This window comes from Alosa pseudoharengus, unplaced genomic scaffold (assembly GCF_046254945.1).
Source record: "Alosa pseudoharengus isolate Yale_2024_CS ecotype anadromous, Long Island Sound unplaced genomic scaffold, YU_APseudo_1.1 YU_APseudo_1.1_scf_15, whole genome shotgun sequence".
NCBI lineage: Eukaryota > Metazoa > Chordata > Actinopteri > Clupeiformes > Clupeidae > Alosa > Alosa pseudoharengus.
In genome coordinates this window covers 22,320,639-22,392,727 of record NW_027468620.1, presented here as the reverse complement: position 1 = coordinate 22,392,727, position 72,089 = coordinate 22,320,639, and the positions used below count along the sequence as shown (strand labels likewise).

Below are 72,089 nucleotides of genomic sequence, written 5' to 3'. Positions count from 1 at the left end.
ACATACTCACATACATACAGTACATACACATACTTACATGCATATGTATACATATGTGTACATACATAGATGCATATACATGTCAGTGGAGTGGCAGTGGCATGTGACGGAGGTTTGTATATTCTCCCAAAGTTAACAGGCATGTGTCAGGCCCCGTACATAAACAGAGGTGACACAACTTATCAGGGCCGTGTGTGAGTGTCATATTAAAGGAAGGGATGTATGCCGATGGGCTTAGACACTTCCTTAGAACGTATCTCAGTACTCCCCTCACCTCATCCTCCTGCCTTTTCTCATGAAAGGTCCTCAGAGATCAATCGCGTACGCTTCGCCTCTGGCCACGCAATATTGACTTCACCAGCCATAACCCACTGAAGCTTTTGAAGATTAGGGCACCCCTGTTTTCTTGTGTGTCCCTTTGTGTTGACCCTGCAAACAATAGTCAACAGTGGCGCCTGTCACCCTAAGGGGAGACACAGACTCCGTGTCACGTGTGTTTGTGTGTGTCTGTGTCTGTATGTGTGTGTGTGTGTGTGTGTGTGTGTGTGTGTGTGTGTGTGTGGCACTGTCATGACGCAGAGTGTCGCCCCTGCAGACCCGAAAGCTGCTTTACATTCGGGAACATGATTGGTGTCCCTCGTTTGTGCGTCTGTCTCCGTGGTGATTTGGATGATGGATGGTCCTGCCGTGGGTGGGAGACGGAGGAAGCTTCTCCCACTCAGCGTCTGACGGCCCCTACCCTCCTCCACCCTCCACCCACCCCCATCCACCCACTCCCTCCACTTGTGGAGGCATGATTAGAAATGAGCCCCAATGAGTGGTTCCCTTGTTTTATAATGATGAGGTCATTGTTCCTGGAGTGGTTGGCTATCTGGGCTGTTTGGCTGTGCATCATCATTTATCAAAATGAATTGACACAGGGGGTCCATGTGGGCCTGCAGATTGCCTTAGACATTGTATTCTGATTTGGAATTTTGTTGGATAAAAATGAGTGACTGTGAGAGATTGCATGATGTATAAAAGAAAAAGAAACATGTTGAAGGATATCAGTCCTGTACCATCAGAGAAGTCAAAAACAAGATGACTGACAGGTCAATAGTTTTGGCTCCACAGGGTTAGTCATCAACAGTTTTAGTTTAATTAATTTGAGATACAGTGTTATTTAAAAGACTAATATAAACATCAAACATAAATCGTTTAGATCAGACACAATTAAAGTACCTAGAGGTAACCAACCAATCTTTTTTCCACATCTATTAGAAGTCTGGTGGTTGTCAGGAGAAAATGGTCATAAATGCACTCTCAAGGATAGCTATTATAAAGGACATAATGAAAAACCGACTTAACTGTCTTTATTGTCCACTTAATCTGTTCCACGACCATTGTTCTTCTCAGACGTAGTTAAAATGAAGCTGTGAATTGATTGAGGTACAGTGGGAATGATAGCCCCTTTATGTCTCAGACTGCCATGTTTGAAAGTTTTTTTTTTTTTTTTTTTCCATAGTTCAGACATGAGAGCAAGGAAATAAAGTGATAGAGGAACAATGAGAACAAAAGTGTTTCTGTTAAGTTGCTCAAAGCTTGGCAGACGCTTATATATGCATGGTTCCTTTGTAGCTTCTAGATAAATACAGAGCATCAGGACTGAAGTGCCATGGAGAAGTTTTCTGTCTTGCTTCTGAGCGGTCGTGACCAACTTAGCCTGGCATCATTTGTGATGCCCACTAAAATAGTCCCATTTTGTGTTGTCTGTGTGCAGTGCCATTCAGAGTTAAGGTTAGCTTTGTTTTTATTTTCAGATGCACACGCGTAGAGGGAGTGTGCATGCTAGACCGTACAGGGTGGTCAGGTGTTTCTGGGGTTATAGCCTGAGGCTCACACGTCCACAGCCTCCCTTAAGAGAGCATCCTCCCATTCAGCATGCACACACACACACACACACACACATGCTACCTTTTCACTTCCCGTGTTTAATGCATGAGACAACACAAAAAGGCTTCTGAAATCACATGCCAAACATAGCACTGCAATCATGGTGATCAGCCCATCCAAAAGAGCACCGTATTTTGGCGAGGTTGAGTGCCAACTCGTTGCCCGCCAATCCATCTCCCCACAGCTCCACCATAGCTATCAGTGTGGCTGTGCATGTTTATTATAAACATTTGAGGTGGAACTGAATCGCTGTCATTACCCACATCCATCCTGCCTGCATACATTCCTATACATGCTTGTTGCTATTTGTCTCATGTAGCCAGCCATAACCAACAGGGAATCAATCTGGCTGAGTACCCCCCCCCCCCCAATCTATACCTGCCCATCGTCGTTCTCTGACAGGCTGTCTCTTTTTTCCCCTCTTAGGTGTGTGCAAGCCCCTGCACATTGGTGTGCATTCGTTTGCCATAGGTCTCTCTGTGCGCCATCTCTTTCATGTTGTGTGTTGCCACCGAACAGAAAATCAATAGCTAATGCTGAAACTCTATTCACCACCTGTGTCTCCAGTGCGGATGCCACTGATTGGGAGTGAGATAGTGTGAGTCTACGTGTGGATGTGTAGCAAGAAGCATTCACTAGAGAGAGATAGATCCGAATCTTTTTTTTTTTTTATTCCTTTTTCGTTTGACTTGAGGTTTAAGAATAAGACACAACGGCACGTGTGTGGGCTCACACCACAGAAACACAGGGCTTCACTCTTACACCACCACCACTAGTTCCTGCATGTACAGTAGTAGAAACGTCTGACTGATGGGGTAGAACAGGGCACTTGGATGAGCAGCTGCAGTCAGTCTGGATGAAATGGCACCTCAGCATCCAGACTCTCGCCTCCTATGTCTCTGCAAGATACACCATGTGAACGCCAGTGCCTCAGGCACTTCATGTGTGACCACACAGAGTCCTCGTGCACCTGTGTCATCGCGTGCGGCCATCTCGCACCGTTGCCAGTCGGCTCATGCTTCTGGCAGCAGGACCGTTCACATCTCCCCTGGATGTGTTTTGACAATGAGACTCTTTTTCAATACACACGCCACTAGTGTGCTCCGCAAGGACTCTACCAACTCACCTCAATAGAATGTGTCGGTGAAGGGAAAAAAAATGACAAAAAAAGACAAAAATCCTCATGTTGCATAGGCTTGTAACTGGTGTGTGGTGGATGGGTGCTCATTGCACGTTTGCTAGGGGGGATTCATCACATAACACACCTTGGGTTTCTGTTCTTTGGCTTCTATCTAATCAAGCATCAGTTCCGCAGGGTCAACTCAGCTAAGCTTGTTTGCCCATTGTATGTGTGCAATATTAGAAGAACAAAATGAGAAGTGTACTATGGTATAAGTTACATCGGTAGATCAGACAGAAGTCTGTTCACAACACTGTACATCTAACAACTGTTGCTAACCTGTGCATATGTACATGTAATTATATATTCAGTAGATCCTAATCAATTAGCGATCACAAGCACTTTAAATGACATGCTACGACATTGAAAACTGGAGGAACTGCAGCCTGCTAGGCCTTTCATGGTGTTATTTTCTGTGTATTGTTGGCTGATTTACATTTTTATTTTATTCTCTGACAATTAATTTATTGTTGCATTTTTTTATGTAGGATTTTTTTTTTTGGTTGGTTTGTTTCTTTTTTGGCTGATGTTTTCTTTAGAGGTTTTTGTAAGGCTGCAATAAACGCTGTAACAGACTTGCTCTCTCTTTGTGGTTTTACTTTATTGGTGCCGACATAAAGAGTGGTACTCAGCTTGTTTTCCTCTCTCCCGCATTACAGACAGTAAAGTCCCGCTCAGAATGCCCCAAAACTTAACAGAAATAGCCGTTATTGTCATGGCTGCCATAAACGTCATCATCGGACACACAGAAAGATGTCATAAAAAAAGTCGACAAATAAGACTATATAAAAATGTCCTTTTGTAGTAGGCACATATACACTGCCCATATACACCTTTGGATAGAAGTGACTCACACATAGTGGTGTAGCACAGGCCAGGAATAGTTATTTGTCTTACTTACGTATCCCCAACATGATGTGTGCTGCAGAGACAGCCTCAAGGTTGATCTGTATCCCATTGCGATCTGTCTGGATAAGCCAGGCCTGGTCGGCGATCTGTCTGGATAAGCTAGCTCAACAAGCTCTGAGCCTCTGCCGGCAGAATGGGAATGTATTTGACATCCCTGCTCAGAAAGTTCTGTCATCATCTCTTTTTTTCCCTCCTAAAATGTAATACTTTTAGGGACTTTCCTAACAGGTAGTTTATGTATTGTGTTGTGTCTAGCTGGCCCTGTAGGGAGGAGGATAGGAAGTTTGAATTGAAACTCAGAAGAACTTTAGAGAGAGGTTATCCAGGTGACTTCTCAGCAGGTGTGCCCATGATACTGTACACATTAGACTTTGAAGTTTGACGTTTTTGGGGTGGTGGTGGTGGGGGAGTGGGGTTGGAGGTTTAGCCTCCTCCCTAGTAATCAAAGATTCTAGAGTGCTACGCTCTAAGATCTTCAGTTGTAATCCTGGTTTGGATGCAAGGGAGAGGCCTTAAAGTTTTCTTTCATGCATCTGTCTAGCTTTTCACTCAACTGGAGACCATTTGACCCATGTCCACCCCCATCCCACCAATCACTGCTCACCCATGACAGCCAGAACCAAACATTATTGTCAAACTTTGGCACTGTACATTTCCTATTACCTCCAAAGTTTACTTTTGCAGGGATGGGAATGGGGGAGAGTGTGTGCACTGTCCTTATTTTGCCTCTTCTGTTTTATGCACTGTTGCAAAGAGATTGAATTTTATTTGAGTATGATGATGAAAAATGGAGGGAAAATCTGAAATAACAAAACTTTTAAGCAGTCCTAATTATCAAGCCAAACAGGAAATGGTTCGATGTTTCCTAAAGAGTTGGAGCATTAGAAACATCCCACTGTGACCAATATTGCGAACTCATTGGGTTTGCTATTTTCAGGAAGCCAGCAAATTAAATGTAATTAGATGCTGAATTTCTTGTCATAAAAGCAATGTAGTTACAAGATGGATTCTGTGCACTTGCCCGTAACAAATATTCTCTGAAACTCACAGTCCCATATGCATGCAAGGTGTTTGAACACCATTCCAGCTATGGAATGTCAGAATTCAGCTCACAGTCTGTATGACCATAGACCCACTATAGAAGGCCTTTCTTTGCCAGGTAGGTGTAGGTCTCCAACTAATACTTTCAGTCCAAATGTCATTTAATGTAATTAGAATTTACAGACCGCCATCTGCTAAAAATGTGCTTTTTGAGGAATTAAACGCTCTTATCAAGGAAGGTGATGACGAACAAAATGACTTTATTAGGATATTTTAATATCAACTGGCTAGATACAGCTAACAGATAGGTGTCAAAAGGTATAGCGAATGTATTTGAGCAGGCCCTACAAGAATAACTGCATCCTCAGAAAATAAAACATAAAAAGATTTTTAAAAAATAACATTAACATTACATGATATATTAATAGGATAGATATAAGTTAAATCTGTATCAACCACAGACAGTGACAGCACCAGTGCCTGTAGAGAATGTCAAGGGATGGAGGCTGTGTCATGATGTTTTATTTGATTAACTGCAAAAGACAATAATCATCTGACCTCAGCCTGATATTGATCAGCCTGACATTGCCAATCAGAAACAGGCTACTGCTTAGTCAAATGTAAGCACTTGCAAGTAGATGATAAGGATGGTGAATGGACATTGTGAAATAAAGAACTCTTCACAAAATTGAACAAGTGGCAGGTCTGTATAGTAGGCAAACAAAATTGACACCTTCAAGACCTCCTTCAAGAGTATTTGCTTTTCATATACTTGCACAAATCATGATGCTATTCTCAGAATACAACTTTTAAATATCAGCCAAGTATGTTTTCATAGGGTATTTTGGTGGAAGTTACCTTTTTCCTGAATATACTTATTTGCTATAAACTGGGTTTAAATAAATATAACTTACATTTATATATTGTCTAAACAACACAAACACAGTTCAAAAGTACAATGCAACAACGCAAAAGCATCAAAGGCATATGGTGGAAAAAAATACGCTGAAACATCAGAGATACCCTTGTGCATGTCAGACGAAATTAATGGCTACAGTAAAGTTGCCAAGCCATGTGTCAAAATAAGGTAAAGAAATCACTGAACACCAGGTAAAGAAATCACTGAACACCATGTGCAAATAAATGCAAGGTAGGACATTTTCATAGGACTATTTGGAAGATTTTTCATTTACATGTAACACATGTCAACGATGCCACACTCATACTCATCAGTACCTCAGTCACAGCTCTTCTACCCACATACACATACAAGCAACAATGTTTTAAATAATCATATTTAAAAAAAAAGTGAAACCCTGTATTGAGGAAGGTCTCAAATCTGCTAATTCTGCTAACTGTCCACTTAAACTGATTACTTTATACCATATATTTATTGTGCTTAACTGCATGCTGCAAGACTGTGTCTCTCTGTGTGTGTGTGTGTGTGTGTGTGTGTGTGTGTGTTATTGCTGCAAAACAACTTATAGGTTTGTCCACTTTAGCTTTCATTTGAGACCAAGATTATGTTTTTACACAAAGGGGTTCATATGCAGTAAGCATTTGATTGTCGGTATGTATTTTGGATAACCAAAAGTACTATGGGGAGTTTCCATAGGGCATTTTACAAAACGCATGAGAATACCTTGGCAAATAATGGTCTAAATTAAAGTAAGTAGTTTTCATTCTATATTGATCTACTTTTGCACACAGCTTCACAAGACCTGATGCTAGGGCTCAGTTGTGTTTCTAAGTCATGTGTGACCTAGAGGGCTGAAATGTGGTCAGTTCAGAGATGCTTGTTATCTGGCAGAATGAGAAAACAATATTCTAGCCTCTGTAACTCTGTGTCAGTACATCACACAGTTTTTCTGATTATTTTCCAAGAAACTACAGTGTCTCAGCTTTCCAAAGAGGTCAGACATTTAAGTAGATGATGTGCAATGTCAGGCAAAAAACTCAAAATGGGGCGTATGCATAAGAATTTAGAGGACCCCAAGGAATTCAATGTTGAAGCTTTCCTTCTGGCAATTTGCTTAATTATTTACATGCCTACAGGCAAGGTGAAAGCAACTCATAATCTACATCATAAGTCTCCAGATATTACAACCTTTCTACTCTTCCACTTCATATATTTGCTCAATACTCATTTTTATCTTTTGTTTGTGAAACTAAGGTCTAGGACCCGTTGTGGTCTAAATGCACATCACACACCCAAGCGAGGATACGGAAATCTGTCTGATAAATACAAGTGTATTTAGGGATAGAACCTAAATTGTTATAGATCCGTTGTGGTCAATTGAAGTTTATGTTACAAGAACTGTCTTTAAAAAATAGCTTTAATTTCATTTTGACAAAACTCCCGAAATAATAGGGTAGTTGATTTTCTCTCAGATCTAGATGGACAGACGAACGTCTGTAGTGAGTTTTTAACCTCTCTCAGATTTTGATGACAAACACCTACAGGAGTAGCGATCTCTACTGTGTTATGGGAGCCCCGTAGACACCAGAGTGGACACAAAACGCAACAACACTCAGCACACAGTGTGTTTGTGTATGTAGGTGTGTTTGTATGTGTGGGTGCATGTGTGTGTGTGTGTGTATGCGTGTTTATGTGTTTGTGTGCATGTTTGTGCGTGTCGTGTGTGTGCATGTGTAGTGTGTGTGTGTTTTTGTGTGTGTGTATGTGTGTGTGTGTGTGTGTGCGCATGTGTGTGTGTCTTTATGTATGTGTACATAAATAAAGCAAATTAGGGAACCACCTACTCTTTGCGATAAATGCCATAGGATCTTTAACAACCATGGTGAGTCAGGACCTCAATTTAACATTCATGCAAAGGAAAACATCTCCTGCAGTACAGTGTCCCTGCCACTGCAATAGGACATTGGGATTGATATTTGTTTGGTGGCTTTTGGCCAGAGGGAAGAGTGCCACCTACTGGCCAGCCACCAACACCGCTTCCAGCATGAACCTACTCTCCCAAGGAGGTTTCTTATCCAAGTACTAACTAAGCCTGCTTAGCTTCAGTAATTCAGCAAAGTTAGGGTATCTGCTGGTCTGGCTGCTGGCTAAAAACAAAAGGTGAAAGGCATATAGGATTCTAACTGTCTCACTGAATTGCATTATGCACACTCAATTCTCACTGTTATCTGCTAGACAACAAGTAAAACATGATTAGTTCATAGATTTCACATGTAAAATACATTTTATACAACCCCACCCCCATCTTGCCTGTTCATAATTCTGAGAAATTCTTGAATTGTCTGCATGTGTGCGTGTACGTGTTTATGTTTGTGTGTGTGTGTGTGTGTGTGTGTGTGTGTGTGTGTCTGTGTGTGTGTGTGTGCGTGTGTGCATGTGCTTGTGGGTGTGCCTGTGTATGTGCCTGTGTGTGTGCATGTGCATGCATGCGTACATATGTCTACTGTGTGTGTATGTGTCATACGCAGAGGCGGACAGTAACAGAGTACATTTACTTGGGTACAGTACTTGAGTACAATTTTGAAGGATCTGTACTTTACTTGAGTATCATTTTTGGGGAGTACTCATGACTCTACTCAAGTACATTTGAGAGGCAAATATTGTACTCTTTACTCCACTACATTTCTATCCATAACCGTGAGTACCTTCTTCTAAAAAATAAAGGAAAAAAGAAAAATCTCGGAAACCCTCAATTTGTTGTTTCCCTCTCAAACGTGATTGGATTGTGCAGGCGCCACTGATTGGGACAGCCTATCAGCAATCCCCTTCAGCTTTCCGCCAAAGTCAACTCCATGGTCAGATTTAGATAAGACATGAAACCATGGACGAAACAATGGATGAAGACGCAGCAAGTCCATCCCGGGAATGTGCCAACCCGTGGCCCCACCTCGCCAGACTATTTCAATTTTCTGAACAAGTTAATGATAGTATTCACTTCAAGTGTTTCAATTTCAATTTCAAGTGTTTCAATAGTATTTTGTATTTGAAATACGTATTTTAAATACATGTATTAGAAATACTGCCCATCCCTGGCTACATGGTAAAAAGATGAAAATGACTTGATTTTACTTTCAATTCCTTTTGCATTCTCCAAGGTATTAACATTAACATTTTTCATAACTCCATGTAGGACGTTTCTGTACATAAATGTAAGCCCTGTGCCCAGGGGCGCAACTACCCATTTTTGAGGGGTATGCAACAACATATATAAATATTGCCCCCCCAAAAAAAAAAAAAAAAACACAAACACAAACTAAAGCAAAACAAAAGACCAATAATTTACATTATTACTGTGTATTAGTGTCTATTGAATATGTTTTTAAAGAAATGCTGCCAATTTGATGTTTAACTTGATGTTATACTTGATAAGTAATTTATAAATGGTGCATTGCCACTTTAAGAGAGTCTAAACGGTTCTCATAACGTCCTTTTGCCAGCTAATGCTCACAATGGATAAGGCACTCTAGCCTTGTTTGTTTGCACCACATTGACAACACAATATTAAGTTATTACAAGGAGCCTTCATTGTTAGGATATGGAAAAATGTAATGAGTTACTGCTAGCATGACATGATTTTTGTATGTTGGTCTTAAGGGGCCATGTCAACCCATCCCATTACCACTTATTTCATGTATAGCGCCACCTAGTTAAAAATGAAAAAGCAAAAAATTAGGTGTTGTAATCACAATATCGGGTGACATGGTCAAAACTGCATGAAATTGAAAGTGTAAAAAAAAATACCAAAAAAATACCTTTTGCCGAGGTGGTCTAAGTTTAGTCAGAAGACACTGAGTTGGCAAAGTTTGCCTTCTGCTAGTGTTAGGGTTGACTGTGTGATTATCTGTTGTCATTGGGAAAACTGCAGTACCACTTACAGTACTGTAGATGGACTGGGGCGTGCTACATTAAAGAATATTATCAATTGATTATTATTTATTTTTGCTGGTTATGCTAATATGAATACACAAATTAGTGATTATAGTTCTACATCAAATTTCACAGTTCTAACTTAGTATAGTCAGTCTGGCAGCTGATGAACACTTGGAGCATATAACTCACAGAGATTAAATAATTTAGGGTCAGTCCTGAATGATTTTCATTTGTGCCACTGAATTTGATTTGTGCCAAAAGATAAATTAATTTTATAAACCTGCTCCTTCGTGTTTGCGTGTCAAGTTGAGGCCTAATTAGCAGATTATACAGTATGTGTTTGTGAAGTCATGCTGTCATGGTGTTTTTGTCGGTTTTGATTTTATGTAAGTGTGTGTCATTCTCCTCCACACTCTACATAATATCCTGGTCGTTCAATTACCTGTCCAAATATTCACAGGTTCTTACAGGAGGGCAGATGTGTATCCAAGTTTGTGGTATTTTCTGCTTTAATCTAGCCTAGTTGAACCTAGACAAACCTTTTAGCAAATTTGAATTTGCTGCACAGGTGGGTCTGGAAAGGAGCCCATCGGTGTCCCTTTCTGAATCACCAAAAACCCAAGAATGTGTATTTTCTTTGAAATTGAGTAAACATCTGCATTTAAAACTGTTGTTTACAAGAAATACTCTATATGTTTGCTGCACTTCTGAAATTATTTGGTAAGACTTTAATGCACAAATTTAAGTTTAATTTCACTTCTGGTTATGCCTGTGGAATCAATAAACGTTCGGAAACGGGCGTCAATGGGCTCCTTTCCAGATGGACCAAATTAGCTAACAGGTTGGTTTGGGTTCACTCAGACTAGCTCTAATCTGTAATGACCGCTTCAGCCAATCCCCTGTGTATTATTGACATGACATTTTCACTGACAAGGAACCAGACTGACATTTTCACTGACATCCTGAAATCAGACATCACACAGTTCCTGATGACCTGTAATGCATGTGTGTTTTTTATTCATTTGCTATAAATTGTTGGTTGTATTGTTGGTGAGGATGAGTCATCAGCAAAAACAGACTCATAATGATGAATTAAGAGCACACCACTGAGCTTTAAAAGAGTTTTCTGCTGTAATGTTGAAGAAACCTTTTTTTATGAGCTTAAGGCTATGACTGTTTAAATGTCTCTAAAAGCTGCAATAAGAAAACCATAAACAGCATGATTATTTACACCTCATAAAACTGAGTTAACTTTTCAGTTTCTATTATTTTCATCTCACATTTTTTCTTAGTTGCTTTGGCACATTTCTTAGATCAGAATTTAAATTCTCAAAAACTGTTTGTTCATACTCCATATCATCTTATCACTTGTTCACATCATTGAAGCAGTTTATCTCCATATTGAACAAATAGTAATGCTTTATGCACTGGTTTTGTACAATGGCTGCTGTTTTTTTATTTTCATTTGCTAACGTTGTGTTGGTCAAAATGCTGAATAGTCCTAAGACCATTAAAACAAATTGCCCTTATTTCATCGCTTGTGTCATTACATGCAAATGTGTTAAACTAGCTGTCATAAGTAGTTGTCATAACTGTCTAGCATATATAAATATACTGTATGTGACCTGACAGACAGGAACATCAGGATGTATAGAAAGATGTACAGTGGTGCACAGCTCTGACTAAGGGGAGTATTGGTCATTTTTCATTTGCGCAATGCTGTAAAAACCTTTGTTTTTATTTATACTGTCACAATGTCTGTCAACGGAAAAAACATATCCACTGTCTTGCAATCAACCCACTCCACACACAATAATACAACTTAAGTTTTGAAATAGAAAATAGTGCTGCCTTTTACTTTGTTCACTATACTTACAGAGTAAACTGTCATATTGACAACAAGACAAAACAGTTTGACTATCTTGATACAATGGCGTCAGGACGTGTCATTTTGATTGCACTGACAGTTTCACTGGTATAAATATTGGCTTTTATAAACAAAACATTTTGAGCAAGATACATGCTTTTGCAGGTAATCCACTAAACAGTTCAGTTTGCTCTAATTGTTTTGAGAAATGCACTAATTGTTGTGCAAATGTGATGAGAAATTTGAAAAATGCACCAAAGTGACTGAGAAAAACTGTAGTTCAAAGAGCGTAATCCCAAAAGCACACACACAAACACACACCACACACATTACAGAGACAGAGAGAGAGGGAGAGAGAAAGAGAGAGAGAGCAATTTCAACTTTCTCTGACTCTGATCAGGGCCCTGACCTAATCGACAGCTTATAATCATTGTGGTAGAGAAGGCATCCCTTGGGTGGTGCCAATGATGAATTCAGAAAAGAAACCAGCCTGCCTTCAGGGTACGTCTCCAATTTGAACTCTTGATTTGAATTCTCCTGGTGCTCTGTTCTGGGGTTGATTGTCAGAAACAACAGAAACTTTGGAGCAAAGTGAAAAGGTTACGTATGGAGTGAATTTCTTGACAAAGAAGTCAGGCTGAGGCTTACATGATCATGTCATTGTGTAAAGTTAAATTGTTAGCAGCAGGATTGTTTGGCTAGAAATATTACAATACTAATTTCATGGCATTACTAATGGGGGGGGGGGGGGGGGGGGGGTATGAAGTCTCATCAGGATGTCTCTGAATATAGATGTCATGCCCATCCTGTTCATATATACCATCCTAGAGTCTCACAAGTCCAAATAGAAGACTACTTCACAAATGTGTTGTTATACATCAATCAAATTATTATTTAGAGAGCAAATTCAAGCTGCATGGTCCCATAAAAATACACAGAAATCATATGATTGGTAGCAGTCCTTCATAAGTTATTAGCTAGGTGTGTGTGTGTGTGTGTGTGTGTGTGTATGTGTGTACCTCTGAAAATCTCTGAAGTTGTTTTTTCCACTTATGTTGACTGTATGATAAAGCATTGCACTTTAGAGCATCATTATATGTAATCTTAAAGCCCACAAGCACTGGGCCCAGCTTGCTCATTTCGGATAAAAGCACAGTGGAAAAAGTGGACTCCTTTGAGCAACTCAACAGATGTTATTCTCACTCTGGTTCTCACTGGAAACTAACTGCATGAGGGATGAGGAAGCAGCTTTGGATACACACTTAAAACACCAGCATCCTCATCACCCAAGCCCCAGGTAATTGCTTGCTGGGCCCTCATGTAATGATTCCTTCCAGATGTCCAGGGGATGATCAAACAGGTGTCGGAGCTTCATTTGATGTCTGCCTTGTGCAAAGAGCCCTCAAACTTTTTTGGTTGAGCTGACCAAGAGAGAATGGCAAATGGAGAATCCCAGTGAATTCCCAAAGCACGTTTATGAAGCTTGACTGGTGTAGAATATTCTATAATGACAGGGCTCTAGCCAGCCTGAGGTTTCACTGTTTAATTGCTGTCAAATTCCCAATGTAATTGCTCTGGCTGCTTTTAAGCATGAGCATTGTGGCTAATTAGCCAGCGAGCGAGAATCATAAGAGCATAACAATGGAATGGGAAATCAAAAAGTGACTGAGATATCAAAAAGGCAAATAGAATATTCAATAGAGATGGAGAAAAAATGAGTAGGCCTGAAATACTTGGCCCATTGCTCATCTCTTTCTGATAAGCTCTGTCTCGGTTTCACCTTATTTCTTACCCTCCACCCACTCACTCTCCGCTTCCCTCCACCTTAACCTTGATTTCACCTGGCTATTTTTGTTGTTGTGACTCGAAGAGTGTGGAGGATTCAGACCTGGATTCAAGACCCACTGAGTGACTGGTGTGCCTACACGTTGGAAAGAGCAGTTCACATTCTAATCATAAACATGCCATCTCATCCAAGCAAGAGCATACTTGCCAAATTGTGAAACCTTTGCTCTGAAGCACAATGGTGTGATTGTCAGTGTCAAAAGGCTGCACTGAAATCTAATCAAATGAGGAACTTCAGAGCAGCACAGTCGGCAGAGACAACAGTATCATTGAGCCTGTGATGTGGGCAATTGCAGTACAAGATGCCAAAAATCAAGCTGGAATTTTTTGAGTATGTGGTTTGGAAGTCAAGAGGTGACAAAATATTCATGATTGTCTATATGCAATGGCTGGATAACTGGCATTTACCACAGTTGAAATTGTCCTGCTGTGGATAGGGGTGACGGGGAATTTTGTAAGCAGTGGAGGCCAGTCCATTAGAGTGAGCCACAATAATGAACATGTACTGTAGCAAACAGCAGTTAGCAAGAAAGCAATGATTAACTACAACAGTGTGGTGTCAAGAGAACAAGGTGTATTTTTAGAGGTGTGAAGCGTGTATGCTGTATGAGGAGGCATATGAAAAGAAGCTGTTTGGTGTGAAATGGCTGGTCCCAGTGGGGATGAACATGGTGAAGGGCATGGAATGTTCAAATGAGACATGTGGCTGTTTATATCCTATCTGCAAAAGTGAAGAAAAGTTACATAGTCAAGTTTTTGTTTTCAAGAAGTTTTTTTTTCAATGTTCTTGACGTTTCAGTGATTAGCTATCAGGGTCAGTGGTTTACTAAGTTGGTCATAAATTATGTTAGAGAAGGAAACATATTTGACAGCTCTGAGTGAGTCACCATCTTCTAAGAGGTTATTTGTATGGGGTTGAGAGCAATTTAATAGGCTTAAGTGTAATTGTATAGGTTTCTGTTTTTTTTTTTTGTTGTTTGTAAGTTGGTCCAGATGAAGAGAAATGGTGCATTTCTTTGAATTTGATATTGGTTTTCCAGTAATTGCAAATTACCCATAATCACATAACACTGGCAGGCAAACATGTACCGATAAAGCCTCTCCTCTCTCAGTGTGCCTGACCCCCCCCCCCCCCTCCCTGACTCCCACAGCCTGGTCTCCCTGTGTGGAGAGCTTCCTCTGCAGCATGACAAGAATCCTTCCCCACCCTCTCATTCCTGTGGGGTTCGGGGTGGTGAGGTGTTGACTGATTAACCCATCCTGGCAGACGGGAGACACGACATAGGGCTGGAGGTGTGTGCGGGGGTTGGGGTGTGTGTGTGTGTGTGTGTGTGTGGGGGGGGGGGGGGGTGACACAGCGGTTGGCCTCAGCCTGTGCCCAACATCCCAGAGCTCACATCAAGAGCTCGGTCACAAATGAGAAACAGATTTCAGCATGACACATGGCCAGCACTGCCAGGTTTAATGGGACCTGATTGCCAGTGTGTTGCCTCATCTCACCCAGGATGGAACCTACGATTTTACCAACTATGGGGTGCCATTGTGGAAACCTTTTTTATTATAATTTTTTTTTTTATCTCAAAGCCGTGGAGGGGAAACTGTGCTGGACACACGGTGTGATAGCGCTGACATGCCTTTGAAGATGTGCAGTATGTTTGTTATGGAAATGTATTCAACCTGAGATTGCTCTTTTGATCTATCTATCTATCTAGGTATACAGCTACAATTTATGTTGGTCCCATCAGGATAAATCATCATTGTTGATTGAGTTTTTCACTCACAAGTGTTGCATTTATGTTTGATTTACAAATGTTGTGTATTACAAAAAATAGCCATCATATCAAAATCTGTTTATGCTGAGTTGGATTGCATCTAAATCTTTCCTACTCTCGTGTAAACTTAAAATTCCTCCACCTTGCATCATGACCTCATTACCACCTTGAACATGCATTCAGTTCTGCTACGCAAACTCCGTATTTTCCATTATACCTTACTTAATATGTATTCAACATTTGAGATGTGAGTAGCCAGTTTTGTTTCAGTGTTTACAAGCCTGCTTTGTTGGCAGTTCAACCTCACCAATTAAGACTGAACAGAGGGGTCCCTCCACAGATCCCTGATGGAAGGCAGCTCCTCTCTCCCCTCCCCATCGCTTCCCAGTGGGGTGGAGGCAGGCAGATTAATGCTGGCCCGGTCACATTTGTCAGAAATGGATAAATGCCGTCCACCAGAGTGGCGGTCGCTCCATCATCCCAGCAGAGCCTCTGCAGGGGCGGGGGAAAGACTCTGCGGTAGGGAAGCTGACGGGGCCGGTGCCCCACCTGAGTGGCACTGACTGGGGCTTGGAGTTTGGCTGCCGCAGGGCTCTGAAGGTGGAGCTGGGGGGGGGGGGGGTGGGGTGGAGTTGGAGATGGTAGAGCAAGTCGTGCGCCAGCTTTGACAGATTCACAAGGCTCAAGGCCACTCGATCACTCTAGCCTGGAGTGGAGGTATGTGAGTGTGTGTGTGTGTGTGTGGTGGAGGGTGTATAGGTGGCTCCCTGGTACACATGGTGTGTGTAAAGCTGAAGATGTCAATTCAGCTCTTGCCAGGCTTTGAGCACAGGCTGGGGAGGTTCCCTGTGTTTCCCCCCACATCTAAAGTTCATGACAGCACATTCATCAGCACTTCTCTCTGTGTGTGTGTGTGTGTGTGTGTGTGTGTGTGTGTGTGTGTGTGTGTGTGTGTGTGTGTGTGTGTGTGTGTTTGCCACTGAGACATACAAGGTCTCTGCTTACTTCCACCACAGGATGTTGTTTCCTTATCTCATTCTTTGCTCCTTCGCCATTTGTCCCTTCTTGTGGATCAACTTTTTTTTCCTCTTAGGGTTAGACCAAGCAATTTACTCACAAATTACTTGTAAACAAATTATGCAAATAACAAGAGTGAATTAAGAGATTTATCATGCCTCCCACTGTGTTTATGCCTCAAGATCTTCTGAATAGTTTCTGCAATTCACATGCAAATGTGGCTGTGAGACTTTTGACATGGTTAAACCAGAAAGAAATATGCCTTTCCATATTAGTGTGGCAAGAAGAGCACAATCTACTAAAAAAAGAAAGCAAATATAATCACATTTTATTGTATCACACACCATTGCCAACTAAATTGAAGATAAACTAAGTGTCATTAAGTGTATATTTTTTTCTTCATGCTTATACAAACTGTAATGAAAAACAATGAATTTATGTCAATTAAAATGCTATTTCACAGTAAATTAACTAGAATATGATAAACACTATACCTTCATAGCCTCTTACTTACTTTTTTACAAAAGCATTTCTGCAAAATGATAAACATTTTTCGAAGACATTCGTGACCTAGTTTTGTGAAGGCATGTGGATGCTGGCAGCAGGCAAATAATCCACTTAAAGTGGGGATAAATGATGCTGAGGAGAGGTTCAAAGAGCGCATCCATCAGATGGGAGCAGCTCAGGCTCTCTGAGGTGACTTTGTGCGGGGGGGTCGGTACAGTGCAGGATCCGCATTGATCACGTCCCTCATTTAGTGCAAAGAGTGGTAATCAATGCGGGCCAGTGAGACCCTGTCATGCCGGAATAGTGTGATGTGTTGTTGTGTACACAAAAGCTCTGGATTCATAGCCTGGCATCACAGCGACATCTCTCTCCAGGTGATGACCCACCAACCAATCAGCTTCAGTGGCCCTCGTTTATCAATCGGATGTGGAAACCAGCGGAGATCTGAGCACAGGGGTCACCCTATGACAGAGCTCACATGTGATTCATGAAACGTTTGTATCACTCCAATTCCAGCATAAGAATATTACTGGAAGGGTTAAAGAAGGGTTGGAAAGAGTGGTGGCGGAAACAAGCATGATTTAAATAGCATGCCCCTATATATTTCCATTTTAGAGGCCTTGTCCCCTAAATCTACAACATTAAGGTGCATAATAAAAGAGTGGCAATAAAAGAGAAACTTTTCTGACCTCAAGATAGCCACAGTGGCGTTCATTTAAAAAAAAAAAAACTCAGTTATTTTTGGTAGTCAGAAAAGTGACATCAAAGGAAATAGGGAAACATCATGTGCATCATTTGCTTTTTCCACCTTTAAATCTCGACTAAACGCATTCCTCTTGAGTGTTTCAGGAATAATGTATGAAACCCAGCATCCATCATTAATGAATTTCATGTTGATAAAATATCATGTTAACAGCTGTGGGCTACCAGCAGTAGCAATCTTCAACTGTGTTGGAAAACCATTATGGTTCCAACTTCCCAGGCTCAACATGCAGGTGAATTTTGTGTCAGTTATACCGTTTATATATACCGTATCACCGTTATACTACCACCCTGGCAAAGGCAAATGTACAACAAAAAGTGCTTGTGGATTCCTGTTCTCGTAGGCTTACCATGACACAACTTCCTGGCTATTACGGCCCGTTCCCACCAGAATGCTATGCACCTGCTACGCATCATCGCTGAAATGCTGCCCATTCCCACTGGACTGCTATACATCTGCACCATCCCTGGCACAACGCCAGCCCCCCTCGTCCTCCCCAACCCACCCCACCCATCAGTTCTGCTATAGCTACATATCTGCTAGGCATACCTCTGATGATTGCCATTAAATTAATCTGCCTCTTGTTTGCTTCGCTGTCCATCCCCATTGCACTGTTATGCATCCGCATTCTCTCTACGGTAATGCAATCACTGCTAAAGCTCTCGACATCATTACCCTACCATTGTAATAGTGACTTTCAAGAGCTGTATATCCACTAAGCTGTTTTACCCCATTTTAATCCTCAACTCTGCAAGTATCATGTTGGTATCATGTGTCTGCCATGTGCCCAGGGTGCGATTTGTAGGGGGGGTGGTGAGGATTTCCCCCCTTCTGGTTTTCCTATCCCTACCTCTGCTAAATTATTTTTATCGCCGCCCAGCTAGCACAGTTACGTTGGCAGTACGTTGCTGCAATGTAACTGAATGACCCAAAATACATTGCCACAACGTCGTATCCAGCGTTGCCACAACATGCAAAGTGAAAGGTGACAATTCGTAACCGCAACGTAACTCCCCAACGTCGCCACTCCGTAACCACAACATCAGGTGACGTTGCAGCAACGTAGAGTGGAAAGTTGCCGTTCCGTAACCGTAACGTAAGTTACCGACGCCACCAGTCCTGTTTAGCAACGTTGCCACAACATGCAAAGTGAAAGGTGACAATTCGTGACCGCAACGTAACTCCCCAACGTTGCCAATCCGTATCTGCAACATCAGGTTACGTTGTAGCAACATGGAATTGAAAGGTGCCGTTTCGTAACCGTAACGTAAGTTACCGACGTCGCCAGTCCTTAACAACAACTTCAGGCAACATTGCGGCAACGTCGCAAGTGGAAGGTTTCATTACGTAACCGCAACGTAACTTGCCAATCCGTAACCGCAACAATAATAAAATTATAGTATGTGCCTTACATGACAACTACCCTTCTTACAGCACTTGTACATAGGCCAATTAATACCTGTAGGCACAGCGAATGCTTTGATCTGGGTGATATTACTGTTACTGTGGGAGAGAGACAACCTATGTAACATCAGATCACATCTTCATGGTTATCCATTTTGCTAATAATTACATACAGTCTGGAACTTACCTTATGTGTGTAGCTGATTTTCAACCATTCAGGCTTATGTCCTCCAACAAGATACACAATGGAATTGTCAGCTGGACTTTTATACTGGGTTAGAACTAGTAGTTTCACGTCCACGGTTTCTTTTTTTTTAAATAAACTATTCAATTTATTGTTCAAAACATCAGTAAGAGTTGAGCCTAAGCTAAACTGTTTCAACCATATTGTTTCAAAATCAATAACAATAATAGCCTATAAACGAGGCAACTGACTTGCAATGCATGCTGGGAAGCAAACCTCAACATGAAATAAGAGACACCTTAGGCTACATTAGTTCCCCCCTCATTATGAAATACTTTTTACAGTTTTTCACCGTTTTTCTCAGTTGCTAAAACACTAAAACCCATTGGCTGAAGAAGGTTCTCAGTTGCCTGAACTCATTTAGCTAATTGTTCAGTCTTTTGTCAATACCTTAAACCATTTCACATGGTAAAACACAATTTGCAGATCCCACTTACACTTTTCAGCAAAACTCTAAACACATTCGCATTCTCAAAACACATTCTGAACTCTAATGCACATGTCAACCATACTGGTAAACACAAGTGACAACAATTACAGTTTTTTTCAATTGCTAAAACACAATTTCTGAAACCTTGCTCCATTTTCTTAAAGCATTAAACACAAAACCCTATTTACAAGCACTATTTACAAAACCTCTGACTCCTCTTGCAAAATCAAACTTTCGCCTCAAAACAGGAAACATCAAGTAGAAATTACTACTTTGCTTTGCTCTTTGCATTTTTTTGTTCTTCCTCCTCCTTGTACCTCTATTTTTACAGTATCCTGCATCTCACAAACTTGTCCTTTGATTCTTGTTCTTTGTTGATATGAACTTGCACCAGTCAAAATCTATTGAGCAGTCAGTACTGTAAACAAATGTAAAGCACAATGTTCAGGGCCATACGATTTGTTTACAGTATTGTACAGTATACAGCCTACAATGCACTGTAGTACAGTGTCCAATAAAAATCCTCTTTCTTGCCATCCTCCCCTTCCTCCTCATCCCCCACTTTGCATATGCACTCGTCTTCTTACATAGTTTCTTCTATCCATTTTCATTCCCACCTTCAACAACCTGTTTGCTCTCTGAACTGGCGTATATTGGTTTTGTCACATCATTTGAAACAAGTGAAATCAATTTTGAGTGGTTGTGTTTAATCGATGACATGTGTATGTCTATTTGTATTTCATTTTTGCCACTTGTGTTTACCAGTATGGATACAGAACATAAGCATTAGTGCAGAATGTGTTTTGAGAATGAGTGTTTAAAGTTTTTCTAAAAATTGTGTTTTACCATGTGAAATGGTTTAAGGTATTGACAACAGACTTTAGCTTAATGAGTTCAAGCAACTGAGAACTTTCTTCAGCCAATGGGTTTTAGTGTTTTAGCAACTGAGAAAAACTGTAAGTACTCATATATTTTAGATGTTACATGTACTGTACATATACTGTATATACTGTATCACCACATATGTATTGTGCATACATTGTATGTGCATGGTCTCATATATGTACATATATTGTGCATATACATATATCTTTACAAATATTACCAATACATTTCCCCATATACATCTGAATACATTATGGTATGGTATACATTTCTAACTAATTTGGGGCAGTCATGGCCTACTGGTCAGGACTTGAAACCGAAGGGTTGCTGGTTCGATCCCCGACCAATAGGTAAAATGCTGACCTGATCATGATGTTGTGGCACCATTCTTCATGGTAGCAAATGGCAACATCATCAGCTGACCAGTTCACAATGTTGTGGCAACATCACTCACAATACTACATGGCAATGTCATCGGCTGACGTCGCGGGGACGGTTCCCATGACACCAAATGGCAACGTCATCAGCTGACCCGTTTACAACGTTGTGGCAACATCACTCCAAATACTACATGGCAACATCATCGGCTGACGTCGCCGGTACATTTCCCACAGCACCAAATGGCAATGTCATCGGCTGACCTAATCACGATGTTGTGGCAACATCACTCCAAATACTACATGGCAACATCATCGGCTGATGTCGCGGGGACGTATCCCACGGCACCAAATGTCAACGTCATCAGCTGACCCGTTTACAACGTTGTGGCAACATCACTCCAAATACTACATGTCAACGTCATTGGCTGACGTCGCGGGGACATTTCCTGATACTAAATGGCAACGTCATCAGTTGACCTGATCATGATGTTGTGGCAACATCACTCACAATACTACATGGCAACGTCATTGGCAGACGTCGCGGAAACGTTTCCCACAGCACCAAATGGCAATGTCACCAGCTGACCTAATCACAATGTTGTGGCACCGTTCTTGACAGTACCAAATTGCAACATCATCAGCTGACCAGGTCACAACGTCGCTGCAATGTCACTAATGGTACCAAGTGACAACATTGTCTTGCAAAGTAGCTGTGACGTTGCAACAACGTAGCCAGAAGGTAATGTCGCTGTGACCAAATGACAACTTTATGGCGACGTTGCTGCAAGGTCATGTGTTAGCTGGGCGGTGGGGACAACATTTGTCCCCCTCTGCCCCTCATATTGATTAATGCTACTTCATATAAGTAAAGCGCTGCAACGTGAGAACCGTCTAGTAGGCTAGCCTACATAATAATCTGACATCAGAAACGCACCGTCACCGTCAGCACTCATGCTGCTGACACAGTGGCTGCGTGATTACTTAATTTGGCCTTGATCGTGCAGGACATTTCAGAATGTCGAGTGTGTAATCCATCATAAATGGCTAGTTTCAATGGAAAAGTTGGCTGGACAAATGAAAGAAAACGAGAAGGATTCAGTGAAGCATGTCGTCATATTTTAGAACCTTCAAAATTAGAAAACTGATGCAACTGAGATGGAGGACAACTGCACGTAGAGTAGAACGTATAGGCCTATTGTCCGAAGGAACATACATTAAATGAGGAGATATTTGCTGAATGTCACAAAAAGTGTTACAGAAATTGCTTGGCATCGCTTATTCAATGACTCTCTACCGAAACACCTGTAGTTTGCGGAGGACGAACGAGAAAGCACTCGTTTGATAAATCAGCCAGTAGGCTAGGCCTAGTAGACAAATAACTTTCAGAAATAATCTGTAGGCCTACTGCAAAAACGAATGTTGGTGGGTATTTAAACTATCTAGCGGGTGTATTAACAGCTGCAAGAAATAGAAGCTTCATGGTCTTTATGTTCTGGTTCGTAAATTATTTTCATAAAACTTCAAGTTGCCCTATAACTTTACTCTCCAAACTCTTCACTGCACTGTAGCCAATTAACTGACAGTATGATAGTAGGCTATTTATTTTCTGTAGGCTACAATAAACACATTTATTTTTTCAACTTTTGCAATATTACGCACTTGGCTACTGAACGCAAATCAGCAGGAGAGAGAATGCACGTAGCCTACGCGTGTAGCGCAATGTGTATGCTATTTGGTTACCAACTAACACTGTCCAATTCACTAACTTAAGACTTCAGTGCCATCATATACAACGTTTTTTTACACAACAAATACAGAAAGGATGGAGGCAGCAAAAGTAGTCATTTCAGATAGGGCAAGAACAAGGTGAATTTGTATGCTTGTCAAAACGTAGTCCTACCCTGCATTAGAGGAGCTGATCATCATACCAAGCACACTCGCTGTTTACAGTAAAGTCATACACCACGGTAAACTAAAACTAAAATGTTACAAAGGTGGCAAAATTAATATAGGCTATTATTAGCCATGACATTACTAGGCTATGAATCGTTCGTTAATTTTTAATTTTTTTTTTTTTTTTGGGGGGGGGGGGGGGTTACAAACTTATTAAAAATCATCCCCCCCTCTGGTTTTTACACAAATCGCACCCTGCATGTGCCTATCTTGCATGTGTACTAGTACTATCTTATCCTGATATGTATGTACTCATCTTTCTACCTTCGCCTCAGACTGGGCTCCACTTCTGAGCCAGGAATCTGCCCGAGGTGTTTTTTCCTGCCAAGGAGTTGTTTTTCCCTCCACCTGTCGCCTGAGTCCTTGCTCTCTGGGGATCAAGGTCCATGTTCAAATTGGGCACACCTTATTCTTACGCTATGGTGCTGCATGAATGCCACAGAATCGAATAGAAGATGTATGTTCACTGGTAAAATGTGATGCAGTACTGCTTCAGAGTGTCAGTTGGTAGTGTCAGATGTTGGTAGCCCTCTGCTTCCACTTGTGGTGTTTATTACCTTCCCTATAATGAGGACAGGTAAATAAGAGAGGCACATTAACTTTCCCTATAAAAGGTCCAGACACCCTACCGATGTACGTATGAGGCCTCTAAAACAAACTGTACAGGACTGGATTAGTTGTGGACTGCATATTATGCCCTACTTTCTCTGAACATTTCATTAACAAAACTAGCATATGACAATTAACAAAAAAGCTTTCAGTCATTATCAGTAATCAGGTGTTGTGTGGTCTGTCAAATGGAACAAACTCTATGCTATGTGTTGAATTGAAACAAATTAAAAAATTGCTGGCAAATTTTATAGGTGAGGTTTATGTGCGTATTTCTAATGCTGGTATGTACTGTATGTATGATAGCAGTCCAATTATCTCATATCTTTAACATGTTTGTTGAATCAAAGCTACCTATAAGAAAATCATCATTATTACAAGCATTCTAGTACGTTGAATTCAAGATCTCAGGAAGGTATTTTATTTTCTTTAAGCCATGTTCAAAGACTAATAACAAAAAGCACTCATCGAAACCTTGCTATAGTAGCAAAGTTTCCTTTTCTCTCCACCTCAGTGCTCATTGCCACTAAGAAGGTCACAGAGGGCTGTGTACACACACACACACACACACACACACACACACACACACACACACACCTCATCCCATCCTTATCGCCAATCACTGGCTGAAGCAGCTCTCCTTTAGAGGCTTATCAAGGCCACGAGCGCGGGCAGCTGTGTCCTGTTTGCTGGAGCCCTCTCCTCCTCCTGCCCAATTAGAGTCCTTGTAATAAAGCACTTCTCCTCTTATTCTTTGCTCCAGTGCTTGGAGTCTATTAAGCGTCAATGACGGCAAGAGGCAGTCATAAATAAACAGCCGAACCCCAGGGACAACAGACTGGATAATAGAGATCTAACAAGAGGCTAAGGGAACAGGATTTATTCTTCATGCTTTGGCTGGTGAGATGAAGCCAGTGGAGAGAGAGAGTGAGAGACAGAGAGAGAAAGAGAGATTTAAAAGGTTTGGTACAACTATGAGGCAAGTTGATGAAATGCATGTTATGTTGCTGCTAACACATATGTTGATGAGAGCTAGCTCTGTAGATTTATTATTGTTACTCATACTGTAGATAATTTAATTGAAACATAAAAATATAGCCACTTCCACTCAAAGTTGGTTAAAGGAAGTTATGACTGATTAGTTCATATTTGCCTTTACATGCATGCAAAGTTAACACAGGATTACAAACACCCAGAATCATATGACTCAGGCAGCAGTCACAGTTGAGGTGAGATCCACATCTGGGTCACCCTTGGAAGTATTAATGCATCCCCTTTTTCCTCAAAAAGAAGAGGATTGAACTAATGACAGACGGAACTAATCTCATCATCCCCCATCCTCCAACTCAACAGCAAGTCAAAAGGAGTTCAAAGGCAAAAACCTTGGAGAAAAACAGTGACTTGGCAACCATTAGCTGAGTTCTTAAAGGTCTCCCCTTCTTTATCTTCCTCTATCTCTCTCTCTCTCTCTCCCTCTCTCTTTTTCTCCTGCATCTCTCTGACTCGATCCCCCTAACGTTTGCAACCGTCAGAGGTTAATCTATGTTAAATCTTCTTTCATTACTATGCTCCACGGATAATGTTTTGCTTCGAACAGTCTCCCCTTAATGAGGGGGTGAGGCAAGGTCTGGGTGCTGTAAACAGATCGATAAGCTAGCCGTGCACATGTTACAGTTTTTCACAATTGCTAAAACACTAAACTCTATTCTCTGAACAAAATTCTCAGTTGCCTGATCACATTTCTTGAATCAATCAGCCTTTTGGCAAAACCTTAAACAGTTTTCACATATGAAACACAATTTGCAGACTCTTTTTGCAAAACTAGAATCACTACTGTAAAACATGCTTAGATGTGGTGGACTCTCTGCCCAGCTTCCCTCATTGTCAGGCCATGATTTATCACATGATCCACCAAAGTTTCTCTAATATCATCTGAAATATTGTTCTGTGCATAGCCTCTTCGACCACCTCCTACTCCTCTCTCTCTTTGTCCTCCTCTTCCTCTACCCCTTGCTCTCCCTGCCTCCATGCTTGCAAAAAGCTTGCAAAATTGCTCAACTGAGGCCTTTTTGTGGCTTGCTGATTGGTATTCAGTTTTGTACATGTAAGTAAGTATTTTCAGTAAGTGTTTTCAATCACCCAATGTGTTTTGTATTTTGAATAGATGTGTTCTCCCAATGGTACCCATGATATTTCAGTTATGGACAAAGTGTCTTATGTATGAAATTAGTGTGTAGTTTGCAGGAGCAAGGGTGTTGCAGAAAGGTGCAAGTGTGTTGCAGAATTGCAACTATAAAGTGCAAAGCAGCGCTTTTGTTTAAGGTATGGTTACACTGTGTTTACTGTAAGGTATAGTAACAAAAGCTTCAAGTTTTGTTGCTTTGGTCTAAGCATGTGTCTATAGTGTTCAAGCAATGGGCAAAGACTGTATTACATTTCTGGACACCTTACATGACATTCTCACTAATGTTCAAAGACCAGAGCAGACCAGATACAGTACTTCATCATATGGGACAATGTTACAGTAGTTTCCATAGGGCTGCTTTGGTCCGCAACTGGTTTACAGAACATCCACTCTTCACTGTACTCAACCTCCCCCCATACTCTCCATTCTTGAATCCAATTGAAGAGTACTTCTCTGCTTGACGCTGGAAGGTCTATGACCGTCATCCCCATCAACGCATAGCAGACATCCCAACCTGCAAAAAGTCATTTCAGGGAGGTATCACGAAGCCCCCCCCCAAAAAAAATAAAAATAAATAAATAACAATACTAAAAACCATAATAACAATACACCAAATAAGGAAGGCCTATATATAGTAGCCTAATTGTGAAAATAAAATATGTAGATCTTGCAGTTTGGTCTTCATGTAGCCTTGGCAATTAAGCCATCTAATATAGGCCTGAATAATATGCACATGAATTGACACTAGTTAAACTCACCTCAACATGTTTTTGCAATCATTGAACCCACCATGGGCAATGCTAACACTGTTACAAACAGTGCAGCATGCAAGACTAGGCCTATCATTATTTTTTACTCTTATAAACAAGGGTACACTTTGAAATGGGTCTTACATTTTCCTTTTTGGGAGGGACTGACTCTGTCGTGACTCTCCTGTTCCTAGATACACTGAACTGATTAGGATCAGGACCAGGATGCTCTCTGTCTTGGATGCACTCAGACACACATGATGCACCACCACCCCTCTCTCTCTCCCCTGTCGTGTGCGCGCTACACTCAGATGCACACGCGATTTTAGGTCTCCCTCTCGCGTGCGCGCTCTTGATCGCTCGCTCTAGATTCCGGGAGATTTTATTTAATTTGCGGGCGTCAGGGAGCCGCTATCAATATGCGGGAGACTCCCGGAACTTCCGGGAGACTTGGGATGTCTGGCATAACCCTTTTACAGGCAATGGAGGAGGCATGTGGTGTGGGAATATTGACCAGGCATTATGTCAGGCCTGGATACGGCATTCCAGAAGATATTTTTCCCGGTGCCTTGGACTAAAAGACATTGCGAAATTTTGTGGCCGGACCCAGGGAAATTACACGATGTAGACAGCTTTTTTTGTCTCAGTGAAATTATTACTATTTTGTGTTTCGACTTGGAAAAAAACACTTCTGTTTGTTTTGATGTGTGTAAATAAACACCAATACTTGATGTTTGGATCCCTGTATGTTTACAGAACTATTACAAAAGTATGACCTCAAACTGACATAGCCTACCTTGTGCACAGAGATAACAAAAGCCAGATGTGTTTTTTATTCATACCATCAGTGTGTAGTTGGTGCATTGTGTGCTTATTAATGTGATGGCTTGTGTTAACTGTTTGATACGAAAATACAATTTTTACGAAGGTGTGAAGAGTCAAGCTAGGTTTAATAGTGTGGGGATCTACACAGACAGGCACACAACATAGCTGCATCACATCCACACAACACCCAGGATCACATGATGTCTTGGGAAGTCACATGACCAATTAGGAAGTGATAAGTGTTTGCTGGCTGCAAGTGAGATTGGTGCTGGACACTGTTATGCGAGTTGGGCTCCCTTTTCATGCAGGTACTGTTGGTCATGGTAGAGCATGTTTAATCACTGCTATTTGAATTTTAATACTTATTTATTTCATTTTATCAGGGTAATTTCTAGAAGGTTGTGTCTACTCTTCACGGAGGACACAGGCTTCTGCATGGAGTTTTAACATTTGTTGTGATCACCTAATTGTGACCTGAGCTGCTGGGCTACATTGGTAAATTCCTTAATATGCACATTTTCCATTGAATGTTTTATACCTGCATTGGAACATGTTTTAAACTACCTACTCTGTCCGTAGCAATGGAACATTCACCTTTTTGTTTTCATGTGTCAATGAGCTGTGGGACAGTTGAGCATACTGAAAAGTAGGCCTATATTTTCTAGCTATGTTTGAGTGGACTATGCTATGTTTAATGAGGCTGGCAACTAACATTCTTGTTCTCTCCTGAAAAGGGACCAGGCCAGCCACTGTTTTCCTGTAATTAATATGCATTTCTTTATTGTGTTTGTTTGTTTGTATGGTTATCTGTGATTTTGCCTGTGGGCCTACCACCCATGTGTCCCATTCGTAGTAGCATTGTACATTAATTAGTGGTGCTATTGATGCTGGTGGTTCTCCTCCCTAACTATGTCTTCTGATTAGGCTATCCCTGTACAAGGCTGGATCCACGCTGAGGCTTTGCCCCTCCTTGCCAAGGGACCACATTGGGAGACACTGTCTTGGTGTGTACTATAACTTCAACACTGTGATATTTTGTAGTGGTATCTAAAGACCTTAAGTGTGTAGCACTTGCTGCAGCAGAACAACACGTGTGATATTTTGTAGTGATATTTGAAGATCTTGAGTGCTATGTTGCATGCTTCGTCTGGTGTTGGGTTGCTGTCTCCTGTTTTTCTGTCTCACCAGGGTCCTCCTGAGCAGGGGTTTTGCATTGGCTGATCCGACCTTCATAGACTGAGGAAAATCCACCAGTTGTTTATAGCCGTATTTTAAGATCTATCCTTATAACTTTTCTACACCTTTTGTTCTAAATTGTAATAAATTTGAAATACATTTACATATCTGCCTCTTGTCAATTGTCCCTTTGCGGGGGAAATATAGAATTAGCCACACTACATTCAGGGGAAGATTTGTGGGTCCTCCTGCCCATCATCAGGGGGTGGCGTAATCGGACTGTAAAGAAGGTATACCACTTGACCGGTACCACAATAGCTTTTGCAAGAGAACTACACTGTTTTGCTGATTTGGTGAAATGGTTTCTTATTTGTGTGTAGAGTTTTGCAAAAATAGCCAATAGTTACAAAAAATGTGCTTACTGTAAGCAATCAGAAAAAAATCTAACAACGGAAGAACACCAAGGACCTGCAGGACCAGTGGGGTCCAAGGGACGGCGAGTTTATGGAAGAACTGAATCACCTAATCACCACCATTACCAGTTCTTTCAAGTCAGTAATCCACACACAATTCACTCTCTAAAATAGTATATCTGCGTCTTCAGTAACATGTCCTCATGAACAGCATATGATATGACTCGTATCCGCCCAACATGCAGTACAATGGTGACCCTCTTAGTTGCCATGACACTAATAGGGTATACCATAATGCATAGGCTGGTATGGTAGAGTACTGTTGATATGATGAATAACAGCCTAAAATAGCCTACCAGGTCTCGGTCAAAACACCACCCATTCTGTACATGCATAAAATAATACATACTTACATAGAAATTATAAACTAGAAAAAAATATTTTTATTGCTGAAAGTGTTTTTATAGTTATCACGTAATATGGATTTACACATTGATATGCTCAGCTCTTGCTCTCCAGGGTTGTAGCTGCCTGGAATCAGTGATTTTATCTGCCCATTTCTGGATTCATCTGAGCTGAGTGTTCATAATTGGGATAACTTGTTCATCATTAGCCATGCTACGTTTGACTAATCACAATGTATCCTCCTGACCCAACCCATAGACTTGTGTCCTCTATAGTGGACATAGGTGGTTGTAGATGCATACCCCTTTACCCCTTTGAGCTATTCTATCAATGTATGTGGTCTTTTGTAAAGAGGACATTCTGGGCTTTCTAATGCTATATCATGTGATTGGCTGGGTTGCTGGGAACCTCCTCTTTCTTTTTCTCAAAAATGGCTGACATCAAAACAAGCACATTTTATGGAAGGAGGAGAGATATGTCAAATATTGTCTATTTATTATGCATTTATTATGATGGTGATATGTTCTTGCTAATGCAAATGTTAGGAATCATATGATTAATTCTGAAAGAAGTGAAGTTATTTACATTTTGAGATAATAGTAAGAAGAGAATTCTGTATAGGATGAATGAGGGGGTCAGATTTGGAGCTCTCATGAGTGAGTGAAACAGAGATGTGTACTATGAACCTGTGCCTCAAGAAGATGGGAAGAAAAGTAAGACTAAAAAAAGAATTATTGCAGATGATAGAAAAACATGAAAATGAAACCAATAATCCAGAAAAAACAAATGTTTTTTTTATTGTGGTCTATTTTTGTGGTTACCTTTTCATACTAAAACAGTCCTTTTGTCCACCACAGTGGACATGCTATAAAATTAAATGTAAAAAATTAAAATAAATGTAAAAAAACTGTAAGATGTTTTTTTTTAATCCTAAATGGATAGGAAATGACAAAAAAAAATTTGGAGGGCACTTTTTTCTTGGTTTATTACACATCTTAATGCTAAAAGATACTACATAATGTCACCAAGCATATCTAAGCAATTTTTCACATAGATCTCTGTTTGTAGAGGTCACGAGTGCTGTCGGTACGAACAAACCCGAAAACAATCGTTTTTGCCTAGCTTCAGTTGCTGCAGCCAACAGCTAAAGCTATCAGGCAGCTACAGCGCTACCCTCTGGGGTTCATCAACATGGGAGCTTAAGTTGGTGGCTGCAGTAACTCGAGCTATAGGTAAAAACTATTAACCCTTTAATGCGCAAGCTAGATAATAGATATTTGTATGTTCCTTAGCTATATTTATTGAAAGTGATTTATTTTATCATTCAATATTGCTTGTATTTATCAAGATAAAGATTTTTAATTGCTACATATAGCAGCGAAGCGGCGGTCATATAGGTTTAGTCAGATTTTTTTTTTCTTCTTTTTTTTTCTTTTTTTCTTTTTTTTTTTTTCTTTTCTTTTTCGCATGCCCAAATTTCCGTCAATGATTCCCGGGACACTGAAAGACCGGGGTACACAAAACTTGGTGGGCATGTAACCCCACATGGATAGCATGGAACCATCATTTTTCGTTTTGATCTGTAGCCCCCCCACTGGACTGGACCCCCCGAAAGGAGGGTAGGGCAGACACAGTTTTCTGTGAATATCTTGAAAATCGTAGGGTTTAGGAGGCCCATTTTCTTTTTTGTATGTTGATCTCAAGGGGCCATGTCAACCCATTCCATAACCACTCATTTTATGTATAGCGCCACCTAGTTAAACACAAAAAAGTAAAAATGAGGTGTTGTAATTGAAGGTATCTGTGACCTAACATAGTCAAAACTGCACGAAATTGGAGGTGTAGGATCATTATGACACCCTCTGTATGCACGCCAAGTTTTGTGGAATTCCGTTCATGGGGGGGCCACACAATAAATTAATTTATGTTACTATACACCAACTGGCCTGTAGGTGGCCGGAGACAGTTTTCTGTGAATATCTCGAGAACCGTAGGGCCTAGGAGGTTCACCTTTTTTATGTATGTTGGTCTTAAGGGGGCATGTCAACCCATCCCATTACCACTTATTTCATGTATAGCGCCACCTAGTTAAAAATTAAAAAGCAAAAAATTAGGTGTTTTCATCACAATATCTCTGGCTGACAAGGTCAAAACTACACGAAATTAAAAGTGTAGGATCATTATGACACACTCCGAATGCATGCCAAGTTTTGTGTACTTTCGTTCGTGGGGGGCCTTACAATAAAATATTTTTTTTCCGTATGTTTGCCTCCAGGGGTCATGTTAACCCATTTCATGTGCACACATGTGCACAAACAGATACACACACACACACACATACATTCACAGTAATCATACGTATGACACATACTCACACAGTAGACATATGTACGCTTGCATGCACAGGCACATACGCAGGCACACACACAAGCACGCACACACACACACACACACACACACACACACACACACACACCCACACACATAACATAAACATGTACATGCACACATGCAAACAATTCAATAATTTCTCAGAATTATTAACAGGCAAGATGGAGGTGGGGTTGTGTAAAATTAATTTTACATGTGAAATCTATGAACTAATCATGTTTTGGTACTTGTTGTCTAGCAGATATCAGTGAGAATTGAGTGTGGATAATGCAATTTAGTGAGACAGTTAGAATCATATAGGCCTTTCAGCGTGATTTATTTTTGTGGAAAAAATGTGCTGGACTGGGTGGCGGTCATATTTTGTACCGCTCTGCGGTACATCTAGTTACTTTTAGTGTCATTGGTAGCTGGTCAGATCTCTTCCTTTTCTTTTGACCATCATGTCTGATATCACATTGTGACTGTGGTTTCTTTGTCCCACATCTTTTCATATCAATATAGCTCTGGAGGTCAGACGTGTCCTTCATGCATGTGCTTCTTCATATGTGTCATGAGAATACTTAACCTAGTTCCATTTTGAACATCCCTCCACCGATACAATCAGGATGCTGATCAGTTAAACTGCTATTGGTATTGAGGGGTGACAAAATGCAGCACTCTGGACCAGGGAACCATGAGAAATATTTATGTTATCTGCATAGATGTGTAGACATACTAATGAAAGCAGGGATAGAGATGGCCCATGTGTCCATAGTGCTTTTGTCCAATGTACTGGATGCACTTGATGCATATACTAATTGCACAATACCCTGATAATAAGCAACAAGCTTGTCATACCACACAGGATAAGCAGTGTAGAGGTCACTTCTTTCTTCCTAACACATAGGCTGAATCCCAAGACCCCCTAAGTTGTGAACCCTCAAAAACAGAACTGACATTAATAAATTTCACGTTTGGCCTGATGGCAGATAAGTCTTTGAGGGTTCAGGGCTGAGGGAGGGATATTGAGATTCACCCATTACTTACAATTAAAATATGTTGAAAAAGGAATCCAAACAGAGCCACAAAAGGGCATCAGAGAGGAAGGACAAGTGAAGTGGAAGAGGAGCTAGAGCTGCACAGAAACCAAGAATACTAAAAGTTGGAAGCTGTGTTTCCAATGCACTAAGGCTGTGTACAAGGGCAAACATGTAATGGTAATTTGCAAGTGTCATGTAGTGCTGAAATGGCCATTTATTGTACCCATGTGTTTTACTTAATCAGCTTCAGTTTATTTGGACACATACTTCAGATATAGTATATCTCAATATGTGTGATTGGTTATTAGTGATGTCATGTGTGACAAAGTGAGATATGATAGATGAAATATGTGCATTTCACATATTTCAACTATAGTATGTGTTATTTTGTTTAAAACAATTACAACCTAATACTTTTATCAAAGTAATTGTTTTAATATATCTTGTTTTTGCTTCTAATCAAAAGTGCACACAGGTGTCACATTTGACATATGTCTGTAAACTTGATTTAGTAATAGAAAAAACTATATTTGTAATTATTTGAAGTAATCAAAAAGATTTTTACTGAAGAACTGCAAAATGAACTGCAATATTCAATGATACATACATTATTTCACTAGATATAGCAAAGGAATACGCAGCCTAGTATGAAAAACTATAGGAAATGAATGCGGGTAATTTTTGACCCATGTCTGAAAACTGGACGAAGTAATGAAAAAACTGTGTTGTTGTTAATGTAGTATGTATGAAAAAGTTAAAAATTATGATTTGTAATAATCAAAAACAAGATATTACATTTATATGGAAAAATGAAAATAAAGATATGTAATGGTTAAAAACAAGTTAATTGAGGAATTCATGGAATACTGGATGATGAAATAAATTTTTCGCAAAAATATTCAACATTTTAAGTCATCCGGGTCACTTTTGACCCAGGTTATGCATACTCGTTGACCTTGACAAATGGAGATCTATGTGAAAAATCACCTTTGCCTCTGACTTCTAATAGGGTGTTGATTTATGTCCGAAAGATTATAACTTTTTTAATAGCAGCAATGCAGTTACCTTTGATGTGGATGTACAGATTGAAATATCTGTGGCTATATCCAACAAATATCTTTAGTCTATATTACTGTCAACTAATATAGCTACAGAAGCCTGATGAACTTATGAAACACAAATAGCGAAGCAACTGTTTTTTTAGTTAAAGTGTGTCAAAAAGAATTAACAAGACTCATTTTGTATTTGTGTGGTTGATGCTGATTTTAAGTGAGGGCACCAGAATGGGGGCTGTGTGAAGCCGAATCTGAATTGACATTTATTTGCATGACTTTGAAGGCAGCTGTGTCCTGCTGCCCCTGTGTTTCATCTCTGATTTGCTTCTCTCTCTCTCCCCCCAGTCTGGGGTTGAGTCAGGCTGCATCAGCTGCTCCTTCAGCAATCAGTGGCCAGATGCATTCCTCACTCCGTTTGTGACAGAGTGGGCCGCCAGTTGATTGATTTGGACTCTTATCTCGGTCCTGCCCAGTTCTGCGAGTCGGAAGCACAAATTGTGAATTGCGCAGAAAGTTTTGGGTGCCTTGTGTGTGGTGGCTCTGTCTATGCAATTATTGACAAACTTATTTTGGACTGTTTTGCCCCTGGATATTGCACTCAGTGGTATTGTGGTCTTATAAAAGGCTAGATAAAATATCCCTACTGGGAATGGATTTTTTTGCAGCATTTTAAATCTATTTATTTGTTACTAAATGGTTTGTTTCTAATGGCAAAGCAATTTCTCCACAAACTCAAGGTTCCTGTCCAGGACAATAATGTAAGGCAAACTTCTTGCCAGGTCCACCCCCGCCACGTTAGTAATTCTATAACAGAGGAACTGATTCCAAAGGCACCAAACATACAGAATAAACTACTATGGATGATAAACAGTATCTAATCGGTCATTTTTTTTTTCAAGATTAGCAATGAGTCACCTTACCACTTTAGTTAAGGATGGAAATAAGAATGGAAATAAGACAGGAAGCCACACTGCCTGTCTGAAACCACACTAACATGATGAGTCAAGGGGTTATCTAGCCTTTTTACTGAGTCAAGAGTAAGTACCAAAGAGCAAGTACCAATGCAATCTCTGGCCATTACTTTAATGTTAACATTACTATAAAGATGACTTGCAGGTCCTGTCACTATAATATGCAATGCCAGATACTGATTTGGAAGCCAGCAGTCACCGTGACTCAGCATCTAATCTTCTACAAAGGCCAAATGCTCTTCATCCACCGCACTCTCCTGTCTGAGCGGCCTTGTCATGTTTTGAAAACCCCCTGCAGCACGTCCAAGCACTCCACATCACGTTAAGTCCATGGAGTTGCCGGGGCCACGCAAGTGGATGGGAGCGGAAGGCTACCTGTCCACATCGCCCTTCAGTGCACCTTGGTCGTGCGTGTCTGGTCGGAAAGAGCAGACACAAAGTGAGGCCCTCTCAGGTGTGAACTGATGTGTCCAGACAGATCGAGGGGATGAGTGGTGAAAAATTCATTCTCTGGTGTGGCGGGGGGGGGGGGGCGTGGACCGAAGCAGCGCCTGTAGCACTCGCCCCAGCACACACCGAGCAGCTCCATCTACCACCAACCTAATTGCCCCCACACGTAAAAAGAGAATAAAATGATGCAGTGACGCGGCACACATTACACAATATTTCAGCATTCTATATTTATGCCGTCTCGGGTGGGGCTAGAAAGGAGAGAGTGTGTCGGGGGGAGGAAGAGAAACAGAAAGAGAAGTGTTGTGCGGTGAGTTTCAATGTGACATTGCCTGCACGCTGCGGTTGCCATGGGACCCACGTGAGACAAAACGTCAGGCAAACGTAACCTTTGTCAATACCGCTTAACAATGATTGCACCTCAAGGGCTCTTGTCATATAGCGGTGACTGTGTCTGTGTAAGAATTAGTTTCGACATGTTTATCATAATGGGGGGGCAGCTAAGAGCTGATGATATGCAAGTTTTCTCCCTTGGGTCTGTGATACACACCTTAGCCTATCACTTTCCATTTCCATCAATAGGAAACATATCTGTGGGAATACGAACAGACACGATGAGAGGTACCCTTTGACTTCGACGAGCCTGACACGTTTCCGACCCCCCATGAAGATGTACAACTGGAAATGGCGAGATGCCGCTGCCTTGCAATATGAAAAAAGGTGTATAATTCCCATTTGCATAGCTCTCACTGTTTGTTAACCTCTGTGTCAGTTACCCACACTAGCCTCTTTGTTCTCCACTTCACTCCTAGTTCTTGTTGAGCACCAACTGGAAGAAGCTGGCACATCAGGCATGCACACCGACTGTGAAGTGTCTTTATCAGGACTCTTTCAGGTGGTGAGCACCCCTAGTCCTTGTTTGAGCTGCAACTACCACTAGCATCATGTAAATGAGCTACTTTTATGTAAACAGCACATATGTGTGTAGCATGAAGGCCAGTGTAAATATGGAGACGTTCATATTTTCATATTTTATTTCTGTGAGGTATCCTGTGTGCAATTCTGCTGAAAGCTTTGAGTCAACAAGGACATATCATTGTATGTTGTGAACGCTTCACAAATTACGTATCAACACCTTGTGTTGTTTTGCTGTTTTTTTCTTCTCTTGTTTACCGAACAGTTTCTTGAGTTCACAGCATTTGATTTTTGTCAGGTTTGTCAGGCATACACACATGCCTTGTTGTGGTGTTGGGTAAAGCTTCTTGTAAAACTATCGAAAGGTATTGTAGTTCCCTGGATAGTGAGAACAAATTTATATGGGCTTGCTGTGCCATGCCAATTTTTTCTCCTCTAGGTTGAAGTCAACACAAATACTCTGTTTAAAGTTCTATAAGGCTTTACATTCGGAAGCCCTCACAACTGTACAACACTCGTTTGTCTGCCTTACAGCACTGCTGCCTGTGCTGAGAACATCCCACTCTTTTGTCAAAACTGACAAGCTCATCACTGAAACACAAACACACACACACACACACACACACACACACACACACACACACACACATACACAAACTTTGTTAATGCTATGAAGTCAAGCTTGTGGGAAAAGTGAAGTTACCCATTTGACTTGACAAGAGGTACAAGCGGAGCTCTGTTCCTCAGCTCCTCAGGCCTCAACTGCTGCCAGTATCCAGTATCTGAGAGCCCAAGGCTGTCAACAGAGTGATGATAGCCTCTCAAATGAACAGCATGAGAGCAATTATACATTCTTACCACAGTAGCAATAGCTGTCTAAACCAGTAGCAATAGCTGCCGAAACATACATACTGTAAAGCACACGGTAGAAAATAACAGAAAACATTGAGTGTTTGACAGGATTTTTTTGTTCAGACTTACTGCATTGTGCAAGCTCATATTATATTGACAGGTTGAAATATAATGATGAAACATTCACATTTTATACACTCAGTCTATAACCACCAATAATCAACTACTAATATTATAGTTTGAGTGTTGTGTTCTTATCAGAAAAACCTTGTAAATGTGTCAAAGTAGTATCAGTTGAACAGAAAATGTACTTCAGAGGAAGGATATTTTAAAACAGGGCAAGTAATTAAGCAACCACTCCAATCAAAAATCACATTTATCTATCTGTGTGTGTGTGTGTACTGTTACACATTGAAATTTGGTTTATTGCACTATGCTCAGTAATAGTGTACCATTTATGGTAATTCTGGTACCTAAAATCGTCAGTTTTGTCATCAGAGCATTGACTTCTGTTTGAACACAATCCTGAGTTACAAATTATGATAGACCCACTAAATACACTCACTGGTCAAAAGTTTAGGATCACTTAGACATTTCCATTCCACTCCATACCAGCTGAGATCAGTTGCATTGATCACATTCAGATCACATTACAGTATGTGCTTACATAATTGCAGAAGGGTTCTCCAATGTTTTCTCAGTTAGCCTTTTAAAATGATATCAGATTAGTAAACAGAATGTGCCTTTGGAACATTGATAATGGGCAATGTAGCCTAGATATTGCATTATTAAAGATCAGCCATTTCTTTCTACAACAGTCGAAGTATATATACTCTTTTGATCCCGTGAGGGAAATTTGGTCTCTGCATTTATCCCAATCCGTGAATTACTGAAACACACTTAGTACACAGTGAGGTGAAGCACACACTAATCCCGGCGCAGTGAGCTGCCTGCAACAACAGCGGCGCTCGGGGAGCAGTGAGGGGTTAGGTGCCTTGCTCAAGGGCACTTCGGCCGTGCCTACTAGTCGGGGTTCACACCGGCAACCCTCCGGATACAAGTCCGAAGCGCTAACCAGTAGGCCACGACTGCCCCATATGTTTATGGTTGTCCTTTTTCTTTGACTCCAGGCAAAATTCTTCATGTCAGACTGGATGTCAGAACACATTTAAACATGATAACTTTCTAACATGAAATGCCATATTGTCATCTACTTTGAGACTATTCAAATTACAGTATATGTGTAATGTAAAATGTAAAATGTACAGTATATCAGCAATGATGCATGCCACATTCTTCCTCCTGGATGACCCAGATTCTAGGTGGCACTATAGCAAAAATGAAGTAAGGCCATGTGTATGAAGGGCTTTCATGACTCTAAATAAACAAATAAAGTCATGATGGTTATATTTGTAGAGTTTTGTTGCTTAAGGTAAAAAATGGAAACTATTTAGGTATTCTAAAGTTAATATTTTTCCTTGGCCCATTTATGGCTGCTGGCAGCTACAATATATAAGATGTTATGCTCTATCTGTTTCTCATCACAACAATAGCAACGACTGATAATGGGAATCCTTTTAACTTCTTAGCAGTGAGCTACCTTTGAAGCATTGCCTGGAACTCAGCCATTGAAGATGATGAGAACTCACCAGGCGAAAGCACATCCCCAGAAACATTTCTCATTTGACAGATGCTTTTATCATAATCAAATGTGTTGTACATATATACATCTCCATCAGAATGGATGCCCACCGGGTATCAACTACATGACTTTTGTGTTGTTAGCACTTTGTTCTAGAGGAATTGAGACTCTACATCCTCCCTCCTAATTTGAGGTGATTGTTGCTTATACTGGTCATTCTTGTAAACACTTGTGTCTTATCTAGCCGACACTTTCACCTAGTTTGAAGTTTATTAATAGGATAGACCTCTTGAGATGGGCCATCTCTTTTTCGAGGTGGTTATTCATACACACACAAAAATCAAAAATTCAATTCAAATCCCTCACTCTGGGCTATAGTCTATGGTCACTCCAGGTATACTGCAAAAAAGGGTGGGGAAAAGAACACCATTAACTTCCTTGCTACCTTTTAATATGCAAATCATCAGTCTGAGTTCATACGACATCATTGTTTTGTAATCGGGATACTCTTTTAGCATGTTATGCCACCACTGCCTCCTCTGTCCAGGAATAATTCTCTAATCAGCCATTAGGCTAATGGTCATCAATACTACACCTGGTGCCATGCAATGCTTTCGATCAATTCAATCAATGAGACACTCTCATAAACACAGAAAAACATATTTTTCATTTTGTATGCAACAACAATCACATGACATGCCCAGGCAGTAAATCATTTCCTCACCTTGCTTCACCCAATTGATATCTTTTCAGAAATACATACAGGGTTGTTGTGTTTACCTAAATCACTGTCTTTTGTGATAACAAACAATGTTTTCTATGACAATGAAATCAATATATTTTATGTTTTTTCTCTGAAAGTCTTCATTGTAAAATATAATACACATAATTGTTGGCTTGCGTGCATTTTTTCCCTAACAATTTTCACATGCATTGGACAAGGGTACCTTATTATGATGGAAATTACACTTGCATGAGATGCGTCTTCACAGCGAAGGGCTTGTCTAGTGTGGTGTTGCTGGTGATATCACGTATGTCTTGCTTTAATTTAAATGGTCCTTCGACCACAGACCCCATGTAGCTTGCCTGAAGGGTTTTTGTGGTGGGTTTAATATTTCAGTGTGCAACTGGACCATCTGGCCTCTCTCAGCCCAATCTGGTACAAAGTATAGAGTCCTGTCTTATTCTCATCCATCTTTCTCTCTCTCTCTCTTTATCTCTCTCTGTCTTTCCCTCATGCCATGTTGTCCTTCATGGGAAATAACTGCTCTGTATTTCCTCAAATTAGTCAGAATTAGTCAAAAAAATGATTTATTTGGCCAAGAGAATTACACAGAAAGACTCTTCAAATCAGCGCTAGAGATGGGCGGATGATGCTGGCTGGTGTCTGCCACTCTTGCGATGTGCTTTCATGACTGATTTGAACACATTGTTGCTTGAGTTGAATATTGGGTTCTGGAAGATATCGAATTGGCTGTAATAACAATTTACTGTATTCTGCTACGTAGAGCACTGTAGCTCGCCACAGAGTAGATATCACCAGCGCTGTTTCACACGGATGGATAAAAGGATCTTAACAATGTGTTTAGTCCATCTACATCTTCCGTGATAACAGATGTATTTTGAGTTTCTTTTACCCAATCTCGGAAAACTTTTATAGCCCAAGCAGTTTTATTTTTTGTATTTTTCTTGTGTCGGTTTTCCTCTATTTTGTTAACCTCCTTAGCTGTTAGCTGTTTATGCCTCTTAGCACTGGTCCACCAGCGCTCAAAATCCCCATACTCGGCCATATTGTTGACATAGCCAATGCATAGATAGAGAGGCCTATTTAATGCAGCTGTCAACTGACAAGCGCAACAGCGCCAGTATTATTATTGGTGTAGGCTATTTTTATTTTTTACAAAAGTTAACATGATGGTATGTTGTGTAACACACGGCTCTGTTCTAACAACAGCAAAGAGCCCTAGAGTTACCAACTGTCAGAAAACGGCAAGGGAAGGAGACTGAGGAGTTGAGCCAGCACAGAAGAGACTTTTGTGGCTAGATAGGATAGGCTAAACTTTTAGCCAACTCCCGCCATTATTATATTAGCATTATTATTACTGTATTGTCCTCTGTGGGCTTAATTTTAAGCTAGGCCTACTTTAACAAATCCTTAGCTGCAGTTGTGAGCAACAGGCAAATGCAAGATACAGTTTCAGTCCAATGAGATGCAGCTTTATTCAATCAATACATCTGCGATCATGACAATGTTAGACAATGTCGCTGGTGGAACAAATGTAGGCCTAAGAAGTTTGCCAACCTTGAAGCGACTTGAGTTAGGCTATAAATATCGGGTAAGTTACAGCTGACAATAATGACAGATTTTTACTTGGGTCTATTAGATATGGGTCGAACGATCAAGTTTATCTTATCTTGATATTGACGAGATAAAGCCAGGCTACTGTGCTCTGCTCAGCTCAACTCAAATCTATGCGCTGCAGGTGGATGTCAAATATGGCCGCTGCTGTGTTTGCAAATATTGTTGATTTATTGTCCACCTAGGGAAAAAGGGCCATGAAAATAATTATATAATATATAATAATATAATAATAACACAATTAAACTGAAAAATCTTGAGAATATTGATAAAAGTAAGAAGAAAACTAGACCTTGGGAAGCAAAGTGGGAGAATGGATGTGGAAAAGAATAGGACTGCTACTCTAAACAGTCTTTTTCAGAGAATATAAAGAGAGCTATTTGAAAGATTTGGGCCCAGATGGAATCTAGTGCATAATAGCCTACTTGGCGTGTGCTCTTGCCATCTGAAAAAAAACACACATTATTGCCAGCAGTTTGAAATGGTTATTGAATCAAATTAAAGAGATTTGACATAGGTTTGAAACCCACTACCTTGACGTATTCAGCACACATACATGTGAGTATAGTAGGCTATAGTCTATAATTGTGTCTAATATGTAACTTTCTACTGTTAGAAAGACATCTGTATGAGACAAGCTTATTTTTGTAGACTGCACCTGATTCCCATAGACCAACATTGGAGTAAATAATTGAATCTGAGCAAATGAGCAAATTAACCCACAAGTAAATGAAGAATCATTAAATGATAAATTGAGTAAGGCTTAGTGTCTGCATTCGTTTCAACAGCATACTTAAATGACTTGATTATATGGCAGCTCAGAGGCCGTATTGAGTATACAAAAAAGGCCTTCAGCTGCTGTCTGATCCACAACTCAGATAAGTCACCTGATTATGTGGGTATAGGACGCAATGTCATTACAGAATTATTATTGTGGAGGATGTTGCATGCTTTCATCACAGCAAATGTGGCAGCGAAAATAAGAGTAGAAGTTTATAGGCCTATTTTCTTTCACCATCATTATTTCATTAGGCCTGTCATTCATTCATTTCATTAGCAGTAGTATGGCTGAGTCATTATTATGACCGCCGCACAGCGAAGCGGCGGTCTTAAAGGTTTAGTCAGATTTTTTTTTTCTTTTTTTCGCATGGCCAAATTTCTGTCAAAGATTCCCCCACATGGATAGCATGGAACTATCGTTTTTCGTTTTGATCTGTAGCTCCCCCGCTGGACTGGACCCCCCAAAAGGAGAGTAGGTCGGACACCGTTTTCTGTGAATATCTCAAGAACCGTAGGATTTAGGAGGACCACCTTTTTTTGTATGTTGATCGTAAGGGGCCATGTCAACCCATTCCATAACCACTCATTTCATGTATAGCGCCACCTAGTTAGTGTAGGATCATTATGACACCCTCCGAATGCATGCCAAGTTTCGTGAACTTTCGTTCATGGGGGGCCATACAATAAATTAATTTATGTGTACATTTAGTGACCGTACACCAACAGAGTTTTCTGTGAATATCTTGAGAACTGTAGGGCCTAAGATGACCAATTTTTTGCGTATGTTTGCCTCCAGGGGTCATGTTAACCCATTCCATATGCACACATGTGCATAAACAGATACACACGCACACACATACATTCACAGTAATCATACGTATGACACATACTCACACAGTAGACATATGTACGCATGCATGCACATGCACTCACACAGGCACATACGCAGGCACACACACAAGCACATGCACGCACACACACACACACACACACACACACACACACCCACACACACATAAACATAAACATGTACACGCACAGGGGCGCCTTAATACCACCCGAGGCCCCTGGGCTATATGTTTTTTAAGGCCCCCCCCAACCGCAAATATTAATTATGATTAAATGATACCCGGCCCGCGATCTGACCCGACACATAGCGTGCGCTTTTGGTTAATAATATGCAGTGTAGCCTATTATTCAGCCTATGTAAAACCTTTACATAAACAGGAACAGAATGCCCTCGAATCACGTCAGCCTACCCATGACATCGCTTATCAAAAAGGCTAGCCTACTGCACGAAAACAAGCGTTGAACTTTTACAACACATGTTGTAGGCTAAGTTAAGATGGGTAGGCTACACATATGGACGTTTAAAAGCTTTTCAAAAGTGCGTGTTTGTCGTGTCAGGGGGTTCCCCAGGAGTTTTTTTTTAAATGCTGTCTACTTAACACGCCAGTTTAACGCAGTTTGGGAGGGACAGAAATACTTTTAGCCTATAACAAGCTGGCTCATGTGACGTGAACATGGCTACCTTATGCATGCATTATCACTACACTACATGGAGACATATCTCACGTTAACAAGGGAGACAACATAACATAGACTATTATATGTGCGAATGGGTTAGCACAAACTTAGCTGTTGGTGAACGGAGATGCAGATCACTAATTCATGTCTTTGCGCCACAGCCCATGTTCTGCGTTCACTCCAATGAGACAAGTGAAATACATGTTTTTAAAGCCGTTTCAATTCCAGGCTATTTGCTACGATATTTACATGCCTTCTGTTTTCATGGACAGTTACAGGAATCCACGTCATTCGTTTATCGTTGCTTCAATCCTACCCACGTTATCTCCAGAGTTTGTATGATAAGTTTGTCAGTCAGTTTCAGCCTCTCCTCTAGCTCCTCTACACCCGTTGGAATACGTTTTGTTACATTTTGTTACACTTTAGAATTGGAGAAGACAAAGGGGGCCTCTGCATGGAAGAGCAGTACGATGTGCTCAATTATTTAGGCTAGCTCCAGAGTATAATGACGCCGCGAATACGGACACGCCGTTTATTATTATTGATTATCATTATTATTATTAGGAGGCCCCTCATTGGTCGAGGCCCCTGGGCTGAAGCCCAGGTAAGCCCCTGCATTAAGGCGCCAGTGTACACGCACACATGCACACAATTCAAGAATTTCTCAGAATTATGAACAGGCAAGATGGGAGTGGGGTTGTATAAAATGTATTTTACATGTGAAATCTATGAACTAATCATGTTTTGGTACTTGTTGTCTAGCAGATACCAGTAAGAATTGAGTGTGCATAATGCAATTTAGTGAGACAGAATCATATGCCTTTCAGCGTGACTTATTTTTGTGTAAAAAATGTTCTGGACTGGGCGGCGGTCATATTTTGTACCGCTCTGCGGTACATCTAGTTATGTGAACTGCCGTTCAAAAGTTTGAGGTCACCTAAAAATTTCGGTAACACTTTATAATAACTACACACAATGCATCATTTATTAAGCATTTGTAAACTATTAGTGAATGGCTTGTTCATCATTTGTACAACCTGGTCTCATTAGCGAAACGTTCCCCTGGGACCGTTTTGGCAAACCCAGCCAAACGTCCCACCAGACACGTTTCTGAGGTGCGAGCCAGTGGGGGTGCTAAAGAGAGACGTTTAGACGTTGTTTACTACAGTTAGGTCTGGTCAAACTAAATTGTAGCTTACACAAGCTCAGCAGTATTCTTTGGTTACCACATGTTAAGGGCACAAACCCTATGAGTTAGCTGCCACATCTTGGCGTTTTTTTTCGCGAGCAACCTGGGGGATTTTAGCTCAATTGTCAACACGCTCGACTTCCGCTCCGAGGTGCAGCTGTTCGCAGGTTCGAATCCGGCTGTGTGCAGGGCCGAGCCGTGCAATTCAACCCAACGCACGAAAACCAGACTCAGCACACAGCCGGATTCGAACCTGCGAACCTGCGAAAATCCCCCGGGTTGCTCGCGATAAAAAAAAACCCACCAAGATGTGGCAGCTAACTCAGACGTAGAATGTACTGCTGAGCTTGTGTAAGCTACAATTTAGTTTGACCAGACCTAACTGTAGTAAACAACGTCTAAACGTCTCTCTTTAGCACCCCCGCTGGCTAGTTTGCACCTTAGAAACGTGTCTGGTGGGACGTTTGGCTGGGTTTGCCAAAACGGTCCCAGGGGAAAGTTTCGCTAATGAGACCAGGTTACATTTGTAAAGTATTGCTAATACATTACTTCTCATCAGTAAAGCATTTGTACAAACCGTTATAAATGGTTTGTTCATAGTAAACAATTTTATATCTAAAATATGTTTACAAATATTTGTATTGTACAGTTGTTACATGCATATGCACTAATGATTAGTTAGGATGTGGATACATGTTTTATAAACCACTTCCTAATACTATAATTCATGAGTTACAAGTGATTAGTTTATGATATTTTGTGAGCTCATCTAAAGTGAGAACTGTATATGCTTTGCAACACATTTTCAAATGAATTGCAAAGATTACATTTACATTCATTAATTTAGCAGACAATTTTATCCAAAGCGACTTACACATGTCAATTAAATTAAAGGCCATTCACACAACGGTGGAAGCCGGGAATCGAGCCATAACCAAAAAGTTGACCTAAAATTGACTAAATTTGACTAAAGTTGACTCCCACCTCTAAGCCTCATAAGCTCTCAGACTTCAATGAGCCACTCTTTTCCTTTTGAGGCCCAGTGCAGTGGAGGAGAGGGGGAGAAGGAGTGGGGAAATTGCCATCAATAAACAGGTGATTGTCTTACTTAAAGGAGAGTGTGTATCCTGCTGTTAAAGTGATAAAAGGCTATTTGGTGAAACCAGAGCTGCTTTGTGACACCTTGGAATAATTCCAGATTTGCTCGCTTAAACATGCCTTGGCTGCGTCTGTGCACCTGTAAATTGGTGGATCAGAAATAATATTGTGATGTTCACAGCAGGAAGGCATGCTCACATACATATTAGTCCATTATGGTCAAAAACAGACACAATACAAAGGGGATGGCGATTTTCAACAGCTTTTTTTATTCTAAAAGAATACTTGCTGAGCATAAAAGCCGAAGACAAAAACAGGCAAATGTCATTGGGCTTTAAAAGTGTAGACTATAGCAAGCACCAAAATAAAATGTGACATGCCATAAGCGTACTGAAACTAGAAATCTAGACGCACCCTAGCGGCAGCAAATTTAATTTGCAGCCAGGATAGTCTAGCAAACTCTCCGTTGGCTTGCGAAAATGAAAACTTTGATCAAGCCAATCACATTGTGTAAGAGTCGACGACGGTTCCGCGTGAATTCCCTGCTATTTGAAAACAAAGAAGATGGATGCTGCTGCTGACGAACAGCGGTCGTTGAATCGTGACTTGAGTTAAGCTTTTTTTAAATTGGCAAAAGTTAGTCAACTAGTCAACTAGGTCCGCTGATGGGAAAATGCATGGGACTCATGAGTTGTATCGCTATCCTATTGCGTGCAGAAGAAATTTGAAAGACAACCGTTTATCCCACCTCACGGATTGAGCAGTGCCAATGGATAGTTCCCAGACCCTACATCTTGATGTGGGTATGGCTCGTCAGGCTATATTGAAACTGTAGTTTGGTATCAATCGTGGACTATTGGCTATGCTGTTAGCTGACTTCTAATAGAGACGTGTTTTCAGGCTAACTATGATATGGTTTGCTAAATTAATTTCTAATCCAGTATATGACAGTTTTAGCATTTTTTTAGCCTGTGTCTTAAAAACAAGGCTATATCGGCTCTGTCTGATGCAAGGATAGTCCATCTCATACCGACCTGGCTGACACCTCTTGGATACAGTCAGGGTGCGATTTGTGTAAAAACCAGAGGGGGGGATGATTTTGAATAAGTTTGTAACCGCCCCCCACCCTCCCCCCCCAAAAAAAAATAAAAAATAAATAAAAAATGAACGAACGATACATAGCCTAGTAATGTCATGGCAATGTCAATAATACCCTAGGCCTATATTATTTTTGCCACCTTTGTAACATTTTAGTTTTAGTTTACCGTGGTGTATGACTTTAAACAGCGAGTGTGCTTGGTATGATGATCAGCTCCTCTATTGCAGGGTAGGACTACGTTTTGACAAGCTTACAAATTCACCTTGTTTTTGCCCCATCTGAAATGACTTCTCTACTTTTGCTGCCTCCATCCTTTCTGTATTTGTTGTGTAAAAAACGTTGTATATTATGGCACTGAAGTCTTAAGTTAGTGAATTGGCTAACAGTGTTAGTTGGTAACCAAATAGCCTACACATTGCGCTACACGCTGCGTAGGCTACGTGCATTCTCTCTCCTGCTGATTTGTGTTCAGTAGCCAAGTGCGTAATATTGCAAAAGTTGAAAAAATAAATGTGTTTATTGTAGCCTACAGAAAATAAATAGCTTATCATACTGTCAGTAATTGCCTACAATGCAGTGAAGAGTTTCGAGAGTAAAGTTATAGGGCAACTTGAAGTTTTATGAAAATAACTTACGAACCAGAACATAAAGACCATGAAGCTTCTATTTCTTGCAGCTGTTAAAACACCCGCTAGATAGTTTAAATACCCACCAACATACGTTTTTGCTGTACAGATTATTTCTAAAAGTTATTTGTCTACTACTGGCTGATTTATCAAACGAGTGCTTTCTCGTTCGTCCTCCGCAAACTACAGGTGTTTCGGTAGAGAGCCATTGAATAAGCGATGCCAAGCAATTTCTGTAACACTTTTTGTGACATTCAGCAAATATCTCCTCATTTAATGTAAGTTCCTTCGGACAATAGGCCTACGTTCTGTGCAGTTGTCCTCCATCTCAGTTGCATCGGTTTTCTAATTTTGAAGGTTCTAAAACATTATTATGCTTCACTGAATCCTTCTCGTTTTCTTTCATTTGTCCAGCTAACTTTTCCATTGAACCTAGCCATTTATGATGGATTACACACTCGACATTCTGAATCAAGGCCAAATTAAGTTATCACGCAGCCACTGTGTCAGCAGCATCAGTGCTGACGGTGACGGTGCGTTTCTGATGTCAGATTATTATGTAGGCTAGCCTACTAGACTGTTCTCACGTTGCAGCGCTTTACTTATATGAAGTAGCATTAATCAATATGAGGGGCAGAGGGGGATAAATGTTGTCCCCCCCGACGATAAAAAATAATTTAGCAGAGGTAGGGATAGGAAAACCAGAGGGTGGGAAATCCTCACCATCCCCCCCTACAAATCGCACCCTGGATTCAGTGTTTCCTTAGCTGAGAAACTCACCACAAACATAATTGTTACTCTCATCTGCACACTTGTGTGTCTGGAGTCCTCACAAGAAGGACAACAGTGGATGTTACATCCTCAGCATTTTACCCCTCAAAGGACAGATCTATGGGAGGTCATGCAGGTAGAGATCAGCATAGACCATACACCGATGAGGCCTCACTTCTCATTGATGAAAGTTTCTGGAAAGATCACAACCCTTCAGGGGGAGCAAAAAAAAGCCAGCTTAAGGTTGTTTGCTGGTTGACCAGCTTTTTAACCTTATTTGACCACCCTATGATGGTTGACCTGCTAGACCAGCAAAACTCCCTCCTTTACCCAGTTTACGATGGTAATTCAGCTGGTTTTGCTTGTCGAACCACCTCAAGCTGGTCATTTTAGCTGGTGTTGCTGGTCTACATTGCTGATTTAACTGGTCATGCCAGCTTATGTTGGTCATTCTACCAAACCAGCATGATGACCATCTTACACCAACAATGTCAAGCTTGGCAGGCTGGTCACCAGCATGACCAACTACACCAGCTGTATCCCACACATCAGGGTGGTCACACCAGCATGACCAGCTTCCTCAGATGGTTAAGCCAGCATGTCTACCTGGTGGCCCAACCAGCTACACCAGCAAAGACTAGCAAGAGCCAGCTAAAACCAGCTACCAGCATAAGCTGGTTTCTAACTGTTTTTTTTCAGCAGGGCTATCCGGAGACATGAACACATCCACATATAGTATTGACTGATATGCAGAAGATAGGGCACATGAGAGTAGTCATAGTAGTCAAGTTTACAGTGAGAACCTGTTTTCACTGAAGTTTAAAAGAAAATATGAAGCCATCACAAAAAAGTACAGGTTACAGTAGATCACAAAACAACATTACAACTTTATAATACTAAAACTGTTTGGGACATGCTTTAGACAAATATATTCTAATGCAAAGCTAGTATGGACAGCTTTGGATCATGCCATTTGGAGACAGAACATGTGTATTAAACATAATATTGGACAGGTCTGCTCTTAACAGAACTGTATTTAGTTAAATCTCCTCCATTGTTTAATTCCTTCATGTTACCTCACTTTTGAATACTTACAATGTACAGTGTTTTTGGTAGTCATTGTGGCTCACACAAGGAACTGTGTTTGTGATGAATCACCTGCTGCATGCACATGTGACATGATAATATATTTACATGTTAAACTAATACCTATGAGGAGACATCCAGTATATTAGCTGCTTGATGTATGAGGAGCGAATGTACACTTGCATCCATTTTTCATGAACTAGCTGAATATGCGGCACCATGGGTAATTTTAGTCATGACCATAGAGCTTGGAGAAATCCCTGGAGCTGATCAGAATTTGCTGTGTATGATGGCAGAGAGAGAGAGAGAGAGAGGGAGAGAGAGAGAGAACTGGCATGTAGAAGAAAACAGCAACACCAAACACAACAAGACACACGCAGAATACAGGTGACTAACATTTACCCCAATCATAGGGCTCCAGACAACCCTCTGGGACGAAACATAGTCTAACGCATGGGTGTATATCTTTTTTTCTCTCTGCTATTTTGTCCTGGTCATTATGGCACATCGGTCCCTATCCCCTGGTACAGAATTGGCAGGCCTAATTGGATGTTCTTTGAATGGGGATGGTTTCTACCCTGCAGGCACACTCTGACGGCTTGAATAAAGATCAGTCTACTGAAGGTGTTGAATATAAATACAATTCTTATTCACCGCCAACATCATGCAAGTTTGATATATGACACCTGAATGCAAGGCATCAGAAATGCTACCCCAATTTACCACCCCTCTCTGATCAGCCGTGCATGTGCCATCCATATGAAAGATCGAAATATGCCTTTTAGTACTATTTTCTAAATTCCAATTTCGTATTCTCAACCTAAATGGAATAAGGAGTCAATATAGGAAGCATGCTTCTCTTCCATCTTCTTTGTACATGAATTTTCCAAGAGATCCTGGTCAACTCATTAAATGTCTTTGCCCAGGCAATTAACAGTGGATGGAGCAAAATGTGGTGTATTGTGGGTATCTACCACATCAAGTTAAATAGATTTGATATTTTGGCATGAATGGATAGAGGACTAATTCAGAATTCCACCATCATTCTTCAATGCTACCTCTGCCATGGAGGTTATGTTTTCTGTGATGTTTTTTGTTTGTTTGTCTATCAGCAGGACTATGTAAAACAAAAATATTGGTGTGCTTTTCATTAAACTTGGTGGAAAGGTGTAGCATGGGTCAAGCAAGAACCCAGTTAGGAGTGGAATCCCTGTCTTACATACTGTAGATATCTTAGTGACTACTGAAAATTAGCTTAATTTAACTATTCCAATAGATAGGCAATTTTATTTGATTGTTCTCTCATATTGTTTTACATACATATTTGAGATACATCTGCAACTGCTTGTAGGGTCTTTGGAGTTGGAAGCAAGCTCATCAAGAAGACACTGAAGCCTCAGAGTGTCTTATTAAGCACTTCACAAGAAACTAGCGTGTGCCGAACACGGCCTCCAGCATTACATGAAGCTTCACTCCCCTGCCTCCCAACAGATCCTCAAAGGGACGCGCTGTGCCGCGGTCTACAGGTACTGTCACCTTCACCTGTTGTCACCACCACTCTGCTTGTCTTGTGTGCCCATCTCTGGGCGTGCTGCGCTCATTAATCAGGATACGAGGCGACGGTGGGCTAAGTCATTTTTAACCAAGACAAATGAGCCATTAGCAGACTCCGCAGAGAGGAAGAGAGAATGATTAGACTTGTTGTCTGAGTCACGCGTCTCTCTCTCTCTATTTATTACTTGTGCTGTTGTTGAAAGAGAGAGGGACAGAAGCAAATCCAAAATCTGGCTAAGGTGCACATAATGAACCAACACCTCTAGTTAATGTCCAAAGTAGGAGAGGATACAATGCCAGTCTTTCGACATGAACTATGGCTAATGTGTTTGTGGAAACTGTCATTTTAAGACAATTAGTATGTACAGCGGGCAATTGAATAGTCCTCACTGGCTATCACTCTCACTGATCAGAGGTAGCCATGGAGTACATGATCTCCATATTCAAGTAGCCTAGGCTATACAAGCAATTATTAAAGAAGAGTTTCTGCTTGAATTCAAAGTATCATTTCAAATTATTTAATAGGCTACATTTAAACTATACAATGCTCAACTGACAGCAGCACCAAACAGTTACTGAATTTGCCTATGTGTAAAGAGCTAAATTACCTAGATTGTAGTAGACGTTAATCACTGTAAGACAACTGAAACAACACAAAATAAATAGGGCTGTTGCTGGAAATATTTCATTCCTGTAGGCTATACTACATTGCTGGTACATTTGGAACATTATAGCTACATTAACTAATTATCTTTAATGTCTTCCAGTAGCCTATCGTATAGGTTACCGTATATTAGTTGGCTTGTGCATGAATATGACTTGATGTTTTGTAGCCTACATTTCCGTCAGTCTACAGTCTTTTAGCCCATCTTTACCATGATAATTAACCCTTCCAAGATATCATCAGACTTTCCCCTAAAGATGCTAGCTGCAGCAGCAACATTTCCGGAAAGGTACTGGCTTGATGAAATTCATTCTGGACTCTCTATCCGACCACATAAAGACCTCGGGATACTTCGGTTTGGCTTTAGGGACCCTCTACTCACTACCATGTAAGTGTAATGTTGTTTGGAACTGTAGAAGAGGTATAAAAATAGCGTTTTGTAGCGGCGAAATGACATGCCCTGGTCACTAACAGGCTAACGAGTTTTGACTAAAAACGGTAAAATCGAACTTTCTCAAAACACATCCGAATGACATGATTTTGATGTCAACTCAACGTATGTACTCCCAATCATCCGTAAATTGATCTAAAGTGCATTTTACTCTGGATAATTCCTTTAAGACCACCGTCATTTGCAGTTTTGATCAACTGCTCTTCCTCCTGCGCTGACAAGTTAGGACTATTCGGGATATTGACAAATGGGTTGCGGACCCACTCATTGGTTTGCTGTGGATCTTTGGAGGATGGGAAGTAACGCTCAAACTCATTTTAAAGCGCAACAAGGTGATCGCGCACCAGCTGCGAGAGAGAGGGGCCTGCCTCAGTCTCTCCCAAGACCCCCACTACTGTTTGGAACATATCAAATACACCCCGATCCACTCATCGTACCCACAAATTGGCTTTAAATGCAGCGACTTTATTTGCCAGTTTAAAGACAGTCGTCATTCTCCCCTGCAGTGACAGGTTGAGGTCATTAAGCAACCCGAATATGTCACACAGGTAAGTGAGTTTTGACACCCAGCCCTCATCACTAAAATATGCACCTAACGGTGACTTTTTTTCTGTAAGAAATCTCTGCAGCGGCTCTCGCAACTCAAACACTCTGGCCAGTGACCTGCAACCAACCAACTTGGATAGCGTACCACGGTGACCCATTCACCCTCTCTAACAACTGTGCCTCAATATCCTCTGACATCATTAATTCACCTATGGACAGTGCTTCCAGAAAGCGGTACCTGAGCTATTTTTTTAGCTGCAGCCTCCCCAAGGAGTTCCTTGCACATGACTTTACCAGCAGGCAGAATTAACTCTTCCCCAATAGTAAAGAGCTTCTTAGATTTAGCAATCCGACTAGCCACTATGAGGCTTTTAGCGCAGCCACGTTCACCGATGTGGTTGCTTTACGCACTATTTTTTTGTCCTTCTTGCTCGCGTTTCTTACGCTCAAAGAACTCAAGGGGTTTGTCTTTAAGTGTAGGATGCTTGGACTCTAGATGTCGAATTAGCTTTGATGGTTTCATTGCTTCGTTTGACAACTTATCGCAAAATACCACACATAAAGGACTTGGTGCATGCGAGTCACCGGTCTCTGCGAAACCATATTTTAAATATGACTCTATGACATTTCGTATTGAATGACCCCTTCTTTTTCTTTGAGGTATCTGGCTCACCATCGTCAGTGGGTATTATTGCGAATGTGACATTATTGCTAATTAAATTGAGTTTATTTAGTTTGCATGCATTTTTTTTAAACTCTTGTCGTAGGCTACGGCCCGGTTAGGAATGTCCCGTGGCCCGGGACCGGGCCGTGGTTGGGGACCGCTGAATTAGACAACAGAATCAGTAGGGTACCAGTTTTGTTCCATTGTACCAGGCCTACTGTATGTCAAAAGCAGGCTCGGATGAAGCTGAGAAGGATTAAACACACAGTTTCCACACCGCGGTAATCAACAGTGATAATCATGATGTTTGAAATGAAAACGGTAATTATTATCGTCAACATTTATATTGCGGTTTACCATTATACCGGTAATCGTTACATCCCTAACTGCGCTATAGATGCTACCAAAGACAGCAATGTTCATAAGGCTTGTATTTTGATCTCCATGTTCCATTCAAGCTGGTAGAGGAAGTCGAATTGAGTCATGGAGTCAAGAAACTGACAGACAAGGTCCAATCATTAAGGGAATATGGGATTCTAGGCTACATCATTTTTATTTCAGATTTTTGCAGATTAAAGCCAAATGTTTCAGATGAATAGGGGGTCTACAGTGTTTCCAAATCATTCTGTTTCAGGAGTTTAGCAACAAATAACACAAGTGTTTGGAATTCAAATGGAAATGGAATCGTGTGGATATAGCCTCAGACTGAGAAAGAGAGAATGGTGCAACATGGAAGAAGCGCCTGTATGATATCCCAGTAATTGCCAAGTAAATGAAAATGTCACAATAAATTGTATATTAACAGCAGATGAAAGGTTATTCAGAGTCAAGGGAGATTATGGTTTAATTTAATTTGCTATGCACACTACACATCTTGAAAGACTATATAACTTCTTCACAGAAAGAAGAAGTTGAGGAATGTAAATGATAAAAGACTGACTAGGGCCCAAAGCAATAATAATACAATACCTATGAGTACACTCTCTCAGAAGCCTTCTAGCTTTTTTATAATCTTAAAAGGTTGAGGCTTAACAGTGATGTAAAAGACCACAGTATCAATTATCTTCCCTTAACAGTGTTATTTGTGAGAAAACATACACTATTAGGCATGTATCTGTTCAACATTCTATCTAAAATGTATGGAAATGTTATGTTTTTTTCTCTCTGAGATTAAAAAGGATTTAAGATAAGAAGGACATGGAGAAATGCCTTCCTGTTCTTCTTTTATCTTTCAGTGTGCCGATAGTCCTGATCTTTAATGTTTTTCATGTTGTTCTACCTCTCTTGATTTGTACAGGAAATGTAGGCTCTGCCTCACATTATCAGTGAAACCTCCTTTTTTCATTTGACATGCCTGCAATGCACACACCTGATGTGTCACCTAGCCGGTCTCCTCTGATCTTCCCTGAAAACCCAAGCATTATATTAATGGTATGCATTCATATGTTAAACTAAAAGTAGAGGCGACAGAAAATAGGAACAAACTCCTCGATTTGAGGGGCTGAACATAGGCATTTGTCAGAAGACTGACAAATGAGCTCTTGACATGGAACAGAAATGCTGTTCCCCATGTTCCCCAATCTAAGCTGTGCGAACGTCAGAGGGCGGTCTACGCTGATTCATCATTAGTGAGACGCGAGGACAGCTGCAGGCAATTCCTGTCAGCATAACAATAGAGGCTGTTGCTGAAGCGTCAGCGTAAGCGTCAGCCCTCGTTTCAGCCGTTCTCGTTTAAGACGGACGCGGTCAAGACAAGCAAGTTTACCTGTGCAAGTTCACCGAGCACAGGCGCCGACAAAGGCAAAAATGTGCCATTCCACCATATCTGTTATCACCGGCCATCGCAGAAAACGGCATCATGCCAAAAGGGGCAGAAATCGCCTTAACCTACAGCAACTTAAACGGTCCTCACCTACAGAAACCTCTTTCTCCATGGGCTTGTGGAACTGTCAATCCGCAGTCAACAAAACGGACTTCATAGCTGGCTATGCCAACCATCTTTCGTTGGAACTCCTTGCTCTCACTGAGACTTGGATCAAACCAGAGAACACAGCCACCCCGGCTGCACTCTCCACTAACCTTACACTATCCCACACCCCTCGTCCATCTGGACGAGGAGGTGGGGCAGGCCTGCTGATCTCCAACAAATGGAAATTCACCCCGCTACTACCTTCAAACAAATATGTCTCATTCGAATTCCATGCCATCACAGTGATCGCCCCAGCAAAACTCTACGTGCTGGTCATCTACCGCCCTCCAGGCCAACTAGGCGACTTTTTGGATGAACTTGACACTCTGCTGTCCTCCATCCCTGAGCATGACTGTCCGCTTCTTCTTCTCGGCGATATCAACATCCACTTAGATGCCCCAGGCTCAGCGGACTTTCTGGCCCTGATCCACTCCTTCGACCTCAAACTGGTTCAAAGCCCACCGACACACAAAGCTGGCAAAGAGCTTGACTTGATCTTCACTCGGAACTGCAGCACAGACACCCTCACGGTGACGCCTCTCCATCTTTCTGACCACTTCTTCATCCGGTTCAACGTCAGCCTGACAGAACAGCCTCCGGCTCCTCAGCCGATGGTCACGTTCCGCCGCAACATCCGGAACCTGTCTCCAACGCACTTTTCCTCTGTGGTTGCCTCCGGTCTACCTCCACTCAACACCTTCTCCTCTCTGGAGGTTAATGAGGCCACAGACTCGCTCTGCTCCACACTGAGCTTGTGTCTAGACGAGCTATGCCCTCTTACCACAAGGCCAGCTCGATCCAAACACTCTCATCCATGGCTAAATGATACCCTCCGATCGCAGCGCACCAGACTCAGAGCCGCGGAGAGGAAATGGCACAAATCCAAACTAACTGATGACCTCAAAAACTACCAGACACTCCTGGCCTCCTTCTCAGCCAGCATCACCGCTGCTAAGACGGCTTTCTACAATGACAAAATCAACAGTGCTACAGACACTCGAAAACTTTTTTCAACCTTCAAATCGCTACTCAACCCTCAGATGCCTCCTCCTCCATCCAGCCTTACTGCAGATACCCTCGCCTCATTTTTTACAAACAAAGTGGCGGCAATCAGCGGTCAATTCTCTACATGCCCACTCAACGCATCGGACTCAGATACCGCACTCCTACAACCTCTAGGGACTGCTAGATCATCTTTTTCAGCATTCACGCCTCTCTCCGAGAATGAAGTATCTAGACTCCTGACATGCAGCCGTCCTACCACATGCTCGCTGGACCCTATACCTACAAGCCTACTTCAGTCCATCAGCCCGACCATCGCACCAGCTATCACACACGTGATCAATGCATCGCTAACCTCCGGCACATTTCCAACAGCGTTCAAAACGGCCCGGGTAACACCGTTACTTAAGAAAGCTTCTCTCAACCCTGCTCAAGTCGAGAACTACCGCCCTGTCTCACTCCTGCCTTTCTTATCCAAAGGCATTGAACGAGCAGTCTCCAAACAGGTCTCTGACTTCCTTTCACAGAACAACCTTCTGGATCCAAATCAGTCTGGGTTCAAAAGCGGCCACTCTACCGAAACGGCTCTGCTGTCTGTAACAGAAGCCTTAAAAGAAGCCAGGGCGACCGCTCGGTCATCAGTACTCATTCTGCTTGACTTATCGGCTGCCTTTGACACGGTTAATCACCGCATCCTTCTCTCTATACTCGCTAACATGGGAATCTCCGGTTCTGCTCTCTCCTGGTTTGAATCCTACCTCACAGGACGCTCGTTTAACGTATCATGGCTTGGTCAGCTATCTGCACCTCACCATCTCACCACAGGGGTCCCCCAGGGCTCAGTACTGGGCCCCCTTCTCTTTGCTATCTACACCACCTCCTTGGGACAGATTATCCGTTCGCATGGCTTCTCATACCACTGCTATGCAGACGACACACAGCTCTATCTGTCCTTTCCACCTGATGACCCCTTGGTTTCAGCACGGATCTCGGATTGCCTCTCAGACATAGCTACATGGATGAAGGCACACCACCTCCAGCTGAACCTCTCAAAGACTGAACTGCTGGTCCTCCCAGCTAAACCTACCATACACCACGACATCAACATCAAATTTGACTCTCTGTCTGTTTCACCTACCAGGACTGCAAGAAATCTAGGAGTTGTTCTCGACAACCAACTAAACTTCTCAGATCATGTTGCCTCAGTCGCCCGGTCATGCCGTTTCGCACTCTACAATATACGGAAAATCAGGACTTACTTAACTCAAGATGCCACCCAACTTCTGGTTCAGGCAATAGTCATCTCACGACTCGACTACTGCAACGCCCTCCTGACAGGTCTCCCAGCCTGCGCAGTGAAACCACTTCAGATGATCCAGAACGCGGCAGCGCGCCTGGTCTACAACCAACCCAAGAGGGCACATGTTACCCCGCTACTCATCCAGCTACATTGGCTACCTATGGCGGCCCGCATCAAATTCAAGGCTCTAACGCTTGCCTACAAAGTAGTCTCCGGTTCTGCTCCCACCTACTTGAATGCCTTCATACAGACATACGCTACCTCCAGACCGCTGCGCTCCTCAGACGAACGACGTCTAGCTCTACCTCCGGTACGCTCAGGCCAATCAAAACTTTTCTCATCTGTTGTTCCTCGCTGGTGGAACACACTGCCAGTTCCTACAAGGGCAGGGACATCCCTCTCCATTTTCAAAAAACTCCTGAAGACCCAGCTCTTTAGAGAACATCTCCTCTCATAGCAACACTTACAACAAGTCTTGCTGATCCTAGCACTCACCAGCCGTCTTAAACTGACACGTAACTGTTAAAAACAGCACTCACTGATGCACTTATTCTTACTGTACTCTAATGTTTTTTTAAATTGTCCTAATATTGTTGAGTATTGCTCTAAACTTAAACTGTTTACCATGTTGTTAGTCGCTTTGGCTAAAAATGCGTCAGCCAAATGTAATGTAATGTAATGTAATGTAGTATGGGCGAGGAGTAAACAGCTTCTGGAAATGTGCAGAGGAGAGGGGAAGGGAAAAAAAGAGACAAAATCAAGTGCTGTTGCCATGGCCACCACAAGCATTGAGCAGAGCATCTGTGAAGTGTTTCCTCCTTTGAAAATTGATGGAGTCTTCAGATGGTGACCAGCAGAATTACTATGGGCAGTCCATTCATTCTGTGATTATTCCGTCTCCCTCTTTCACTGCTCGATTTTTCCCTCTCTTTTGGCAATCAGTATTTTTCCACTACTCCACGTCACATCACAGGGCCATTGGACAATCAGTGTGGATGGGCCACACAGCAGCCACTGACCTCTCTTAACATCAGACTGCCTGCAGTCTGCAGAAGTTCTATCTTTTGAAATACACATATATATTGGTAAATTGAATCAAAAAGGGGATGTGGAAACAAGCTTTTCTTCCACTTTCTCATCTCCCTCCTGGTCCAGTCACCACACAGGCACACAAACACACACCTACTCTATATGCATGCTTTAAACGAATGAGTTACAGCTCTAAGCCACAATGAGTGCCTCTGGAGCCGCTGGTCTGAGGACTAAGGAGAGCTCTCCATCTGGGCGAGCTGTCGTCAGCGTGAGCTCAGCAAGAAGGAAAGCATTTATTTAGAGAAACAAACAGCTGGAGCGAGCCAGATGCATAGGATTTGTGATGGAGCTAGATCAGGGAGGAAAACAAATAGCATAATTAGCATAAATTTGATAGGATTAAAAAAAAGTCTTGATAATAGGCTGTGGTATAATGAAAAAAAAAAACTTTACTCTGCAATATTAAAACAATTCCCCCCAAAAAGACGAGCCATAATAATTTACAGCACAACAAGTAGTCATTTAATAAATGCTAATCCACTTTGCAGTAAACAGGTAAAACACACTGAACCATACCAGCTCTCCTGGCTTTTTTTGTGATGTGCCTTCAGTAGAAATGCAGAATGGATTAATGTCTTGTAGTGCCTAACGGCCATGATGATAACACAATTAATAATTATACTAAGCTTGCCTTCATCGTGAATGCTCATTAAGGATGTCTGAGCCTATTCCAATAATAAGCCAAATGCAGAATTCATTTATGGGAACTTGGGTCTATGATATAGTCCTAATGCCTGTTTAATTAACACAGGCATGCATCATAGCAGCAGCTAATTTTCTGTTGGGTTATTGCTTCTGGCATTTTAATGGAAAAGCAACCAATGTGTAACATTACCAGAAACAAAATCAACCAAGATTATTTACAATACCATTAAAGAATTGATCAGAGGGGTTGACCATCATTGCAATACGGCATAGAGACAGATTTCAAACCCAGACATTTTTTATCTACAATTCCTCGGTGGTGGAAATATTTAACTAATGTTCTTTGTTTTAAATAAAAGCTTGAGGATTATTAAAGGTGCTTTAAGCGATGCCATGCATTTTTTAGGCTAAAACATTTTATGTCACTTACTGCAAACATCACCCAACCAACCACTAGCTGTCTGTGTGTCTGTGTCCTGAATACAATGTAAAAAAACGTTACCAAAAATGGCAACAAAAACAACCTGGGCAAACCTACAGTAGTCCATAAAAACATAACAAACTGTTCCAGCAAATCACAGACGAGATGCGCATTTAGGAGAGTTTCAATTGCAAGGGAGCAGCATGGGGGGGAGGGGGGGGGGGTTGAGTAGCGAGCTAGCTCTCTGATTTGTTTGAAAGTCAACAGAAGTGACGTTACCCAGCATCGCTTAGAGCACCTTTAAGTGGTTAAAAAACTCTTCTGTGTACCTTGTATATAACTTATTAATTCTCCTTACAGAGTCATGATCTGTACAGTATATGTTTATGGCTATTGTTATAATGATGGTTTGCTTTTGTTATTATTGTTTTAAAATGTTTTAGTCTATTGGTATTTTTGTGCAGGCTATATGACTATTTTAAACTGTTACGTTTTAATGATAATGTTGTTATTGTATGTTGCTTTGGACTAGGGGCTGTATTTTGGGTCACCAGCGCATGACGTAAAATTCGCTATTCACCCGCGCAAAGTTTAATTCGGTATTTTGCACGTTTATTTTTTAAGCATTGCGCCCAGGGGTGTGGCAATTAACAACCTAGGGAGTGGACTAGCGCATTGTCTAAAAATCGCTATCATACACCACCTAAACCTGGTCAGATGTCAATGGCGAGTTGTTCATATGCTATTTTAAGAGCGCATGTCATATTGGTAGGTGCACGCACCATCCTTCTATCATTCATGAACGCACACCAGCGCAAAGTCCATGCAAAGCATTACGAATTGCACGATTACAATGGGAAACATAATTAGAACAAAGATATTACGAAATACTGTACATCTCATGATGAGTAGTTATTCACCATCATTTGCAAATTGGTAATGACGGTTAAAAGTGATTAGGGGAGAGGCGAGAGACACATATGGAGCACAGCTGAAGACGCACTGTCACGAGATATAAGCAACTCCTCTGCAGGATAAATGTTGTTTTATTCAGTCATTTGAGCAATATTAGGGTAAGTGTTGCTTGTTCCAGCCTATGTTTTCGGTGGTAACCCATTGTCAGTCAATAGTGAAAGTAACTGCATATAACCATAGACATAATATACATAGACGCCACATCGACCACTGCTCCCTACTAGCGCTGACGAGATTTGGAGCCGCCATCTTGGACCGGTCATCCACTCCACTCAGTGTAATCTGTTTGGCCAGTGCAATGAGCTGTCAGCGCACTTAATTAATCATATCTCACTGAATACCGAACAGATTTTCACGCGTTTTTTTTTGCTGCAAAGGTCATACATGTAGCTATGATACAGGCCACATTGTTCGAAAATACAAAATACAACCAATAGTACGGTAATGTTAAATCTTACTTGTGAAAAGTTAATCCCCCGAGTATGGTCCGCCGATTTGAGCAGGAACATGCTGCACAGTGCTGTCATCTTGTGTTTTCTGCTGCAACGCAACGAGGAGTATGACCGGTCCAAGATGGCGGCCGCATTTCTTGTTTCCAGCAGCCAATGCGGCGTCTATGTATATTATGTCTATGCATATAACTGTCTTGTCGTTGACTGACTCCTTGGTGAAGTTAGTTTCACTTTGCCAATGAGTTCAAATAGACGAGTGCAAATGCGTGAAGGCTATGCTAGGTTTTAGTAAAGCATGGTTTAAAAATGACTATTCTATACAGTTTCGCAAGCAGCCTCCTTCAAATGCGCCTTTGAATGCCAAAATACCGATGCATTTATTTGACATATTGCGCGTTGCGCCGTTGAAGATAATGACAGATGTCATTCTCATTGGTTTAAAATGATGTTACGCCCCAAACACACCCATATGACTGATTAAAAGACCTAGGAACACCTTGTTATGCCATGCGCTCCACTTTTGATAGCGAAACCCCTCCCAATGTGAACTGGACATCCTACTAAATTTGAATAGACTTTTGACAAGTGACGATACACTTTAGAATGTCATGATAGGGCCCTAAACTTTAGTCACTAAAGTGTCTGCTAAGAACCATAACCCTAACCATAACCAAAGAGTCAAAGCAAATAACACTTAACAATAGCACATCTACAGTTTATATCCCACGAGCCATAGATGAGCTTTTCACAGAAATAACAACAATTAACCATTGAGACTGTATAAAGAAGCAATTAACCCAGACTTTGGGTAGCTCTCTCACTGCATATGGGGATTAGCGTTAATACTCACTACTATTATGTTTGGTCTAAATAAAGTCGACCACGGCATTCTCTATGGAGTTTTGGGAAAAATACCTTTTGGTGGATTAATATAATTTTATTCTCTTAAGAATTCTTAATGCAGCTGCATTCATCAGCAACCTTTCATCTAAAGCATACCCAAAGCCCCTTGTGTGAATAAACTTGTCTCAAATACTTAGACTTTAATGAATCAAACTTGTCTCAAATACTTAGACTTTAATGAATCATTAATATAAATATTTGTGATCCGCTCGTTTCCCTGGTGATGCACTGGAACTCGCCTGTGCAGTAGGGAGACTCAAGTAGTGCTATTGTTTAATGTGCAGTAAGCAGAATTTAGGCATGACTGCATGTGATTTCTACAGATCAGAATGGCATAACAAATGTTTTGAGTTAAGGCTATAGGCCTAGCTTATTGCATAACTTTCCTGATAGTGAAGACGAGCCATTTTGTGATCGTTTGACATTTGCAACGATGTGACTCAAAAGCAGTGTTTGGTAGCATAAGTGACGTTTCTCTGTCTGCCACTTGTTGTCTAGCTGTGTGGCACGTCTTCTGAAATGTTAAATTCGGGACCATTAGCCTATTGCTTGTTTCAATTTGGGACCTTGCAGTCGGAAATGTAGTTTGTTTTTTCAAAGTCTCACGTCCAATGTAGCCTGGGCTATTCAAAGCGTCAGTTTATTGCACATACTTTTCATGTAATTTTGAATAGCCACATACCCGTGTTTGTTGGCGTGTTGTTGCAAAATCCGCGTAATCATTTTATGCAAGCAAACATACAGGAAGTCTTTATTGTTGAGGTCAGAGATGATAATCAAACATCTTGCATTTTAACCGTGATTTAGTGCTGCCAAATCTCCGCTTATACTCTCTGGTCCTGTGCGCAGTGCTGTGTGAGAGGGTGGAAAGCCAACGTGTGCTTCTTTTACCGATATATAACGATATATTTAGCTTTTCTTATCCAAACAATGTCAAACTATGCACTGCACTTACTCATGCCAGTAGCAAGACACTACTCATGCCAGTAGCAAGACACCTGCCAAGTTTGAAATCGAACGGACCAACGACACGCAGACAGACAGACGTTCCTGCAATTTATGGATAGATAGATGCGATGGCTTGTTTGTTGGGATAGGCATCCGACAACGAGTACTCGGGGCAACAGCCAGGTCTATCATTCGTCATAATTCTTCAAACCCTGACTTGTGAATCTAAAGGTCTCCACCCACTGTTGGTCAGTGAAGTAGAGCTATAATCGGGCCTTAAAAGGCCCGACAGACTCGAGGCCAACAGAAATCAGCCCGAGCCCTGACCGAGCCCGAGACTGACTTTTTAAAAGCCCGAACCCGTTTACAGCCCGACATTATTCAAATGTCCGCACGCACGCACAGGGCCGTTTCAAGGAATTTGGGGGCCCAAAGCAAAATGGACATGGATGCCCCCACCCACCCACCGCACGCAAAGCCTACAGGAACCACAGCATAGCCATACAGTTTAAATTCACCCACACTTTATATAAATAAAAAATGTTGACAGTGCAAATACTGCTGTTGCATATCTGCTGTTGCATATCCATATGAATGGAGGATGAAGTTGATGGTGTACCTGGGAAAATAATTGAAAAAAAATCTGAGATTACCTGTGAAGTACGTTTTACCATTTCACTGTTAGCATATTGGAAATGGTCATTAACAGCTCAGCGAGAGAAATTCACTCTACCTTCATCAGTGGAGGTATCCTTAGGAAGAGCCTGAGGGCTGAGAAATTTAAGCAAAGCACTTTGAGGGAGAAAGAAAAGATATGTTAGCATTTCCATATTTTGATATTTAGAAGGGATGCAGCTGCTTTCACAACTACCAATGCTTACTGTAAAAACATCCCAAGCTAATGTTATACATTGACCCAGGCCTACTTGTATCTTAACATAGCATTTAAGCATTCTGCTGTTGGAGAATTAAAAAAAGACGCACCCCGTGCTTTAAAGACAGTAAACAGCTGCAGTGTTTCCTCTATGTTGATTTGGTAGTGGCGGCCCCCCACGGTTTAATTTTCTTCCCCCACGGTATCAGAAATGGGGCAGACGTACAATAGTCGCAGTTGCCTTTCAAAATTCATTGTGCAGACCTGTTGTAGATTCTTCAAATATACAGCTCAATCACAACTGAAAATAATGACTCATTGTGTGTGAATAGAGGTGAATACATATAATTGTTTGTGTTGCAGCGAAGTGTCAGTTGTCAGTTCCGTGGGACGGGAGGGCGGTGGGGGGGGGGTTCGGACAGGCCTGCCCCCACTGCTTTAAAAAATCCTACAGGGAATTTATCGTGTGGTTTTCCTAACCCCCACCTTCATCAAAACCTATTACAAAGCTATAGCAATGTTATGTCATTAAATACGATAAACAGTGATTCTGGAACAGATCTGCGTCTTCCTTATCCCGTTAATAAACATATTACAGTATGTAACCATATTCCGTCCGTTCGGAAAAAAAAAGTTGCCCTAACTGTTCTAGTTTGTTACAAGCAGCATGGGCCGTCAGGCAGGTAGTTAACATAAAAAATGTTTTTGCTAGGCTAGCCTTCCTGCTGCGACATTACACCATTTGTACAAGACAAGTAGAGCTATTTTATCCATTGTAATTTATCACTTACCACTATCTTGTTTTTTCTTGTCATCCTCTTCCTTTCTCTTCTTTCTTTTCTGGTTTCCGGACGCATAACTCCGCTTCATTATGACTGCGAGGTTTTAAATTTTCCCGGCAGCAGAGATCACAAACTTGGCTGGCTGGCTGCTGTCAGCGACTACTGAGAGGGGCCCCCTTGAGGGGGATCCCGGTATTGCCGGTAACAGTGTCGTTGCACTTGTACTACATTGACTATCAAAGGGGCGCTCACAGTTTGTCGTTGCATTTTATTCTTAACCAGTCGTTGTCTTGGGGCCCCTGGCCAGCTCGGGGCCCCAAGCAATTGCTTGGTTTGCTTGCCTTCTAGCGACGGGCCTGCATTTTACATAACCACTGGCTCATTATTCTCATTATGCACATGATCAAAACTTTTCCACACCTCAGACTTTGCTTTCTTTGCCGGTGCAACTAAAACGCCAGTCACAAGAGGCCAGCCTCTGTTTCACCTCCTAAGCATCCATTTCTGCATCTTTCTCGCAGCTAACCGAAACGCATCACCTGACCGCTCATTTAGCCTACCGCGCAAGCCCGAGCCCGCGTGAAATGATAGAAATGAAGCTCTACAGTGAAGTGCCAAATTTGACAAAAAAACTGCCGAGACCTTGTTCGTTCCCAAGTGTATGGCGGTCTCCGGCGATGGGAAGCTGCCAACACCCGATTGCGCAACATTCTCTGCCTTCCTTCTAATCGATATTAAACGTTGACTAATGCGCATTTTATTTATGCGCATTACCACGGATGCACATCACTAATTCGCATGAGTTGGATGGAAACACGCTATATGCGATTAAAAAACACGTGTGTGTGAAATATCCAAACAATGATAACGCTTTCATTATGGCTGCTTTAGCCACATACCTTGAGCTACTGTACAGTGGGTTGGGTTCCATTTAGAAGTGTCCACTTCATTCGCGCTTTCCGTGATTAACACAGCTGCCTGAAATGTATTACTACTGATATGCAAAACTATTAACTTTTCGACAAGAGGTGGCAGCTTAAGTCCGCTTGATACTGTAAGCCATTGGTTTCCAAAGGAGAATTTATTTGGGTCGCAGGTATAGCCTAGTGACCATTTATGTTGTGTAATAGGCCTAGCACAGGGCCTACCTTATATAGCTTATATAGTTTGTTAACAGTCACGGTTTTGTCATAACTCCTCTATGCATTTTTACATTTTGAATAGCTCTGAAACCGGGGGGCGAACACGTCGCAGGGGGGGGCGCCAGTGCGTGGATATCTCAATCGCAAAATTAAACAATATTTCTATCGGGTGCCTACCATGGACTAGGCTGGGTGAACTCAGACTGATCTGCCGGCGATTTCTTTTTCGATTTCTTAATTCCAGGGCCATTGAACTGTTCAAAGCTTCACTAAAGGGAAGAGGAGAGATAGACGTCTCTGCATAGTCTGTCTGCCTCTCCACCCTCTCCATATTTGAGTACTGACTGCCCACTACTGCTTTACTACCGTTTTACTACTGTCCACAGCCTAATGTTTTGACTAGTGTTTTACTGCTACACTGTTTTTCATGCTATATGACCAATGGCTTCTGCTACAATACTGAATGGCTGTAACCCTATTACCTCAACCTATTCTTGCACTGACATAGTTTTTTATATTACCTTGTCTACATTATACTTTACTCTCTTATTTGTCCATATTATTTATGCTGGTCTCTAGACCTTATTCTTGCACTGTTGCACTGTTGGACTACTGTTGGACTACTTTTTGCACCCTCACCATGACACTCACTCTCTTGAGCACTTTACCATGCACACAGAACTTCAGGACTACTGTTGGACTACTTTTTGCACCTTCATCATGACACTCACTCTTTTGAGCACCTCACCATGCACACAGAACTACAGGCCTGTCACTGCAAGCAAGCACCTCATGCTTGATCACCCTCCAGCACACTGTGGATTTTTTTATTTAATTTATATAGTATATTTAGTATTTAGTTGTGTTATTTTTTCTTCTACTATCTCTATTGTACAGTGGAGTTTGGTTATATGTTTATACTTATATTTACCATTTCTGCTGTAAGTGCATGTTGTGTGTGATGTCTGTATGCTACTGAGACCTTGAATTTCCCCTTGGGGATCAATAAAGTATCTATCTATCTATCTTTCTATCTATCTATCTATCTATCTATCTATCTATCTATCTATCTATTTCCTCAGTTTCAGACAGTTGCCGCGCAGGTTTTTCGTCATTCCGAATAAACAACAAAAAATGTTGTGTTATCTGTTTACATGGGGTACATTCCGATCAGGTGGTCACAAGCACTCTTGAATCTTTGATCGGAATAGCCATTGCTGCTTTGCTTTTGCTTGAGAAGCTAATTCACCGTATACATGGCTTTTCAACCGAAAGACACCACCCCTTTCATTTCGATTAAAATTCTAATCGGTTTGGCAGTTTTATTCCGATCAAGGTGTTTATATGTGTCATTTATATTCCAATTGAGACATTATTCCGATTCTAATCAGATTACAAGTGATGATGTAAACCCACCTAGTGTTTGGGAAGTATTGTTGCATTATGTGCCCTTGCTACACCACACAGTGAAGTTGATTTTTTTCCAGCTATGTTAATCTATTTTTTGAGCTCATGTTGGATTCATATTTTGCTTGAGGCTTTCTTTCCCACACATGCTTACTTCATGAAAAATATTTGACATTTAATGTTATGTTAAAATTCCACAATTAGTGGAATAAATTTAGAAACTAAATAAATAAAAAAACACTCAAGTATATAATTTGATATCATCAAAAGGATATCATTTGATGATATTTGCAATTATAATAAATGGTGTGTCAATCTTTATTTCCCTTCTACTCAGAGCAAAGCTTTTAATCAATACCTCATACAGTCAGCCATTTACGTCCTTTTTTAGTCTACATTTTTCCTTCTCCATACCATGACAGAGCCATAATGAAAGGAAGGCTCTAAATGTTACCCAGTTCTGTCATTACTAATAGGCACATGTCCTACTAAATCAGTTTTAATATCTCTCTGTGCCCGGACTAATGGCGCTCCGACAGAGCCACACAAAGATCAATGCACTTCAATTTAACTTAGTGGAAGAGATAGCTACACATGGCACAAGGCAGAGTCAAAACTCAAAGCTAAATAAGACTGAACTTACTTAAGTGTGTGTCTGGATGTCAGACACACCTATGGATCTTCTTGATTACAGATACCCTCAAACAGATTGTCTGCTCAGTGGTCAAGGTAACAGATTTTATCCCAAATGAGACACTGTTTTTAAAGGAGCTTAGATAATCGAATGTCTAATACATTGGTTAATGCTGTAAACTCATTATGTCTAACTGTTATTCTGTTTTAAGTTGAAGGTAATGTATTCTGATTGAAGTAAACAATATGATACATATTGTTTCAAGCACCTCTGAAATGTTGACATCACCTCTGCTCCGAACACTTAGTTAATTATAGGCTAATATATTATGATATTCAGTATACATTATTGAATGCTTAGCTGGAATGATGTTTTTCCCTATCACCCTATTGTTAAAGCAGGCATACCTGCGGGCATGTAATCGGGCTACAGGTTTTCTACAGGAATGGCATGTTTGAACGGGCACTGCACTAGTATAAACTTGCGATGTGTGCCGATCGAGTTGTTGGCGAAAACTTGTGTATTCAGTTTGTTTTATTCTACGGAAACAAGCAAGATAACACATCAAGTTGCCTAATGGTATAGGGAAGCGCCAGGGATTGCTGAGATTCTCTGAAGGTTACGTCACACGATGCGAATAAACCGTTTCCATCAATCAACTTTATTCGCATTATACCTTATGCGCATCGAGAGTTAATCCACCCCCCTCTAGCAAATCAAATATAGATGCACATTAGGATTTTTGATGTGCATTTCACGTGTTTCCAACTGGGATTTCTTATTCGAATAGATTAAATGCGCATTAGGAAGTTGGATGGAAACACGCTAATTAGACTACAACTACCAAGCTGGAATTAAAGCACATCGACTCTCTCACACCCTAAACACGCACTTCGAACAAACAAAAAGCATCTCAGTCTCACGGTAGGCTATAGCCATAGGCAAAACTGTATCGGACCGGTGTAACGTTGGTACTAAATCATCCATCGCAAAGAATGATTTTTGTAGCACGTGCAACAAATATGTGTAGGTACAGCCCTGCCCTGGCTACATCTCTCAACGTGCGCTCTAAAACATTTGGTTTAAATGGAGATGTAGATCATCACGGGTGCGTTAATAAATCTACATTGCGGCGAGTTGACACAAATTATTCACTTTGACGAATTTATGTAGTTTCAGTCCTAGTTACTTTACTTTGTGCCATGCTCTTCCTTAGGCTCAGGGACGGATTAAACAAATATGGGCCCCTGTGCACAATATCAAAAAAGGCCCCCCCTCCCCCTGACCGCGACGCGCGCGGGCGCGTTTGTGCATGCGCGTGCAGCCAGCGCTTCTCTCTTTGCTGTCGCTGTGCAGGCTGGTGCACAATTGTACCCTTTTAACGCAGTTTGGAAGGGGCATACAAACTTTAACAGAGCAAGCAGGGCCCGTTTTCTGTCTGACTCAGGTGCCGTGAACATTGGCTACCTGCATGATAAGGTTTTCACTTCACTGCTGCTTGACACTACCTTGCATGAAGACATATTTCACGTTAACAGTGGAGATGTTAGCAAAACTATAGCGTTTGGTAAATGGAGATGCAGATCATCTCCCTAATTAATTTCTTTGCGCAACAGCCCACATTATGCGCTCACTCCAGCGAGACGAGTGAAATAAGTGTAGGCCTGTCATCGGCATCGCCATAGGCTATTTGCTACGATATAAGCTACTGTTAGGCCTACAACAAGTCGCGATGTATTAGGCTATCCAAACGCTATGCTGTTTTCATGAACATTGCAGGAATCCACTTCATTCACCTACCCACGAGTGGGTCAGTTTCACTTTCGCAAACGCATACACATTGAATGAGCACTCATAGCCTACCACTTCCACCTAATGTTATGCCTCTATATTTATGAATTAAGAAGCATTTATTGATCAGGAAAACATTTAGTTTATTTTTCTTTCGGTCCGCGGTTCCATAACACCATTCAATTGTGCCGCAAATTAACAGACAGAACTAATCTAGCCTAAATTCATGGCAATTTTTTTTTAAATCCGAGGGCCCCCATTGGCTGAGGGCCCCTGTTTACGTGCACACTTGGCACAAGCCATGATCCGTCCCTGCTTAGGCTACTTGAATCACCTTTGAAAATAGAGGATTGAAGTAGCCTATATGGTTGTTTGGGAATGAACGTTGACTCAGATGCTTTTTGAGACTTTGAGCAGAAATGTCCCAGCCCGGTGTTTAGGATGCATCATAGACACGTTATCTTTCAGGTAGCCTATATATTTTCCATTAAAAAACCATCACGTAGCGAACGTGTTGTGGCTAACTCACTTAGCTCCTGTTAGTAGCCCACTGAAAAAAATGAAATGCAAGAATTAAGGTGAATTTGCTTAATATTTTCTTGCAAATAAAGCTAAACTAAATTGAGTAGTTACAACTAAATCAAGCCAAGCAAACTCCAATCAAATATTTTGAGTAAAATGTAATATTATTTTCTTGGTAAAAATTAAGGTTAGATTTTAAGGTTAAATTTAATTAAAACTCAAAACACAAATGGTATGATTATAACTTTGCCTTTATTAATGCACATGCAAATTCCAACAAGGAAAACACAGTTCCGCATGAGAGACAGATGAACACAGAAGCGATATGCATGTATGAACATTGGTTGCTCACTGGTCTTGTGTGCCTAAAATATCAAGATTGATAAAAATATTAAAATATAATAATAATAATCCTGCTCTCAATCAAAACTGCAATGAGGACAATGTATTTATAAATAAGGGAGCAACAGCAGAATGAGAGAGAGAGAGAGAGAGAGGTAGAGTGTGATAGAGAGAAAGAAAGAGAGAATGAAAGAAAAAGGGAAAGAAAGAAATAAAAACAGAGCCCAAAAACACAGATGGCTTGAATTTAAATGTCACTTGGTTCTTAAGGTAGAGAAACTTGGGTGAGAGCTTCTCACCATCCATCTGCATGACCACTTTTTGCACGAATTTGTGCTTGATTCAAAGCCAAACACCATACAGCAAGATTGTGTGTGTGTGTGTGTGTGTGTGTGTAAAAGTGTGCCGAGAGAGAGAGAGGACGAACGATAGAAAGACAGACAGAGACAGAGAGAGAGAGAGCAAGGAAGAGAAAGAAGCGGCCCACTTGCCCATCTAATGATTTGGTTCTTAAGATTGAGAACCTTGGGTAGGAGCTTATCACCATCCATCTGAATGACAACTTTTTGCATGAATTCGTAATAGTATTGAAGAGCTCAACATTGATTCAACGTGTATATGACCCCTAGCTTCACCAAAGCCCTTTTAGGCAAGTCCCTCCACTCGGCGGCCATAATGCAACGCTTTTTGGCACTCATTGGGCATCCTATTTGGCAGAAATGTGCATGCGCAAGGCTTCACGACACCAACCTTACTCCAGCACCGAGTTCACAACACATGATTGGCACGATGTCTGCACAACACACCATATGATTGGCTCAATGTATTCACATCACACCACATGATTGGCTCAATGTATTCACATGTCGACGTTTTGCCGAGGAAGGGGTGGGATATGTGTATACAACGGCGTTACAAACTAACCCCACGCATTTCTATGGAGGATTTTTTGAGTGCTGTGTCTCCTCATTAGAAAGTCTCTGGCTTCACTGCACAGCCTTGTGCAACAGACCAAGGGTTCTCCAAAATGATGCCTCCATCCACAACGATGCCGAATCCGATGTCCTCATGTTCCAAGGGGTGGTTTTCTCTTCTTCCTCCTTGCCATGGATATCCTGTACAAAATTTAAAAAGCTGCTTTAGGTTGACGCTTGAGAAAAGGTACGAGCTGGGAGCTGGCTTAAAGGTTTTTGGCTTAAAAATTGGCATAAAAATAAATGTGACCATTGATGAGTTAACACCCTTTATTGCAATTTCATCATGCACTTGGTTAGTGTTACTAACCATGTACATGTAGGGGGGGGGGGATCATCATCTTCACCAGAATAAAGGCACAGGGTCTTGATGGCTGCCTCCCTCCTCAGATGTACAGTCTCTGTCTGTTCAGATACAGGGATATTAATCATTTTGTGAAAATACAATCAATACTCTAAATAATAATAACCTCTATTTATAAAGCACTTTTAATACAGAAGATTCAGTTCAGAGTGCTTTACAACAGATAACAGGCATTTGGCAAGCATTTCTTTCCCCTGTATTGGTTGAAACCAGGGCTTTGAACCGGTTCAAGGAACGAAAACGAAAACCGGGAACTTTTTGTATTTTACAGGGAACAGGAACGAAACCGGAAACGTTATTATTTTTTATGTTCTGGAACAGGAACACTTATTTAAAAATAATGGTAACCGGTTAATACCGGTTTTATTTCGTTCCTCAAAGTTTTCATTGCCTAATTAACTAAAAAAAAAAAGTAATTATTTTCCTGCACACGTTACCATGACGGCTGAGGTTCACTTCCTGTGTGACATCACATCAGACATTCGCTGACTGAATGGAGAG

At 41.2% G+C, this 72,089-nt stretch overlaps 1 protein-coding gene and 1 long non-coding RNA gene across 3 annotated transcripts in view; both read left to right on the top strand.

Annotated features, from left to right (window-relative positions):
- ccser2a (coiled-coil serine-rich protein 2a) overlaps positions 1-3,692 on the top strand; it is a 59,622-nt gene extending 55,930 nt beyond the window's left edge. For both annotated transcript variants that reach the window (XM_076285915.1, XM_076285914.1), the window contains exon 11: positions 1-3,692. This exon is cut by the window's left edge and continues 1,505 nt beyond it. The gene's annotated coding sequence lies outside the window, so the exon portion shown is untranslated.
- Positions 3,693-27,588: 23,896 nt separating this feature from the next.
- LOC143123804 (uncharacterized) lies at positions 27,589-28,687 on the top strand. The gene is made up of 3 exons (XR_012986907.1): positions 27,589-27,654; positions 27,730-27,841; positions 28,271-28,687. It is a non-coding gene; the product is annotated as an uncharacterized LOC143123804 (long non-coding RNA).
- Positions 28,688-72,089: the final 43,402 nt, after the last annotated feature.